The 63,504-nt window shown below is 40.1% G+C and overlaps 3 protein-coding genes across 3 annotated transcripts; 1 reads left to right on the top strand and 2 right to left on the bottom strand.

Annotated features, from left to right (window-relative positions):
• The first annotated feature begins 2,780 nt into the window (after positions 1-2,780).
• Positions 2,781-32,418, top strand: caln1 (calneuron 1). The gene is made up of 6 exons (XM_030777810.1): positions 2,781-2,914; positions 7,858-7,982; positions 11,289-11,432; positions 13,476-13,588; positions 29,970-30,126; positions 32,291-32,418. The coding sequence occupies exons 1-6, from the start codon at positions 2,781-2,783 to the stop codon at positions 32,416-32,418; spliced, it is 801 nt and encodes a 266-aa protein (XP_030633670.1).
• A 6,324-nt stretch (positions 32,419-38,742) lies between these two features.
• On the bottom strand, positions 38,743-44,431 carry galnt17 (polypeptide N-acetylgalactosaminyltransferase 17). The gene is made up of 11 exons (XM_030777299.1): positions 44,158-44,431; positions 43,665-43,848; positions 42,696-42,862; positions 41,742-41,916; positions 41,231-41,428; positions 40,818-40,935; positions 40,452-40,637; positions 40,178-40,315; positions 39,762-39,857; positions 39,012-39,173; positions 38,743-38,889 (listed from the first exon to the last, which is right to left on the bottom strand). The coding sequence occupies exons 1-11, from the start codon at positions 44,399-44,401 to the stop codon at positions 38,743-38,745; spliced, it is 1,815 nt and encodes a 604-aa protein (XP_030633159.1). The 5' UTR covers positions 44,402-44,431.
• A 7,482-nt stretch (positions 44,432-51,913) lies between these two features.
• Positions 51,914-59,657, bottom strand: flot2b (flotillin 2b). Its single transcript, XM_030777035.1, has 11 exons — positions 59,499-59,657; positions 58,577-58,658; positions 58,084-58,174; positions 57,710-57,833; positions 57,445-57,563; positions 56,963-57,076; positions 56,746-56,865; positions 56,260-56,474; positions 55,864-56,047; positions 54,982-55,131; positions 51,914-54,674 (listed from the first exon to the last, which is right to left on the bottom strand). Exons 1-11 carry the CDS (start codon positions 59,545-59,547, stop codon positions 54,642-54,644), a joined length of 1,281 nt encoding a protein of 426 aa, XP_030632895.1. The 5' UTR covers positions 59,548-59,657; the 3' UTR covers positions 51,914-54,641.
• Positions 59,658-63,504: the final 3,847 nt, after the last annotated feature.

Raw genomic sequence — 63,504 nt, 5'->3', positions numbered from 1 at the left:
CGGGCATTCTCTCCTTATTGATCACTACGCAGAAATCCTTGAGGTGTGAGAGCGAAAAATCATCAAATCATCATAAGGCTGGATACTCCTGCCTTATTTGATTAAAATGTCAGCTATGATAGCATTTTAAACGCTTCTTGATTCAGTCAACAGATGGCAAGCCATGCAGTATCGTGCCACGGGTAATAACATTGTACAATGTGCTACCGTTGTATTGTGAAGCTCCATATCTCGAACTTCATTTCTAACTTTCTTTGCCGTAATGTGTGATAAAGAATGATCGCGAAAATTTATTCTCACATGTATAAAATTGTTTTGATATTTTTGTTGTGGAGTGCCCCTTTAATTCTTAGGCATCGCTGTGAAAATAAAAACAACCGGATGGCCAGTATCTCATTGCTTTCCATAGCTTTGTAGAGTAATTTATACAGTAAAATGTATTTTGTCATTCTTCTGGACCTCTCTTTCGCTCTCTCTCTCTCTCTCTCTATATATATATATATATATGTGTGTGTGTGTGTGTGTGTGTGTACATATTTTTTTTTGCACATGTATGTTCTTTTGACATGCTATATTTCGTCGCAACAGCATCATATGGAGTGTATCTATCATAGTTTGGCATGTGATCCAATACATACAATATTTGTCAATACATTCCATATATTTCAGTGTTTTGCTCAAGACAATTAAATCCCCTTGCAAATTAATACTTGGCATCAGATTACTCGGTAAACTCGTTGTGACACCTTCACGACTATCCGTTCTCTGCCACACAAATCTATCCAGCACCACCTGCCAATGAAGTGGAGCAGAGACGTAACAGTTCGTAGGCTGCACCAGTTGACTAATGACTTCAACGCTTAGGCAGTTTGTCTCTCGGAGCGCTGCATGGGTTAAAACCCTCCACGAAAGAAATATTTCTTAGACAACCACAACAGCGCGGATTTTTGTTTCTTCTCTCTAACTATTAGTGCAAACAAAACGCGCGCTGGGAATAATTTATGGCTCAACACCTGATATGACAGAGATGCTCACTGAGTGTTTCAGGAGCAGTTTCCCATCTACAATTTCATAAATCCTACAGGGCGCGCGAGAGAGATATGTTGGGTGTATTTGCATGATAAATTTCATGTTCTCAAGGACGCGATTTAACTGGAGACAGAACTATGGACAGATCGTCGGCTCAGAACCTTGAGCTAATGAGGAATCAAGGGGGTCATTAGACTTGATGGGAGTTTGAGGAAAAGTACAACTGTTCGATTGCTGTGACTGGAATTAGGACGGGCTTTGAACACGCTATTTTGACAAAAACACATTGTATATTGTTGGGTGTTTCTGCTGGAACAATAGCCCGCATCGCGAAAATTTATGTTTGACTCCCTCAAGAAGCATCAAAATATATGAGCACATATTTTTTCCTTTGGATAAACTGGATTTCAAGGCGACATTTGCGGGGTTCATTGACGAGTCTGAGCTATCAGTGCCGAGGATTTAACATTATATCTGACGGTAAGGTTTTGAGGCAAATATTGTTTTTGTCTATTGTGATTCAAAACATCTATACTGATCTTTTGATTCTTTAGTTGTTGTGGAAACATCGCCATTTCATGGAGGTACTGTGGACGTAGTATCATTAATACACCTGTTGTTGAAATCACCCCATAAGAAGCTGATTGGCTAATCAGACTTTGTCTGAAAATCTTTGATAACTGTCCATTTAATTAAAAATTTGTGGTCAGCGATGGCCAAGATGTTTACAGGTGCTCAGGAAATGCCAATCGATACCAGTTTTCAGTGCTGAATCAAGTAAATATTTATCCACATCCAGCTGTTCATGTTTCTTTGACTGTTACACATGATCAGTTGTTAAATTCAATAAAAAATAGATTTTTATTATGGCTCAGTTATTTTGGTACAGTTACTAGTCTAATTTGAAGACACATATAAAGAGTTAATCCGATACACTGTTCTGTCAAATGAGTGTCTTGTATACAAGCCTGTTAACTGTGCAGTTACAGCTTTATGTGTTTCTCTAAAATTATGCTATATCATCTAAAATTTACTGATACTGTAATACTGCTTTACAAAGTGCTTAATGATGTGTTATCTCTAAATAAAATGTTTTCTCTCTGTTTTCTGACAAGCCATTTGCAAAATTACATTCCCTTAGGGAGTGCTTCTGGTGACAACTCTCTATTGATTTATCAAGAAGTGTAATTATGGGTATGTCACATCTGCGAAGTCAAGTGCTTTCCCTTGATTATATTGATGAGGCTGCTAACAGTTTACAGGAGGGAGAGGAGAACTGCTTTAAGAGGTACGAGGGGACTATTCTCCCCACAAATCATGCTGGTCAGCTTGTCTGTAGGAGCTGGAGTGAATGTGCGGAGCAGGTGCTAGTACTTCAGTTGGTGTTGGGGTGGAAGCTGTTGCCGGGGGCTGGGAGGCACGCCGCCGTGGCTTTGTTGTGACTGGTGTGAGGCTGCAGAGGCAGGGCTGCTCCTGTCACTGTACCAGTGTAACATAGCCTGCCGCTCCGTCTTTCTCTCTCTCTCTGTCTCTCTCTCTCTCTCTCTCTCTCTCATGAGAGCATGGCCAGAAGGGAGTGAATGAGTCAGTGAGTGACTTACTACCTTCCCCCTTAACTGCTGAAATTTTTAAACGGACGGATATCCGGGGCACTTCATGCTGCTTTGGGACAAGCCCAGATTTGGGAGGGTGTCAGGCTGAGCCACCTAGGGACAGCCTGCTGATTGTCTGCTGAGTTGCCGTGTCGTCAGATGGAGGTCACGGATCTGGACCCTCGGACAGAGGATTCAAGGGGAGAACCACCATGCGTCCCCAGCAGTGCCTTGGAGAGTCCGGGGACGGAGCCCGTTGCGCTGCAGTACCCGGTAGAGTACAATGAGTACGGGTAAGAAACAGCAGGGGACAGTGCTGCCAGAGTTTGTGTGGTATCCTTCTGCTCAGAGAACCATGTGCAGCAGCCTGATGGCATTTAACATGGAAAGGATGTATTTCCTCCCTCCTCCTGAAAAGGGCTATATTTTTTTTTCTCACTGTTACGAAATTGCCTTCACTTTTTTTTTGCCATTTGGTCATTTATCCTTTCAGTTCTGCCTTGTTTCAGTGCTATTTCTGACTCTTTGAGCTGTGATTTGTCCTGATGAGTGTGAAACTGACTGACATTGTCTTTAAGGTTCTTTGTTTCTTTTATAACTGAGTTTCTGATATGTATATGATGGCTAAATTTAAAGACTGGAAATGAGATATGATTTAGCATACAGTTTGTCAAAGATACAGACTTGGTATTGTTTGTTGTTTGAGAACCTACAGTTAGTCATATGATGCATGGTATTTAGTGTGTTATTCTCCAGTTTATTTTGATTGACTCAGTGTTGTAACTGATTATGGTGAGGTTAGGAGGGAAAAAATCATATCTTGTGTCATATTTGGATGGCTTGTAATATTTGAATGTTCTTGTTCTCTTGGTCTATAACTTGTTACCTTAGCTGTTGCTTTGTAAAGAGATTATGTAAAGAGTCTATACATTGCCTCTGCTTTTTGTGTGTTAAGAGAGTGTAGGTCCTGGTGCTGCTGTATGACAGAGTTGGAAAGTTTTGACCCTGGCCAAACACCATCAGAGAGCCCCAGATCAATCCTGCCTATCTCACTTTGTTTCACTCTTTTTTGTAGAGAGAGATTCAGTTGTCCTTCCGGAATGCCAAAGAAATCAATGTTCTTTTCCTGTTCCACACTTCTGTAAACTGCCTCGCAACATCATCTAAATGACCACATCATCGTGTAGACTGTTACATTTTTAAATATTTCATTTCCTACATATGTGATACCTTATTTTATTTAAGAGGCACTTTGGAGAAGAGAGTTTTGGTTTTCTTTTGCTGTAACTTTTTCATATTCAGAGAAGAATATTTAGGTAATGAAAACAACTACAAACTTTTTGTTTCCAAGTATCCCTCATCATATCTGTGATATGGGGTATGGCTTAGGCTCTTTCTCTTTTTTTTCACTTCCTGTACTTTTTTTTTAAAAAAGCAAATTTAATGGACTGTATTCCAATGTAATTTTAGTTTGGAACCATCTGTTCCAGTAACTTGCCCTGCTGAAAGCAAAGCGTAATACCGCGTTTCTGTGAAATGGCAGGTGAATTAGTCATGCCCTCACTGGACATACCCACACTCAGAACCGCTCGTTCTCTTACACTGTCCCAGCTGTTTGCCGTGTGCCTTCATTTTCAGACACATGCTGTAAAAAAGAATTTATTGAGAAACAGAAACACGTTATTAAGTTGTTTCTCATTCTGAACCATTATCACATTTTGGTGAGCCAGCTGTCTCTCTCAAGAGTTCTCTGCTAAGATCCCAGTGGATTTGAGCTACATTTTCACAGGATTGAATGAACAGTTTAAAGCTTTAATGCTTTTGTATGTGGTTTACCTTTAAAGATGGTACTTACCTATAGATATATTATGAACATAAATCATTTGACTTCATTTATAACGTCTCATGGAATATAAAGTGGTGCCTGTTGGTTTGTGATGTACTCCTTGGCCTGTGGACAGATGTAATCATTAACTGATCAGATACCTATTACTTACTAAGGATTTTGCGTCCCTTCTGCTGAGATATTTTTTAGCTGAGTTAAAATTGCTCATTTAAACAGTTCAGTGACTGTGTCACCTTAAGTGAAGTCATGTTGCTGCAAGGGCAAGATTTATGTGATCCACTTCACAGTATTTGAATAAACTGCATTTGGTATTCTATCGTGGTATTGAAAGGGCACATTAAACACTTTAGACTAGAAAATATTTCCAGGCTATATTACCCATTAAGGGTGTTGTAGGGTGGCTAGACCGAGACTTAACACCTTGGTAAAAGCCCGAAAATAAATCGTGATTTCAGTGAGTTTTAGACCAATCAGATAGCCTGTAGGGTATACTCCAAGGAGATGTGTAATTAAGCATACATTTCCTGAACATATGATGAGATGACACTGCAGGTAATGAATTAGTTTCCTGTTGGTTTCTCAAACTGTGGATCCTCTGGAATTTAACCGTAGAGATTTTATGAAGAGATTTACTGTGAAGCCATTGTGCTGTAAATGGTTTTATGTACCAGTAAGATTCTGATTAATGCATTAACTTTCATGAATTATTGTGTCAGAACAGAACAGCACATCAGAGTTGAAACTGAGTGTCGGAATTAGAGCCACATTATGCAAACTAAATAAATAAATAAATAAATAAATCCTCAAAAAAGTATTTCCTTTGAATACAGTTCAAGATGGTCAAATACACCATAACAACCCCAATATGATTTAACAGGCCTGGTTAAATACATTAGCACGCACAAAATCAGAGTGCACTGCTATTGTAGAGAAGCAAAACAAATTCCTCGTATTATACTTAAGATGCGCCGACACTTGCCAAATAAAACTAGCTACTTGGAGCCCACCTGGCTTATGGATGTCCAGCCTCGTTTCCTAAATGCAATTTCCCTACTTGCAGGAAATCGCCGACTGTTAGCTGTTTGTAATTCAGTTGGCTTTATACGGTCTATTCTCAATGGTCTCCTTTTTCTCTGGTCTGTACCTGGCTTTCGTCCAGACCCCGTTCCCTGTTTGCCTGGACTTGGATCCCAGAGCAAAAGCTGTGCGTTGGGATCTTTGGCCCCTCTGTGCTGTCCTTTCCAGTAGGGTGGCGAGACACACTGAACTGGCCCAGAGAACTTTCTGGCTGCTCTTGTGGAGATTGTCCTTTGCAATGTTGCTGGACACAGTGCTATAATCACACCTCTGTTCTGAATAAAGGACATCACAAAAATTAAGCCCATTTCTTTGTACCGTAGATGTACTTTCAAGGTGTACCCCAATAAATTGTGAGTGTTAAACTTAAGCAAGAGGGAGTCAACATTACAAAAGCCCAGTACCGCAGGTTGTTCATGAAGGGTATTCATTGCTACTATGATTTGCTGATTTAGTTTGAGTATTTTGAAGCCTCTGCAATGAAATTGTTGTCACTTTTTTGAGGTACGTAATTCCTGCTTTAAAATGAATGAAAATCCTTTTAAAACGGGTTTTAAAAAAAGTATTGAAAAATGTCAAACTTGAATACAGACTAAACAGCTCAAACCGACGAACAATTTTAGCAAAATGGCTTTGAAAATAGTGTTTTGAATTTTTTTTTTTTTTTTAGTATGACTCTGAAGTGAAAAACAATATACTGATGCATTACAATAAATCCAGACCATGACATAGGAATTGCAGGTTCCCATTCAAGCTCCTCATTTTTTTTTGAGGGGAGACTGGTAGCTTATATAAAGCAAGTCAAGGGGAGTGGTTGTTGCAGCTTCTCTTGGTTGTGAAACCAATAGGAAAAATGGGCAAAAACACTCTTAATATAATATGTTAGAGTGGCGTGATGTATAAATCAAGAACTTGTACCAGGCAGACCACTTGGGGAAATTAATCACACTTCTCTGCCTGGCACCGGGTCGCCATGGTGCTGCTGACTGAATTCCCCAGTAGAACACAACTGAAACTGTAAAGATTTTCAAAGAACACTCCACTAGTTCGCACCACTCTGTTTCACATTAGTCCTGTTTAGGAGCTAATGTTTGGTAAAGGAGGATAGTGACTGGCAGTTCTCCTACGTTACTGACATAAATCAACATTTCTCTTTGTGGGAAGAACAAAACCTCTGGAGGTTACAGTATATCAAAGGCTGAAAGACGGTTTTCACTCTTCTTCAGTTTACTTTGAGATCAGTTCTCTATCGGTCTGTTTCACATTCATTTACATTCATTTTTCACCTATGGTTACTATGGATTCAGATAAACGTGTTATATTCCACAGTTCTGCCATCTTATGTTTTATTTTTAATAAGGGGCAATGTGTGGTTGGTAGTTGTTGAGCTGGACAGTAGCCAGAGCCTCCGCAATGACCTTCAGTGGGATTTAATTGTGAGAGAGATGAGTCCAAGGATCTGTCTTGATCTGTGAAATACCCCCCCTGTGGATGCAGTAGGTTTTACTGTGCGAATAGTCTCTTGATGCAAAAACATTTTTCTTAATACCACGTACCCTGGGCTGGACAAGATGAAAACCAATTAGAGCAGAAAGGTTCAATCCCTGGATCCATCTCACTCGACGTATTTTTATTATCCTCATGGAATGAATCACTAATACAAATTAAAAAAAAACAAAACCATTTATTATGCAAACCTTGCCCTATTAGAGATTTACATTTTAGTGGAGAATTTCAGTTGTGTTTACAAAGACTGTTGCTGCAGCGACTTGAAACAAATCTGCATATTGTAATTATGTAAAGTGCCAGCTTTGCGTTTGTTTGTAGACTAATGACAATGGAGGAACGTATTGCAAGCAACCCCTTTTAAACCATTATAAAACAGTTCATATCAGAGCGCATAAACTATCAGTCTGAAGCTGCCTAGTATGATTGATACGTTGGCATTGTTGCTGTGATTTCGGCCGCATGTACTGTACGTGAAAATGGCCAGACACCGTTCAGAGAGCGCTCTGCTAGCGTTGCTCAGTAAGTTTGCAGTGGAGACCCAAACCTCACATTGCTCTGGTGCTACAGACATCTGCCTATGAGAGACTGAGAATATTCTTTATCCGCAGCCTGTGTTTACAATAATGGGTATTCACATAAGCTGATGGCTTGAGTGTGACATCTTGATGGAAAACTCTAGGGAGCGCGTGTGTGTGTGTGTGTGTTTCTCTCGGGAGTGCGAGTGTGTGTGTGTGTGTGTGTTTCAGTAAAATATGAGCTGTAACAGGTATTCTCTCTTTCTCTCCTTGTCCCTCTCATTCACAGGGAGAAGATGCCGTTCCACCATGTGACGGCAGGCCTGCTGTACAAGGGGAACTACCTGAGCCGCTCTCTGTCTGACAGGAGTGACAGTGACCAGCTCGCCAGCATCTCTGTGGAGGAGCTTGACGGTAAGTCACCTCAATGTTAGACCTGGAACAAAGCCCGGTTCTTTTGTTTTTGCCACATTGGCATGTTAAAAAGATCTGCTTTTAAACGTGTTTAAAAAAAAGTACTAAAATGGGTGAAGTCATAGAATGGATTTTGTGTGTTTGATGTGTATTTTGGTGCATAAAGTTAGATGAAGAGGTAATCTTGACGCATGAGAATTATATAGAGAAAAATTCTTCGCCTCTTTCTGCTTAAATCATAGATTTTGATTCAGTTCAGTTTCAGACAGTTATTCTCGAACTTTTTTATCTGAATGAAAAATGATCTGTATTAGTCTGGCACAAGCAATGAAGATATTTGAAACATTTCTGCACCTAGTTGAAGGCCGACGAGTCAGAGCACTTTGGTCCAAAGACATGCTCATCTCCTCAGTGGCGTTATCTAATTAGTATTAGCATTGTTATTTCTGACCCTTTTTGTTCTTTATAGATGAATACTTTGCACTCCAATGCTCTTCTTTGAAAATATGCTAATCAAATTGTCTATACCAGAGTGCACCCTATGCGCTGAATCCGCCCGCCGCTGTTTCGTTCTTTTGCATTGTCTATTTATAAAATCATTTTTCATAAACACTACTTCTCTCTGCTCTGCAGTACATATCCTCATAAATTATGAAGAATGGATTGATGGAGTTCTGTCACAGTCAGCAGAGAGAGTCTCATACGCGGAAATAAACATCCCGCTCCAAGGTCCAAATATTAATGTAGTATTGACGTTAATTAAGTTATGATATTAATTAGATTTCCTGGGGCAATGTTGGTTTAGAATTTCCGTTATGAGTTATTAACTTCACTGAGTGTTTCTCTGGTAGTTGTGCTCTTATGCAGTTTTGAAGATATATGATGTTGAGTTGGAGGACATCACGACTCTGTGTTCTGTGATTTCTGTTAATCCTAGAGGATGTTTCGTTACATGACTTCAGATGATTGTACCGGGATTTAGGGAAAGATTTATTTAGGAATACTCCACTTAAGTGAGGTGCTGAAGGCTATTGAAATGTTACTGTCAATAAAGTTAGGTCATACAGGTTGACGTGTTTAAGATCCCTGAGACGGCAGTCTTTGTTTTGGCCATCCATGCCGTCACACTGAACGAGTTTGATGTGACAGACTAGATGTATGTTACAGAAATCCAAGGGAACAACAGACATTAACACAAATTCCGTATCATTCACAATATTCGTGTTGTGTTTTGTTTTCTAAACTGTCAGTGTCAGCAGCATTTTAAACTTCATTTCACTGACATTCTGTTTTGCTTCCCTTTATCAGCTTGTCATTTTCCTCCCCATTCACTGCTAATGTTTCGCTGTTTCTGATACTGAGCGTGAATCATGATAAAGTGTGGGTATGAAAGCCTTTGTAGAGTTTAGAGCCGAAGCCTGTACAAATGCAGAGCTTCTACAAATGTTTTTTTGTGAGTTGTGTTCAAACAAACCTCAGGCAGGAGAAAAGACTAAGCAGCTTGACTCATGTTTGGTCCTTATGTATATATTTATGAGTTGCTTGCCTCCTATACAGGAGTAGGATCTCATGCCTTTGATGTGTGTGTGTCTGTCTGTGTGTGTGTGTGTGTGTGTGTGTGTGTGTGTACACACGCTTCCCTTGGAACAATGAAGTGCCCAAAATATTTCCTTATCATATGCAGTTAGTTGACAGTGTTTGAATTTGAGCTGAAGAGGCTCATTCAGTAAATGAGAACAGCTGGTACATGAAGGACATGCGTGAGTATATGTGCGCGTTTTATTGTCTGTGTGGACGTATCGTGTTTTTTCAGGGCCTCGTTAGAATATTTCATCTCCATCTTCTGATCACGTCGCTGGTTAAATGAGTCCCTGCTTGACTAGTTTTAAATGACAACTACTCAGTGCAAGATTGACACATGATTCACAGCCTGCTAAGAACAAAATGTTTGGCCTGTGCTGTGCTTCACAGTGCTTGATTCAGTTATATTTTATTACAAGTCCATACTAATGAGAGATTTCAAAAGAGAGAATATTTATATTTCAGTATTTGTACGCCTATCTCATTACCTAAAGTAAAATACATTGTCTTCTGAGGCTGCGTTTCAAAATGTATGAAAACTGGATGTTCGAGGACAGGAGGACAGTAATCTACAAGAAATGATCTACGAGATTGATTACTCTTTGTAAAAATGATTTGCTCCTATTATCATCTGTCACGCGTTGTCTATATTCAGACTTGAATACAGACAATGGACAAACAAAATGAAGGGATGGTGAATGAGAGGGACACCGTTTATCGTAGCTCTGTCGTTTCCCCTTCAGCTTAACCGAAAACCCCTGTGTTACCTAAGCAAAATTGTTCGGTGTTGAGCAGTGCACTGAAGCACACAGTACAAGTGTAATGTTCTTTGGAGACGTGACATTCCATCTCTGTTCAAAAATATCCATGGCTGACTCCCTCATCGCTGCCACATGCTATCTCAAGTCAGAAGAGGCGTTTATGAAATATGCATTGGAAAAAGCTGAGCAGACTCTCGGTATCTCAGGCCTTCGCAGATGTATCTTTCCCAAGCAATACCATCTTTGCAGCAACACACGTCAAATACAAAATGGGGCGCACAACCTGGAACTCTACTATGTTTTTGTTGATGTAGTAAAAAAAATACTGAAGATGAACTGATGTACCGTGATGTGACTCATACACTCTGTCCTTTTCTCCCTCTCTCTTTCTCTCTCTCTGTCTCTCTCTCTCTTTCTCTTACTCTCTCTCTCTCTCTCTCTCTCTCTCTCTCCATGTCTCTCTTTCTCTCTCTCTCTCTCCCTCCCCGTCTCTGTCAAGTACATGTGCGCACACACACACACACACTCTCTCTCTCTCTCTCTCTCTCTCTCTCTGTCCTTCTCTCTCTGTCTCTCTCCCTCTCTCTGTCTCTTGCTTTTTCTCTACACCCTGTCTGCTCTCTTTCACCCACTGTCTTGCTCTTTCGCTACACTCTAACTTTCTTATACCCTCTCTGTCTCCCCAAGGTCTTTAGGGATAGGTAAGTGCACTAAAAAGGAGGCTGAAGGTAACAGCCCAGTATCTCTGACAGCAGTATGTATCTGCTTCTAGTGCTGGGACAACAGGTGGAGAGAAAGTAGTGAATTGACTGAGTTACTGTTGCTCAGTGGACTAAAACCAATCCCATAAAACATAGCCCAGGGCTGGGACAGGTGTTAAGAGAAGTGGGATGGAGAGTGAGGGAGAGTAAACGGACTGAGAGCCCAGAGAGATGCTGAGTTGTGCACTTGTTTATCTTGGCAGAGATCCGTGAAGCGTTCAGGGTGCTGGATCGCGACGGCAATGGGTTCATCTCCAAGCAGGAGCTTGGCATGGCCATGCGTTCACTGGGGTACATGCCTAGCGAAGTGGAGCTGGCAATCATCATGCAAAGATTGGACATGGATGGTGAGTTGCTATCATCGCGTCATTGCCCCTTCAACACATCCACACAAATACACACATAGCCGAACTCGTAAAATCTCTCACACCTAATTAACTCACCAATGCTAGTCTCTTATCTATCCTTAATAAACAAAAGGAAAAATATGCCTTTACAGAATAAAGCCGTCAAATGTTATGTATATATATATGCGTTGGTGAGATTTACAACTCTGAGAATCCATGGAGTTGGGGGTGGAGGGTTGAAATATGCATGTGAATCAGTGAGAAATCAGTGCACAAACACCATCAGTGTGATTAAAAAAACAGGCCAACTGTAAAATAGAATATCAGATACGCATACACCATAAATATGAACTGCCTCTCATCTTGACAGTGTGTCCCATTAAAATCACAACCGTCTGAATGAAACAGTATGGGCGGAAAGGCCATAATAACGCGTGTCTTCTTCTAATCAGTCAATGTCAATGTTTTGAATATAAATGAGAATGAAATCTCAAATGGGAAAGAGAAGAAACTGTCTTGCATTGTTCACTTTCTCTCTCTCTCTCTCTTGCTCTCTCCTGCTCTGTCTCTCTTAAACACAGAATCTAAGAGCAAGAGTTCACTATTAAGAGAAATGTGCTTAGCTCAGCACTCCTGTCTTCACACAAGCATGCACAGACTACAGTGCTAGAGCATGCAGAGATAAGAAAATAGAGAGGGTACCGTCTTGTCCTCTGCGCTGTATTTCCGTGTGAGCTATTTCTCTGTAAGGGCTAGGGCACCGATGCCTGCTGTGTGTATCAGGGGGCTGTGGCTGTCAGCCCTGACTTTCAGCAGCAGTGCGCTCCTTCATCATTAACAGAGGGGCCAGACTCATTCACATATGCTCTCTGTGAACTGTTCTTAATGAGAGTACGTGTGTAGACGAAGAACATTTGTGCATTTCTGACCTTAACGTTCACAAGATTTGGCATTTCAGTGGAGCTTAACTCACCACGCAAGCCAAGCCAGGAATATCTCGCATACCTGTTTTGAGAGTTGAGTCTCCTAAACATAGTTCACTGTCTGCTTATGTGTCTAGCCCTAAGTGAAAAGTCCTGTTTAATGCTTGCTCGAAGGACACGTTCAGTATTGTTTTCCGAGCCCGAGAAGGAGACAAGCATAACACTGCTCTTTTTGTTTTTCCTGGTAGACTATGGATTAACAAAACCATATTTTAATAACCCCTAACCTGGATTTACTGTGGATAATATAATCTGCCTAGTGTTGGTTTTGAATACCTAGTGAAAAGGTATCTGATATTTCACCCAGGCGGCCGGGTCTGTGTCTCTAGCTAAGCCAGCACAGCCCCAATCCATCCATCTCCAGAGCCCAGGGACGAGTCATTATGGTAATTGTCACCTTCAGTGAGCAGCCAGGATGGTAATGCATGAACAGATCAATGCAGCATCAGATGTGCAGGGGCTGCTGTGCTGGAGGAGTTCCTTAAAGAAGATGAATGGATTGAGATTGAGTTAGATTGCCTGGACAGCGCTCCTTTGCCATGGATACCCAAACCATTAAGTCAGACTGCCTTCTGACTGGGCCCTGAGAGGACAAAGGTGCTTCTATGCTAACATTTAAAAGGAAGCATTTAAAGCTTCGTACCTGTCCATGTATGCTTGTTATTGATCTCAGCTGATGACTGACTGATAATGAAAGTTGTGTCAAATGTAAACAAGTTGATAGCAACAGGGGGGCAGATATGAATAATACGTGGTCGTCTGCTATTCTTTTACTTCAATATCATGTTCCCTGTTAGTCAAGTTTTAAGTGTGATGAAAGTAGGTATAGAGCCAGTGTAAGGCTAGCAACTATTCCTTTGCTTCTCTAATCAATAAGACTCTCAGTCTGAGCTAGTGAAAGACCCCTAATAAACTGGACATTAAAGGATCAGTGAAGCTACCAATATCACTTAATAATGACGCTATCCTTCCCATCTCCTGAAAATGATTTGACAGGTTTGGCTTGAGAGCTGTGTTTTTGGCTGCTCCTGTATAAACAGACTGAGTTTTGTTTTTCCAGGGGACGGACAAGTGGACTTTGATGAATTCATGACGATACTCGGACCCAAGCTCCTGTCGTCTGAAACAAGGGAGGGTTTCCTTGGTAATACAATAGACAGCATATTCTGGCAGGTAAGGAATCCCAGCGCCTTTGCAGAGTTCACGACAGTGATGACGAATGAGCCTTCACAAGTAATAATATTTACACATTAACATTTACCATTGAAGTCTGATTTTTGTTAAACATGGGAAGACAGTTTTAAACCAAAAAAAAAAAAAAAAAATCAGTGTACCAGTGCCACTGAAAAATTACTGCATATGAAACGGTGAGTGAAACTGTGCAGACACTGTGCAAAGTTGGCACGAGTTTACTGGCTGCGTCCAGCCATATTTAAAGAGATATGTAAAGTTTTTAGGGATCGTGACGTGAAAGACCCAATGTGATTATGAAGTCAGTGAGATGGTATTGTGAGCTGGTGCATTGGTTAAAGATGTGAGATGATGGTGAATATAATGATTCTGAGAATAATGAGCTGGTGCATTGGTTAAAGATGTGAGATGATGGTGAATATAATGATTCTGAGAATAATGAGCTGGTGCATTGGTTAAAGATGTGAGATGATGTAATGGTTAATATAATGATTTTGAGAATAATGAGCTGGTGCATTGGTTAAAGATGTGAGATGATATGATGGTGAATATAATGATTCTGAGAATAATGAGCTGGTGCACTGGTTAAAGATGTGAGATGATGGTGAATATAATGATCCTGAGAATAATGAGCTGGTGCATTGGTTAAAGATGTGAGATGATGGTGAATATAATGATTCTGAGAATAATGAGCTGGTGCATTGGTTAAAGATGTGAGATGATGGTGAATATAATGATTCTGAGAATAATGAGCTGGTGCATTGGTTAAAGATGTGAGATGATGGTGAATATAATGATTCTGAGAATAATGAGCTGGTGCATTGGTTAAAGATGTGAGATGATGGTGAATATAATGATTCTGAGAATAATGAGCTGGTGCATTGGTTAAAGATGTGAGATGATGGTGAATATAATGATTCTGAGAATAATGAGCTGGTGCATTGGTTAAAGATGTGAGATGATATAATGGTGAATATAATGATTCTGAGAATAATGAGCTGGTGCATTGGTTAAAGATGTGAGATGATATAATGGTGAATATAATGATTCTGAGAATAATGAGCTGGTGCATTGGTAAATGGAGTGAGATCATGTGTGAGATGGTGTGCATGATGGTAAATCATGTGAGCTGCTGTAAGTGGGGTTATAATGAGCTCGTACATCAGAAAACAGTGTTAGATGGTGTGTGTGTGTGATGGTGAATAGTGGTGTTAGTGAGCAGGTATTTTGGTCAGATGGGGGAACAGGTGTGATATTGAACTGAAGTGGCTGAGGTAATGGGCGCAGTGAGCAGGGCCATAAGAGCTGTCACAGAAGACTTAAAGGAAGTCCATGGGAGATGCAGCTGATGCTAATGGAGTGGTCTTTGGTGTTTTGGGCTGATATGGTGTGGACCAGCATCACTTGGCTTGGGTCGTATCTGTCACAGTCTTGTGTTGGAGCAGTGTAAGATCAAGTTCAAGTTCAAGATTACTTAAAGCCCAATATCACTGTTTACAGTCTCAAAGGGCTTTACATGCCCACAGGTTTACAACAAACAAAACATTAAGACCCCTGACTTAATCCTCATAGCAGGCAAGAAATAACTCCCTAAAAAACCTAGGTGCAAGAAATCTTGAGAACAACACAGAGAGTAGACCCCTTCATGGCCAGACACATGTGCGATAAGTGCTGACCCGATGAGTAGTTACAAACAAATGCAAAAGAAAACACACCAGCAGACAAAATAAAGACAACAAAAGCAGCAGGGGGCCTCGACCAAGGCAGGCGCCATAGCCAAAGCAGCACAAGACGATGACCGGCCACAAAGCCTCTGCAACTGCCAGGACAAACAGGGTAATGATGACAAGGAGGATGACAGGGAGGGATGAAGAAGACGGGTTTTGGGGAGGGGGGTGGGGCACACCTGGGAGGAAGATCATTTCTTTTCCTCCTGCAGAACAGATGATCCCATAGGACCTGCTCTATGCAGTGATCTATCTGATAAAGTCTGAAATTTCACATCTACCTTTGGGGTTATAAATATTTAATATGTGAGCTTGTGCATGTGCTTTAAGTTCATTTTCCTGATGGTTTAGAGGTAATATGAAACAGCCACAGATTTATAGCAGTGATGAAGACAATTCTCACACACATGGAACCTTTAAATGACCTTAAACAACCTTCCAGTTCTTAAGCATGCCTTCAACACATCCACATATCTTTACAAAACTTGATAGCTTGGCATCTGTGGAAGCTTAACTGTGAAATGGTTGCTAAGGCTTGTCTTTCAGTAAATACTGAAATAATAAGGACCCATTTCAGTAGTGTTTAAAGGCAAAAAGTCTTTATTGATTAGGCTAGCTGAACTATCGAACCCAGGCACCTGGGTGTTTGGTACATTTCCACTGGCTGAGGAGAGTGGCGTTGACTCAGTCTCGATGTCTGTGTTGAAATGAATCAGTTGCATCAGTCTGATCAGAGTCACTCATGTTATTGTGATGTTTCCAAGGCCGCTGATTGCCGCATGCATAATCTGCCAGGCTGGTTCTGAAATCCTCCACAACTTGAATTTCAAGCTGTCCGCATTCTGACATTTCATATTACTGTGATGTGCTAATGTAATCCAGGCCTGCAATTCCTGCCTAACAGGGGCTTGATAGATAGGGTGAACTATAAAGTACTGAGATTTAATAAATTCACAGTATATGAATGATAAACACTCAGCAAATTGAGGAAGCAATACCTGAATATATATATATATATATATATATATTCTTTAATTCTTTGTCATTTTATGCTTTGTCATTTTATAAGTGCTCCGTCGCCCCCATTTCTAAACTGACTCTGGAGGTTTCAGTGGGCTGGGCGACCTCAGCAGACTCCGGCGGCGTTTGAGTCCTAATGATGTTTTATGAATCACTCCCCCATGCTCTTTACAGGACACTGTTGTTAAAGTATTTATTTCCTCTGTCATGCTGCGTCAGGCAACTTCCATCAGAGCGGCGGAGCACTTTACTGCCTTTCATTTGGTGAGGCAATGTCAGGCCAGTTCTTACTTATTGATACAACTCTCTTATCAGCTTTTAGTGATGAGCTCCTTGACAGTCAAGTTTCTTTTTGCTTTCTCTCTTTTTTTTTTTTTTTTTGGGCTGGAATCTTTAGAATGTGTTTCAGCTTACAGTTTTCATGTCAAAGTTGCTCTCGTAAATTCGGCTGATGCTCTGCTTTACATGTCTTTCATCTTGGCCAGCGGCATCGTTTCCATAGCAACCAGTGGGATAAGAGACGAAACAACACATGCAAAAAGAAGGAGTCACAGTGACCACCGATGTGAAAACCCTGCCTGCGTATGTGCTTACACTGTAGAATACAGCCAACAGCTCTTGAGAAAAATCTGTTTTTTTCGAGATTAGAAATCAGGAGAGATGAGTGTGATCATCATTACAGCCTTGAAAAAAATAGCACGTGTGTTTCCCAGCACTACTCACGATGCTGAGAACATCTCGCTGTTATGTTTTTTTTTTACGGTAAATCCTTCCTCACCCCCAGTTTCCAAGACAATCGGAGAAACCCGCATTTGAGGGACATGAAAGACGGGGAAGTTTCAGAGGTTCAACGCTGACTGTGACTCTGGAATGAGCCTTAATCAACCCGGACTCACGCACCGAACTCCTCTCAGATCTGAGAGGTGACGATGTCTTCGCTGCCTTGTCAAGGCCAGATCGTTTCACCGGCCTCCGTCCACAGGGGATTTGCCTGCGCTCTGCCGAAATGGTCAGATCAGGCGCAGATAAGAGAACTAATGTAAATAGCAGTGTTTTAATTACAGCTCCATGTCACTTTTATTAATCAGGCCCAGTGAGAGAGAGACCACATGGAGTCTAACTAATGAGATGGAGATTATACTCCAGGAGATGACAGAGAATCTTGATGGATCAGCACGAGGCCTGAATGAGAAATGATGAGAAAATTAGAGGAACCAAAGAGGCAAGATATATTCCCCCAGCTCCGAATTCAAAGGACGGTGACAACGAATGTTTAGAATCCCAGTATTTGTAAGCCATGCTGAGATGTTGCTTGTTTAATATCTAACAAGTCATACATCACCAACAATCTCTACAGTGCGGGCTGATCACACGCTGTGTTGTCAGCTTTGCCCTGCTCTCCATGCTGTAGCTTTGACTAGGTGGTATTCAATGCTGAAACTGGTATAATTCATAAATAATAAAAATGGGGTATTTATCATGCTAGAGCCTCATGATCTTATAGTCTCACCCACAGTGATGATTTTGACTTTTCTTTTAGTATATCTGATGAAAATGTAGGGAATGTTTGGAAGTAACTTTTCTTTAAAATTCCCTGCAGCTCTCTCCCTGGCTCTTGCACACATCCCCAATACAATGATGAGAAAGTGTAAATCAAGACTCATTTATGCATGAAGCTTTTCTGACATATTACGTATCATGAAATATTAAAACAAATGATATGTCAATGTAACCTAAGGCGGTTTGATAGAGCAGTCAGTTTAATTGGTATAGAGACAGAACAAAAAAAGGAGAATGGACCGCTTTGAGCGACTAGAAGCTGCAGCGCTGTATCAAGACTGTTGCTCTTTCGAACAAATGAGTCAGATACAGATTTGCTCCTTCAAATGAATTATTAAAGAGATTTTTCTTTCTTTGCCCTGCATGGTATTTAGATTTTTTTTTATTTTTTTTTTGCTTTTGAAAAAGCTTCAACAGTGAATTTCAGCAAGCGGTTTCTCGCACTTTAGTTTTGTTTTTACATGCCCGGGGCAATGCTTTTTACCAGCTGAGTTTCAGAGGTAGCCGTCGTCATGAAGTTGACACAAAAGCAATCTCCTCGCGGAGTTCCAAGCTCCTCCCGATGCTGAAATGCAAGCTCTTTATGACACTCAAATGTCCTCTAACTCTATTCCAAAACTGGCCTCTGTTCTCATTGTCAGATATTGAAAGTGACCTTTACTCTCCCATAATTTTTTTTATATGCCATTTCAACTAATGGTGCAGTCTGTGGTTTCTCTATAAATCATTTTGGCTAATGTAAATGGAGTACAGTATTTAATGCCATTTTTGGCCAGACTGCTTGAAACAGGAAGAACTGGTATAGAGAATTGACAAGAAAGTTAAATGATGAATGTGGGCTTGCCAAGTGGAGAGCATGACAGAAGACAGCAGTAGAAAGAGGCGGAAAATGAAACTTCCTTCACCACTAACGCTGTGCTTATCGTCCAACCAGCAGATGCAGCAGAGAATTTGAAGTAGATCTGTTTTGCTGTAACCGTGTACAGTGTAATATGTATGTATGAACGTTTTGCTGAGATGAGCTCCCCAAGCAGTTTCAGACCTCGTGTAGTTCTCAAGCGGTTACTACACAGCCTGTAAATATCTAAGCATCGTGTGACAATTTTTACTGTCACAGTAGCTACAATATGTCACTGAATGGCAATACGCAGTTATTATACGCACCAGGGTTCAGGTATAATCTGACACCTATGAAGCTTGCATAACTTAATTTACTAATGCTTTATGCCAAATAAAATTTTCAGTACCGACACCAAAGACTACAACCATGATTAATGATTCTGTGCCTGGTTTGCCAGTCATCCCGCTGTCGTCGTTAGTTACATATTTATTAGTTACTTTAATATTCAGCGTATATTGGACATTTCATTATTGTTTTGCTGTGACATTATGGCATTATTGCAAAGAAAATGAATGGTGCTTAGACTACAGCTCTGCTGTCTGATATATTGTCTGGTCTATCAGTCATACTCTGCCTTGGATTAGTGGAGTCCGGTTGCTGGTCTACTCGAGACGCAGTGAGAAAAATGGCTCCTGCAGCTGTGTGTATGTTTATGAGTGCATTCGTCTCTTTGGTCTCTTGTCTTTGGTGTATGAGTGTGCGCAAATGAGTATTTTTATGAAACTTTACCAGTTCTTTGTATAGCGTTTGGCGGTTATTATTCTTGCGCGTATCATTAGGGTAGCAATCTTTTTCTTTTCTTTTTGTTTTCTTTTCTTATTGTACTCCTTCTTGCTGTTTTGTGTATAACCGATCGTGTGAATTGTCGTGGGGGTTTTTTGGGCATGGACTCTTATTTTGTATATTTTGCACCTCTTGAGTAGTGGGAACCAAGTCATGTGACTGCTCTCACCTTTCTCTCTATCTGTTAAATGTGCACACCTGTGTCTATTTGGCATGGCCTGATGAAGACTTTGTAGTTGAAACGTGTAGGCATGTAGCCAGTGTCTAATAAAGGCTTTTTATACTTATTGCGGGAGTGCCCCCGGTTTTTTTCTTCTTTTTGTCTAAGGCTGTGTTTGTGTGTCGTTATGGACTTGTCTAAGGCTGTGTTTGTGTGTCGTTGTGGGCTTGTCTAAAGCTGTGTTTGTGTGTCGTTATGGACTTGTCTAAGGCTGTGTTTGTGTGTCGTTGTGGGCTTGTCTAAAGCTGTGTTTGTGTGTCGTTATGGACTTGTCTAAGGCTGTGTTTGTGTGTTGTTGTAGACTTGTCTAAAGCTGTGTTTATGTGTCGTTGTGGACTTGTCTAAGGCTGTGTTTGTGTGTTGTTGTGGACTTGTCTAAGGCTGTGTTTGTGTGTTGTTGTGGACTTGTCTAAGGCTGTGTTTGTGTGTCGTTGTGGACTTGTCTAAGGCTGTGTTTGTGTGTTGTTGTAGACTTGTCTAAGGCTGTGTTTGTGTGTCGTTGTGGACTTGTCTAAGGCTGTGTTTGTGGGGGCTGTGTCTAAGATCACTTTTTGAACTGAGCACTTCACAGATGTGAAGACCTGTTCGTCTTAAGTGATATTTCAAAGCCTTTTAAGCATAACTCAGAAAAAAAGAGAGCTATTTGGGAGTTAAATACCATTCCCTCTCAAGATTTTTTTTTTTTCAATGGTGTCTCAATCATTGATTTTCAAGGTAAATTGCAGGTGCATTTTATTTGCTTTACCCAAACTCATCCTCAAAACCTGTCAAAGAACCTCAATACTTCAGTGGCTATATTGACGGATAAAGCTTGCAGTGAAGATAACTCTATCTGAGCCTGTGCCTGCTGAAAAAATCCTTTCACTTTTGAGGGATTTCATCTTCGTTCATGCCTCTCATGCGTATCTCATCATAAAAGGTGGCAGTCGATGAACATTTTAATTTACCAATTTAATTGCTACCTGCTTTCACAAGGTTTTCGCAGATGAATTTACACTCTTGCCCTCTGTGGGTTTTTTTGCTTAGCTCAGCACTTTGCAGAAGGAGTTTGTGCCTTGATGCTCAAACCTACAGAGCAGAACACGCTCATGTTATTGAGCTTTATCTTATGAAAGCATGGTCTGAATTCCCCGTCATTGCGTTCAATACAAGAATGAGTTTTCTGAAGTCTGAAATTTGATTTTCATAAATAATTTCCATTAATCTTTCATGGGTGTTCCTTTTGTTCCGAGGGCTCTTTCTGTTCATAATTCTGCTTCTTTTTTTTTTTTTTATTGAGTAAATCAAAAAGAGATGAATTATGCACGAGCTGCAATGATTTTCTTCGGCGAATGAAAACTACCTTTGTTCTCTTGTGTACCCCCTGCAGTGCGATGGCCAATACTAAGCACGTAGATCCTGCTCACCTTAATTATTCCTCTGATGTGCTTTTGGATATCTGGGACATCGTTTAACTCTTCAAATTGATATATCACCGGGGAGTGACCAAAGCGTAATGATATAAACACAATGGCCATCTATCATTTCCTTATTATTGTTCAAAGCCTGTAAGCGCTGGACCATACAGCACATCTGCTTTATGTCAGTGTTTCAGTCTACCGCTCAGTCTCGCAGATTGAGTCGTTTGCTGTTCAATTAAGCGGCATGTTAATTGATGATGGAACGTTAAAAAAAAATAAATCAGTAAACGAATTGACGTTTGTCTGTCGGCTTGGCGTTGTTTTACCTCGATCCATACATGGATTTCACAAGTTTGATTTGAAGAATACATCAAAAATCGTCTAGTGTTGAGTGCGCATTGTAATCCAGTGTGAGAACCTCCATGGCGGCTCTCAAAGTACGGTCTAATAAGGCCCGCATAAACAAGTACAGTAGGGGGAGAGAACAATGATTCAACTCTTTTTAAGCTTTTTTAACGTCCTCTCATGATTGCTTTTGATCAGCTTTCCGGTTGTCCTCAGTGCCACGACGTTAGTCAAAGAACAGGAGGGTCGTACACGGTGTGCGCCGGGGTTCAGACACCGCTGTGTGTACAGAAAGGCTTTGAGAGGTAGCTGTGTGTGTGTGTAGCAGTGTGTGTGTGTGTAGCAGTGACTCACATGGTCCTGCAGAGACTGCTGGCTCACTGTGGGCTCAAGCTGACAGTTAATGACATACACGCTACTCTCCGTCTCCGCGCTGCCTAGAACAGAGAGGGTAATTGTGCTATGGGGGCGTCTGCCTGCGAAAGAAGAGGCAAGAAAAATCTTGGTAATAATCTTTATGTCAAACATACCCTGAATACAAATGTGAAATGTCGTTGTCGAAGCTCGATTATCAACCAGCTACTGCCGTTTCCACTATAGCTATTTTTTCCCCCCTCCCTGAAACACTCTAATCTACTTCAAACCCGATTCGTCTAATCATATCATTCATAGATTTGTTTCAGAAGAAGGGAGCTGCCGTATTGTTATTTTGCAGTCTTACTTCTATGGAAATGACTCCATTTATCGAAGCGGTTTCGTGATGTCACCGTTATCACATTGATCCGTGGAAGAAAAGGCTTTAGTCTGCATTGAATTCAGTGTCTCATTGTTATTTAAAAGAATGGCATCAAGACCTTCTAAGTCAAAAGTCTTGGTGGGTGTGATACATTATAAGTACACAATAACGGGAAACTATAATCTATGAAAAAAAAAGAGCTTTTAAAACTTGGAGAATGTTTTGAATGATTCAATCTCACATTGCCATGGCTTTGACAGTTTGTCTGTGTCTGGCTCTGTAAATTTGTAAGGTAGCCAGAGAGGAAGGAAAAGAGTACTTAGACTGTAAAACAGGGCCGTCCCTATCAGTTTCTGACTGATCTGAGGTTTTCTGAGAAACGGAGCACTCTCAGATCAGTAAAGGTAATCGCCGGGTCTTTTGATGGTTCTCACCAGCTCCATTTCTTTGGCCTAAAATGTCTGGCAATGAAAATGTCTGAAGTGAAGGAGCGTTTTGTTCAGACTGCCGCTCTGCAGCTCTAAAGAGAACGACTCTCTGAGGTGTTCTGTGCGCCCCCCACCCCCAGATCTCTCTCTCTCTCTCTCTCTCTCTCTCTCTCTCTCTCTCTCACTCCCTCTCTCACTCTCACTCGCCTGCTTTCTTTTCTTTCTGTCTTTCTCTGGCTCTCTGTTGCATAATTACTATGCAAGTCACCTTGACTTCTTTTTGGTCATGTATGTTCATCCCCTCTTCTTTGGGTGAAAGTGGAGAGAGAAACAGAGTACATGCATGTGTTCAGTCATCCTCCCAAACACTCTCACCTTTCCCCAACACCCCAGAGCAGTGTCCGTCACTTACACACCACACAGATTACAGCCCTCAACAGACACACACACACACACACACACACACACACACACACACACACACACATATTCCTGTAGGAATAAGCAAAAATAATCATCCATTTAATTCTGCTGAAATGCTATGTATTACCCATTTAAGATAATGAATGTCCCCATTGAAATATTTCAATATTCTTGGCAAAATGACGCTAAAAGCTTAGACATCAAGAAAAGACAAAGCCGTGAAACAGGTTCACATAAACTGCCAGCCAAAAAGAAATGACAGAGAGAAGTCTGTATAACAGCCAGTTGTCCAAATTCTCAGTAGTAGGTTCACCTAACCTATGTGCAGAACTTGATGAAACCATATAATATCATATATCTAATAACCATGGCAGTATATATTGGTTATAACAATGTCTTTTCTCTTGGCTGTGAAAACTTTGCTCTGTACAGGTCGTAGAGACTAATTTCCTGTTTTTGACTGCATGTGTAATTTAACTTCCCCCAATCAGACTAGCTGTAAAATCCCAGCTGTCCTGAAGGTGGCCGGCAGAGGAGTTTGTATAAATTTACATTCATTGGTGCCAATGAGCGCTCTCCCTGTGTCATGTGGCATGTAATGAGGAACCAGGGCATGTGCATATGAAAGCAGTCCTCCAAAGGGACTACAGAGATGGAAATGGTACAAAGCTGAAAAAAAAAAAAAGAATTAAGAGATGGGTGTTGACGAGAGTTTTATCTTCTTTTTTATCTCCACGTACCAGCGTTTGTCATTTTGACCCCTGCTCCGTTAAATGTGCGTTGGACATTTCATAATCGTTTTTTCCTATGAATTACAAATGAACGCGTACTTTGAAGTTTATGTTTTGTTCGTTTCAAAGAGGGTAAGGCAGCAAACGTGATAGGGGTAGTAACCGGGACCACAGATGGTTTGTCAGTATTCATAACCTCAACATAACACGCCTTTTGTACTTTCCAGATCTCTTTTCAAGAATGACATAAGCACAGACTACTTATCAACCTTTAAACAGTCTCTGTGAAAATGAATAATAATTTACGTCAAGACTTATTTTTCAAGACAGTCCTTCAATAATTATACATAGTGTTTTAAGTCGTATGTGACGGATATGGTTTTACCGCATCTCCTCGCGGAGAACCGCGACATGCGCAGGTTTTGTAACCGGCATTCCGGTCTCGCCCCGGTATATCAGCCTTCTGCCTTTCCGACAGCACTCAACAGCCCATAATATTTAGGGAATAAAACAATAAGATAAAAGGGCAGAGAGCTGTGCTGAGAGCCAGAGGAAAAGCCTGCGTCCACTCAGCCTGATTAACACATCTGCAGAGGGCCCTTTTAACGTGACATCTCCGCACCTCTTACCATGACATTTCTGTCATCTCCAACAACATTGACACAAACCATCTGTCCAGTCAATTTCCTCACCTCATCGCTCATCGGGATACTGTGTGCATGGCAACGAGCTAAGGCGTGAACACAGAGCTGGCTGGAACTTCCGGCCCACTAAAATATCCTGGCTGGTGGCTGGGGAGGGGGGGGGGGGGTATTCAACACTGTGCTGTGTCCGTATACGCTCTCCACCAGTTAAGTGCACACGGCGACACAGCACTGAACACATCGAACATTCGACTGCAGAGCCTTTGTTAACAGCTCAACGTGCACTGAAAGCCTCTGTTCACTCTGCATGCTAATCCCACACCACCCACCCACACACCCAAGTCTTTCACCAAGTAAATCTCTGTCGTCTTTGTCAGGTTTGGTAAGCTTTGATAATGGAGTCATAAATTACCACTGTCTGCTCACATCCCTTCGTAGGATAGGTCTTCCGTTAAAAGATTGAAATCAATAAGTGACGCTGAGCTGTTGTTTCAACAACAAGGGCGAACTGATCTTTTTTGTTTTACCCAAATGGTGGGAGTCAGGGCCAGCAAAGTCAGATCGTAACTCTTGTGCACTTAGACTGTTATTCATGGTTTTGTTCTGTTCAATTAAAGTGGTCCACGGCCATAAATTAGATGGCTGCCACACATTCGTTAATTTATATGGTTTGCATGCTGCTGTTCTGCCACATAACGTTTGATGAAAAATGGCAGTGTTTCTTATGGAGCGTATGTGCATTGTTCAGTCTGGATTGATTTAGCTAATGAAATGCAAATGTTTGCCAAGTCTCCTATCACAGATAATAACATAGCACAGTAATCATCACGGTGCGATGAACCAAACTTTGAAGTCTTTTTAAACACGAATATCCCCTTTTTCTTCGACAGTAATTTCTAATTATGTCCGGTATTTTCCAATGAATCCGCTATGTGATCGGATGTCAGGTTAAAGTGAAAATATTGTCTGCTGACTTGCGTGCTTACGCTGCAGTGTGCCGTTATTAGCTTTTGGAATGAGCAGTGTGACATACCCTTCTATCCCCTGGTTCTGGTTGGTTACTTGTGGTAATGATGAAGTGGTGAGGCATGGTGGCCTCTTTAATAGGTTTTGGAAATGAGAGAGCGTCTTGTCTCTGTGGATTCAGTGCTTCATGTAAAGCTGTTGGGAAAAATGATGGAACGGAGTTTTTTTTGTTTTTTTTTTCTCCGGGTGCCTTTTGCTCTTTTGTATTCCTGTCAGCGGTGCTCTGAAAAGACATTAGTCAGTCCATGACTGTCATGGCTTGGAACTTTCAGCACCGGGACTGAACTTAGAATGTACGAACACAGGGGTGCAGTCTGGGATACGAAATGATCTGTTGCCATAAACTCCATTTGCACAGTTTTGGGGGAGAAAAAAAAACAGGCTCTTGGAAACCAAACGCATCAATATTTCACCCCCTTTCTCTGAGAAAATGTAATATTTCACTCAAATGCCCAAGGCCAAGCAAAGCTGGAATGTGCGGTGAATTCAAACGACCGGCAGACGTGTGACAGTGTGCTGCTGACCAGCGGGTTTTGATGCTTCTTAGATGATCTCAGCAGAGAACAGAGCCGTGGAGAGAGCTGCGAGAAGATGAGACTCAGAATGTGACGAAGAACAGAACACTGTCTTCGCTCTCCCAGACACTGTCATCTGTGTCAGGACAGTGCGTTATCTTTTTTTTTTTTTTTTTTTTTAAAGTAAAAGTACAGTCAAAATTGTTATAGTTTAATTTTATTGTTTCGTAAAAACTTTTCTAACGCATGTGCGTCATTCTGTATTTCTTCCTGTCTTTTAACGCGTACATGTCTCGGATGTTTCAAATTAATGATTTGCGTATCATCTGGAGAATCAACAAATGTCTCTCAAATGTCTCTCTGTTAAATTTAGATTCGTAGAGAAGATTCAGGTTTTATTTCCAGAAAATATTATAGTGTCTCTGTCTTTCTCTTTCTCTCTCTCTCTCTCTCTCTCTCTCTCTCTCTCACTCTCTGTCTCTCAAAGTCAAATTTTCCTTTGAAAACAAAACACTGTTCAAAAAAACATTCAGGTTTAAACTGTTTTCACACTCGTGTTGTGCATATGGTGTTAAATGTATGACCGGTACACGCCCTGTGTTCAATGAACATATTAGACCGAACATGGTAACCAATTTATCAATACATCTGTAAATGCACTGTTTGACAGTAACTGATGCTGATAGCTAGTTTTAGACAAACCCTGACAGGTCCACAGGGTTTGTTAATCAACAACAGACACACACACACTCACACAGACACACACACACACACACACCATGTGTCCCTCACACATAGAGGGGGAATGAGGACATGGAGGGGCCTTTCAGCTGAACGACCCAAGTGATCAGTGCACCATCACGCGCAGAGAAATCTCATTAACAGCATTGTAATTGCTGTTAAGTAGACTGATGTGTCGCAAGAGCCTCATTTGTCAATAAGCCCCACATGGTTTTCCAGGGAGAGCTCACTGTGGCCCGGGTGCATTCAGCCTGTTGCCTTTAACCTCAGAGGACACAGCTGCCAATAGCAGCAATATCACACCCATCTCGCCTCAGTGTTATTAGAGGAGATACATCTAAATGTTAGCTCTGGGCTCAGTTCCCGTCACCGCGTGGCTCGACGTTTGTCGATGTGGCTCGTGGTTTTTTTTTTAAACGGTTTGATGCAGCTCATGCTTTTGATGTTATGTTTCAGCAAACACTTTGAAGTGTTCCGACTTGAAAAGCATTTCTTGGCAAATCATACATATGCAGAGAATTGTGTCTGGTGAAAAAAAGGATCAAGTGTTTGTGCATTGGAGTGAATGAATACAATTGTCCTATTATATGGTCTGTAGTGAGTCAAGGCGTTTCAGCTTAAAGACTTCTAAGCACACTAGAGTCCTTACATAAGAGCAAGCTGAGGAATTCCTTTAATACTCCCTATGTTTCACACAAGTTTCCCTGACAATATCTCTGAGGTATGAATGCTACTGTTTTTAAATATCAGATTATTTTATAGTCTGTCTGCATGTGGACTCTGAATAGTGAAATGCTGTGAATGATTTTTGCTCATCTGTGGCTGTATCTTCTGAGCATACAATAACAGAAGGAACAGAGGAACAGATCTTGGATCTGTGAGCCAGCCTTTCTATGAACGCACAGACAAACACACACACACACACACACAAACATGCGTACATACCACACACACAAGCACATTCATCATTCCTACAAAGATTACTCACTGCCTGCAGCACAGCTGCACAACCGTGAAGGTCACTGTGACGACCATTAGAGATAAATAAATACACTCTCGAGTGTTCCTTGCAAGGGAAGAGGGAGCGTAAGAACAAAAAGAAAATGGAATTTGTTATCTTACAGGAGGCCAAAATGAGTTAGTCGCTCTGCCTGCTCTTTTGCCCTCTGATGAAAGAAAGTTGAACTAATATCCCCAAGTGACGGTGCTTGTCTGGCAGAGGGGTTTGTCTGAAGGTCACATCAATGTCGGTCATGATTATTTTCACAGGAAATCTGACGCAGTCTAAGACCTCATCTCAATAGGAAAAAAAAAAAAAAAAAAAAATTGGGATCGTAGAGAAGGCAGATGTTTTCATCCCCCCATTAAAATGAATTTTGCCCTGTTCCTAATCTTCAGATCAGAGAACCAAGTGTTGATTAGTGTTTCACTAGTTCTGCTGTACACAGAAGACACAGCTGTGCAGTTAGAGTGCCATGGTGATTTCTGCATCGATTTCATTTAATTAAATGATTAGGACAATAGTTGTATTTAGAGCAATTAATCAGGAAGAACTTTTCTTCAAGTACTTCCACCCACCCACCCACACACACACACACACACACACACACACACACATTGTATAAAGCTGTAACCATGCTACTGCTGTAAATAAAGTTCTGTGAGTTGAAATATATGGTGTAATGGTCTCCCCAGCTCTCTGACTTGTTAAAGGAAAAATACAAAAGGGAAGCGTAACGGCGTGAGTAGTATGAGAGTAATATTTTAGAGCTTGTCAGATTTATTAGCGTGTCAGCTATTATAATATCCTGTTGTGTCTCCTCATGAGTCATGTACAGCAACAATGTCCCCTGTCACCCATTTTTCTTCACAATATGCTCAAAACTTTTTCTGCACTTCACAGATGCCATATTTCTTTTCTGAAAACCACTATATATATATATATATATAGTGGTTTTCAGAAAAAAAAAAAAAAAAAAAAAAAATATATATATATATATTCCAGAAAAAAATCATGTTGAAAGTGCAATAAGAAAAAAAAAGGGAGGGTTCACTCCATTTTAGTACTTGGTGTGCTGTAGATACACTGATTTGATGATTGAAAGCTTTGTGTTCATGTGGTCCATCATTCGCCTGCCCCCTGATAAGTTCAGTGATACATATCTTTATTCATTCTATTTATACATTATACTTACATCTGACTGCACATGCTGATGTGTAGATATGCTGGTGACATCTGTTTGACGACAGTTATGACTGACGATGATGTAATTAGTGAGTGTTTACACTACGTGTGAATGCACTTTTAATCTGAATTGCAAGCAAATTCAAACTGGGATATTATACATGCCCCAGTAGCAGTTATTTCACAAAGAATATAGATCATTCACAGAGATTTTTCTCATATGAGCTTTAATGGCTGCAGATATTACACAGGCATTACATAGGGTGTATGAGAGAAACCCAAAAAAGTGGGAAAGAAGTTGATTCTATTGCAAGGGGTTCAGTTTTGTTATAAATTAATAGATTAGATTTATGATGGTTCCTGAATTCAGTGAAATCTTGTTTGACTATTATGTAATAACATTCACTTGTTTTTTGTTTTGTAATATGTAAATTTTTTCTAATTGCATGCAGCAGCAGCATCAGGCAAACTGCTCTAAGCGCTTAGAGAATATGTGGCTGTAATTAAATATATAGTCATTATCATTAGCCAGCAGTGCTGAGTGGATCCGATTTGCAAGGTTTTGGGGGAGAGATGAGGAAAATAAAGCAATCAGATGCCACATCGATCTTCGGCGCTAATTAAAGAATCCTCTCTCAGGTTCTTCCGGAAGCTTCTGTCGTGTCTACTTACTGCGTTTTCAGTATCCAGAGCTTTTGCGGTATTGTCTTACTGGTAGAAATCACAAAGAGAACTCAACAATGAAACAGTGTTTTCAGATGCGTGCTTTATGCATACTCTAAACCCCAACAAAGTAAATAAAACAATGAAAAAAAAAAAAAAAGAAAGAAAAGAAACCCATATAAAGTATTTTTTTTATTTGAATAGCCTCACAGCAACTCGGTACTTCTGGCTTGATAGAATGTTTCAGTGCTTAAGGCTGGTGGGCTGGAGTGGAATGAATAATTCTCATTTTCAGTTGTGTCCTGTTTGTTTCAGTTCGACATGCAGCGAATAACATTGGAGGAGCTCAAGCACATCCTTTTTCATGCCTTCCGGGACCACCTGACAATGAAGGACATTGAAAACATCATAATTAACGAGGAGGAGAGCTTGAATGAGAACTCTGGGAACTGCCAGACAGAGTTTGAGGGAGGTGAGTGTCAAACAATATGTGAGTGTGTGTGTGTGTGTGTCTGTGTGTGTGTGTGTGTGTGTCTGTTTGTCTATCAGTAGACCTCCAGGGATCTGTATCAAACCAGCTGTCACCATCAGTTGCTATTAAGCAGTATTTAAAGATGTACTGATAAATTGATTACTCTGTTTGCTCTGGTGTATTCATTGAGCATGGACCTGTATCAGTTATATAATAAGCACTATACTGCAAAAATGCAAACATTCTGAACATGATTGCTTATGAAAATGTGCTTGTTTTTAAATGAAAGGTCAAATTTTCAAATAATTATATTTTTTAATGTATGGGTAAAAAAAAAATCATAAAATAAACTTTTGTTTTTACCTTGTTTCTTTAGCCCTATAGCACTCAACAAGTAAGAAAGCACACAATCCTTTCAAAATCTAGTTCAGGCAATCTCCTCAGATCTATTTGTGCAGAACATCATAAGTCTTTTTCATTCTCTTCTGCCTGTAAGAGATGACTGTGTCTCTAATACTTTTCTTCCTGACTCTCGGGCAGCTAGAGCACTCTCCTGTTAAATGACAGTATGACTCTCACCTCATCATGTCATGTTATCTCATTCTCGACACCGCTTCTTATAAAAAATTTAAAAGCATTCTGGAATCAAGGCGAAAGCAGTACCCAAAGTTTTGGAGTTATGGTGACACAGCTGAAGGTGAAATATTCCAGGATATTACGGTGCTTTTTAAAACAGGCAGAGGGAATAAAATATGCTCGGATGACATGGGGTGTGCAGCTCATTACAATATTTATGACTGGGCATCAACTGCACTCATGGAAGGCCAGTGGTGTCAAGCTCAAGGTCCCTCCAATCACAGGCTCTAGCATATGGTACATTACACTGTGACAAGCTGCCCTGCTGTAGTAGAAATTCCCTTAGGACTCAATGAGTTCTTGTGTTTTTGTCATGCATTATGTACTTACTATACTGGGGGGAAAAAAAGTGAACTTTTGTAGAGCAGCAAAAGACACTCTGCTAATATAGTGTTAAGCGTTCTGTTTCAGTTTGTTTAAAAGCACAAGCAAATTTCTCCTGAGGGATGTACCTGGATTAGAGGCATGTTTAAAGCGGGCAGTTGGTAAGACAGATCACTGATCTCACTGTAAGGGGATATCACAGTGTACGGTGACATCTGGTCATGCTAGACGGGTGAGCTACACCCTGCTTGTCCTGCCAGTAACTCTCCACCTTGCTAACAGATGTCTCTGAGTGTGAAGCTACTCTCTGCCATACCTTCTGTTGAGCCCTGCGTGTTAATATGAATCTTTTATCATGACACCTGGGCCAGTCTTAACTGCAGCCATATGTTAATATCTGACCTACATATATAATAGTCAGTTGATGAAGTTACTGAAATTGATTGTAATTCAGAAGAAAATTTTTCCAAATGTATATTTTCTGGATCGTTAACCATAAAATATATACACAGTTTATGACTTATATGTAAGCTATATAATAATTATAAACAAATTATTACAAAATATATTTTGTTTATTGACCACAAAGTACACACACATTCACACTTACCTGTACACATGAGAGCATATAAATCCACATACACAATGTGCCAACATTTGTTCATTATCGTGCCTCCACTTCACCATATCCAGGACATGGATTGGCTGGAGGGGCCAAGACTTGCTGACTGGTGCTCTGTACTGGAGGAAGACCAAAGCAGAAAATGATATCACAGGGTGAGGTTGGCGCACAATCTGTCTCTCTGTGTGCTCCACAACCGCCTAATAACTGGCCTTCTATTCTCAGCCTCAGTAACACACAGTCCTGTGGCCCTTCAAATTCCAGCCACAGCTGCTTGGGTGAACTTAATATGTCCATCTGTGCCGGCAAACTTCTGCTCCATTTCGCCACAAGGGTTGTCACTTAAATGGTTTAGCAGCACGGACTGAAACCGCGTGTCCTGTGTTACGAACGTGTGAATTGAGAACTGAAATATTGATTGCACCAGCAAACCAAATTTCCTGTCCATGTGCCGTGTGCCTACAGGGTCCATGTTCTTACCGTACTGTGGTCTCACTACACTTCAGTTCACATTCAGTCTTATCTTTTAACTAAATCTGTTTTTTCCCCTTTTTCTTTGTATCTTTGTCTTGCTGTGTGCAGTTCATTCCAAAAAGAAGAACCGGCAAACGTGTGTGCGCAAGAGCCTGATCTGCGCCTTCGCCATGGCCTTCATCATCAGTGTCATGCTTATTGCAGCCAATCAGATGCTGCGGAATGGCATGGAGTAGCCCACACCACTGTGAGCGGGGCACAACCTGCATGTGCATGTCAGCGGGTGCAGTTCTTTCCTTCTGCCTAAAAAAAAAAAAAATAATACATTTCAAAAAATACATAAAGAGACAATGACATCAAATTAACAAAGCCCAAAACCAAACACCTCACTTGCGAAAGGACTCTATTTTTCCTCTCGAGGTTGTTTTTTTTTTTTTTTTCTTTTTCTTTTTTTTTTTTAAGTGGCGTGAGTGGGCACGTCAGTGTCTAGCGAGTGAAGCCAGCAGGGGGAGTACACTGAACCCCCCCTCTCCACCTCTCTGGCAGGGACTTTCAAGGGCTGACTTCCGCTTTTTTTGTTACACCTCTGTTCCCTAATGCAATAAAGTACAGGAGTTCCGAAGCATCTCTCCAGCAGTGTCTTTTTTTTCCCATGGCTCAGCAGGATTTCAGCAGGGAGCTCCAGACGAGCTCCTCTTAGACGCAGGACTGCTGTCAGCTGAGGAGGAGGCGCGGTAATTGGCAACTCATTGCAGGTTGGCAGAGGGGAGCATAACAGCATTCATCCCAATACCTGGTTTTGTCTGCTTTCACTGTAGTTACTCTTAAGCTTTTTATAGACAGCGAGACACCGATTTTCAAGTGTTGTCTTTTTTTTTTTTTTTTTTTTTTTAAATAAACAAGCATTACCCACAGATTACAGTCATTATCAATGTGTGTTGTCATGATTAAAATAATGAAGACATGTTTTGAAATTTTTATTGTCTTCATTTAATAATGCCTTGCTATGAGTGATGAGGATGTGTTGAAAGAAGATAGAGAATCCGTTTGGTCAGTGTGCGAGAGCTTTTTGGCGTATCACTATTTCTGACTGCATCTCTCTGTCCCTATGGTGAAATACAGTCAACTCTTCTGTTCATGCAAAAATGTAACTGGCCATTGTGTTGAGAGTGATAATAATGGTCCGAGTACTCCCTGTTCTCACTTCTGTGGTCACATCACAGGCTTTTAGTGTAGAGAGGGGAAAAAATACATGAGACAGCCTCTATATATACATTTGAGCTGTAAGCAGCCTTTGTAAGTGTTAGTGCCATCTGCTTCTGTGGTTCCAGATCAGAATTTTTACTGGTATTGGTCCAGTTGTGTTGCAATATCATGCCCCACCCCCAAATAGCACCTTGTTTGTGATTCATCGCCACCCCCTCGACGGGTACCCTTTTGTGTTAGAATTCCGCATTGGCTATGATAAATTTTCCACACGTCGTTAAACAGCCAAACATTAGGCCCACATGTTACTCTACATTACGGAGTCCATTTTCTGGCGTTTATCAACGTGTTCTACATTCTCAACACTCTGCTTGATTAATCCTCTGTAATACGTCTGTGATGGGCACATAGTATGGCAAATATTTATTGTTCTCATATTCTGTGTTTTTATCACAGAACGCCTTCCTGCATATTCTGTAATCTGCGCAGCAATACAAAGATGAACGTAAACAGCGTAGTCTGCCTTGCTAACGAGGAACCGTAAGCGGTATGAAAGTAGAGATGTACGAGTGTACGGGTTTTTCATTCAGATAGGTTTCAGACATGGAAACTGTTCATTTATGTGTTCATTCAGACATTAGTCTCCTCTGTTTAGGGTATATGTGTTTCTTAATTCCTGTAGAATAAATCACGGTAATTAAAATCGCCTTAGGTTTTCTAAGGTTTGCTTCTATCTAATGCATGTGACATTGTGAAGTTCTGTAAATATTTATCCCATATTTATCCCATATAGTATCTGAATGTGTCAGGGGTTAATGTCTCTGCATGACTGTACATAAGAGCATCCTGTTCAGATAGTGCCACAGGTGCGGAGCGGGGGCGGCAGCTGATCCAAGTACGTTGGTAGTTCTCGATTTCCTCAGCAACCTCTAACATAAGCCATATTAAACAGCACAAGCGTGCTAAAGAACACAACCTAGGTGCATTCTGTACGAGCGCCACTGCGAGGGAAAACAGTATTTTTGAAGGAAGAATTCACATCACCTTTTTTTTTTTTCCCCTGCACTGCATTGCGAGGGATTTAAATGTCAAGCTGCTGGACTTTGAAACTCAGACTTGTACAACGGCGACACGTAGTGGTTAATTTTGGAACGTAACATTACCTACTTAGCGTTTGCCCTTATGTTGTCTTCGTTATAACAATGTTGTAACATCAGCTCATAATTCGATGCAGCCTTTGATTGGCTGTCAGGAGAGTCCACAGATTGTGACTACAATTTTACATTCCTTTGATTGCCATAAATGTGAGATAGATGTAAAGTAATATTATTATGTCATTCATTGTGAAATATTTTTAAAACGTTACAAATGTAGTGCCAAAATGTCAAGATAAGGTACAATGTGAAATGTAAAGTGCAGTGTGTTCTGCTTCCAGGGATTTGAATGATGAATTTAAAGAACGCCGCATTTGTTTACACTTATACGTGTAACTTGAGTATAAAACAGTATAAGCCTGTAGAAACAGTCTCATGTATAAAAACTGTAGGAAGATAGCACCTCTGACTCCACATTGATATGATGACGCTGAGTGTGAACCTCAGATGTGGGTAATGTTGATATAGACACACATTCAATGCATGATTCTATCATTACTACTGAGTGTGGAGGATATGAGTGAATGAAAACTAAGCTGTCTTTGTTCAGCTTGAAATGCATGGAGGTTCTATGGCATACAAGTGTACTGTATAGACATATGTACATATAAAAAGTAATTACAAAAGAATTCACATATAAATATATATAAACTTTGCATGATTATCTATATTATCTAGCCATATAGACTATAGAACATTGAAGATTGAAATGCTCTTATAAAATGCCCCGATATTATGATTGTAAATAATGAAACCTGTACAAAAATGAATGGATAGCATTTATGCAATAAAAAGACTTTTTTTGTAAAACCTTTTCACTGCACTCTTGATTTTATTTATTTACTCATTCATTCATTCATTCATTCATTATCAACACATGTCTTACCTTTCATCTGCCAAATCTTGAAATGTGATGCGGCGTAATGTCAATGGGGAAAAAAAATCTTCATGAAATGCTTGTGCAGATTGACCCTTGGAGACTACACTGTGTCTCACCAGTTCACAGGGCCAGCTCATAAAAATTCTTTGAAGGTGACATGTCAAACATCTTTCATGGGAATGGGAATATGCAGGGTAGTGGCAAGCCAATCCATCAGAAAACACTAGTATTGCTTTCAATCTGTGATTTTCTCCTAAATGACACAAGATTACATTGTGTAGCCAGCTGAGGGAGCCATTGCACAGTCAATCAGATTGACCTACATAAACATGACGACGCTTGTTGTCAGTCAATTATATTTTATAATGAATAACTTTGTCATTAAATATAGATTTTTCTATTAAATAATACAACTTTTTTATGATATATTCTACATATTTTTATGTTATAGAGCTTTCTTTCTATCTATCTATCTATCTATCTATCTATCTATCTATCTATCTATCTATCTATCTATCTACCTATTTATCTATCTGTCTATCTGCCTATCTCTACTAGATTCGTGTTGTCTGCACACTTTGAAGTGCTAATTCCCTTTGAAAATAGATACACGACAACTAGATACACGACAACTGTGGCATGATGATTAGTACTAAAATTGTAAATTGAAGTCTAATTAAATTATTCTTTATGGTTCAGTTTACCCTATCAGCAAGCATGTTTAAATAATTAAAGATAAGTCTTAGACAGAAGTCTAGACATAACGCCAGTTAAGGTCTTCTTAATTACAATATTAATTTGAATAAATAAACTGCCCTTCCCTCAACATAGCATGCAGCCGAATATACAAAGCCAAAAAATTTGCATTACTTATTGATCACCAGTTTTTTAGAAGTGTTAATGTTTCCAGTGCTGAACGTACCCAGGAGTTTGCCGTCACGTTGAGCCCTGGAGCGACTCAGTGGGAGGGCTTTGCCTCAGCGCAGAGAGCTGCTGAAAGAGCCTCTGGGCAGGCACATTTGCAGACCTTTAAAGTAGCAGAGTAGTCTATTGTTTAAAAAAAAAAAGATTACTTATATAACGGAGGGGTTTGAAATAACCTGGATACCGTGTGGAGTCTTGTAGGTCTAATCACTGGCTTCCAAAATGATTGTCCCTTTGATAGAATTAAGAAAAGTATATAGATGTGTGATATTCAAACCGGTGTGATATATTTTGCTGAAATATTGATTCAATCGATTCAGCCAAATCTGCATTCAAACATGAGACATTCTTTTTTTTACAAATTACAATGACTGGAATCACTGTATAAATATGGCAATCACTTTTGGGAGGGATTTTGGGCCATTGACCTATTATGAATCCTTTCAGACTACTCTCTTCAAATCAAATCAAAGGTTAACCTTTTGATATCAGAAAACCAAGTTTTTTTGACTGAGGTCGCAAAGGTCAAGTTTGAGCCTCTCTTCAGGGTTCAAGGTACCTTTGACCTTGACAAGGGTCCAAGGACAGACGGAAGCTGAATAGCCCTGTAACAACAAATATCCACCACTGTAGTTTATAAGAGGTATTAGGTTCTTTGCTGTAAATTCATCCTTCTTCTGACACTAAACTCACTGGTAGAGTGTGTGGCTCTACTGTAAACTCACCTAACCGCATGTTTTATTACAGCCACAGTGCAAATGCTGTTTGGCAGATTGTCTGTCTCTGTGAAGATGCTTTCACAAGCTCCTTTTCCAAACAGTCTCTTGGCAAGGAGGTTGCATCCACTGAAAACTTTAAGATGACAGTGATTGTTGCTTGCCTGATTTATAGAGATTAAACAACCATTTGTCTCTTTATTCTTTGGCAATCAACAATAAATGGACTTTACACATATTTCTTCATTGTTATAGCTCATAGAAACAGAAACAATGTCGTTCTGAATGATTTACCTAATTAAGTAAATAAATGATAGACTGTTTAAGTGTGGTTGATTTAGATTTAATCTCTCTCTCTCTCTCTCTCTCTCTTTTCATTTTTAGTATATCTGGGCTTTTTCTTTACAGTACATGTTTGAGACAGAAAGAGAGAGAGAGAGAGAGAGAGAGAGAGAGAGAGAAATATTTGTTAAAATAACGTCTTAAAGGGAGTTGTATTAAAGGAGTTGTGGAGTTGAATTAAACAAAATCATTTCCCATACTTTTAACATACAATATAGCTCATTATCTGTGTAATTAATTCTCATTAAGGGGACAGTAATTTTACAGCTGGCGATTACTCATCAAATATCTTAAGCACATAAACAGTTACAATAATCTTGTTACATGTACATACCAATTGATGACTACAAATTAGACAAATCTTGACTTGTGGCTGCAGAACCATTTTGTTATGGATTAAAAGAAGAGATACATTAAAAATGAAGTTGGACCAAACTGCAGATAGTTTACCATGAGTCAGACATCATTACAACAAGACAGTGCGGCATTTCATCATTTTATTTAAATCTGTTAGGGCCCTGCCTTTAAAATGGAAGACAATATTCCAATGTATTAATCATCTGAATAATTTAAATGTCACCTTCAATAAACCGCAGTGCAACAATACCAACCAGGATTCTGTAATAATGTCCATTGTATCTAATGAGTTTTCTATCACTCTCTTTTTCATCCATTTAATGAGAACGCTTAAACAGTGTTTCAGTAAGCAGCCTGAACAGTAATGATATGTCCCACCAACAGAATGGTCAAGATAAACCATATGACTACCACATAACCAGTTCAAAAGAGGAGCTAGTTCAGTACGTGTAATGTTATATTTCCCATATGCATATGTATAGTTCATGCTACTGCAACTGCTATAGAATGTTTTACAAAAGATGCCATAAACAAATTATTTTCCATATTTGCAGACAAATAAAAAAAAATCAATGAAATTGATCCATATTCAAACAAATATTTTAAACAAAATTGGGATTTTTTTTTTTCTCCAAGCATTACAACTACTTTTCAAATCCTAGAAAAGAAATGGTTGATCTGCCACTTGTGTGCTTTATGATTAATGTTAAATGAAAAATGGCAGCCGATAACTGGTAGTGCAGTTCATTAGAAGCCATGTTGTTTGGGTTACCATTGTTCAGTGTTACTGCATCCACACTGAGGAGAAATGTGAGCTGAGCAGTTTTTGAGAGTTGGTCATATCTCTGTTGACATTCCTTCCCACAAAACACTGTTTCTCCTGCTTCCTCAGAAGCACAGCATGTGAACTAACAGAATGATCTACGTTTTTTTCAAGTAATTCAAGTCCAGAGTTTATTACAGACACAGAGGAACCTGACCTCACTGTCCTTTCTGCTGCCTCATTGTGTTCCTGATATTCCATTTCTGTCCGGTGCAGGACCTTAAAACCAGCTCGTAGCCAAAATAGACATTTGCCTTAACGACTTCCAGACAGCGTCCAGTGGCTCGGTTTATGATTGCTTTATTCTACAGTTGGGGGGGGGGGGGGGTGGAGAAAAAAGCATATTTTCATTCATTCGTTATACTGGCTGAAGACAACAGACATGTTTTCTGTGTTATTGTGGTTACTGAGTGATGATGACATATACCTGAGCAAAGTGCCATGTTTTCTGCTTCAGGTTTGAGACCTTTTCACAGTTGAGGAGCTGTGGATAGTGGCTGACACGATCATCCACCATACAGCGTGTGTCCTCCCCCGTGCTACCCAGAGGTCCCAAGAACAGATAACCTTCCTTAGTGTATCGCCCCAGCTACAAAACACACACACACACACACCAAAGCATAAGTTACACATGCATCCACTAGTACGAGCTGCTGAGGTGCTGAGGATTACTGTATGTACCTAGAAGCACTTAAATATTGTTGTCACAAGATATCACTAAGCTCTACTTGTTTTGATTAAAGCTGCATGTATTATTCAACTGTTTGCTCTTTTGTACTGCGACACAAGTTGCAGGTTGCGACAGCCCCACAATTGTTTGGCAAATGAGCAAAGGGAATGATTTAGTCCACTAGCTACCAGCTCCATTTACTAATTATAAAAATGCTATATGCTTTGAATATAACAAACCATGGAATCTCTAAATATTGCTATTGCAGTCATAACACACTTTTTACACCCGCTAGGGATTTCATTTTCTAGATCACTCATTGACTCCATTTTTCTTTAAATCAAATCAAATATTCTAAGGAAAGCATTCACCCGAGATATGTCCATGCTTTCTTGATCTTTCAGTCATTACCAGATTGTCTTACTTTGTGCTTTGTAAGCATACAGTGACCTAGTGTCTCCCCATGAAAGTAACTCATCTCTTGTGTATTAAGTGTTGTAATGCTACCTGTGGTGCCCAGCCGTGGCAGGGGTGCAGGGTTGCTGTGTGGTTCTCCTTTATGCCCTGGTCCACACACAAATGAGTCACATTGGTATTGCGAATCTGCAACACAAAATTCATTAAATAAGAGCCCTGTTTCAGAAACAGCACATTTGACCTATTTCCTGTTAGCCTCTCTCTAGTTTGAAGGACACTCTCACATTTTCATCTCTTTTTTTTACTTTAATAGCCTGAGTTTCAAGTGTTCCGCAAAAAAAAAAAAAAAAAAAAAGATAAAATGTTTTTATAAAACCATCTGCTTGAATATTTGTGTAACAGAAAGGCATGACTTTGTTCTTTCTCCATAAATGTCTCTCTTTTGTAGCTCCTCCTAATTAAAACCACTTCTTTTTTTTTTTTCCCCGGTTTGATGTTGGACTCACCTCTCCATAAAAGAGAGTACTGTTGTACCTTCTCATCTCTGGATAGATGTTGTCTAGGTACCATTCAAAGTTTTTACACTGCAGGCTCTTCCTCAGAGCGACCCTCTCCGAGATGTCACCATAGTCAATGCCATGGTTCTGATTAAACCAATGAGAAGCCACAAAACATTTACATATTCATGAGATGCAATCAGAGATTGAATCGATACTGTGAAGAGGAATATTGAATCTCATGCGGCAGAGCAGGTTATCAATACTTATCCATAGCGCTCACCTCCATTGGGATATTCCAAGCCAGGTAGACGTTTGATTTGTATTCATCCATCCAGACTTCAGCCACACGAAGCGCATTGCGTCTGGTGTGGAAAGCGATGTTGCTGTGATAAGGTTTCTTTGCTCTGGCCATGTGAGCAACCCTGGAACATGGCAGGACCTCCATACTGCCTCCACAAAGCCAAACCTAATGTATGAACACGCAGACACACACACACACACACACACAGGCACACGCACACACAGCCATCACCTACATGATTCATATCACTTTCGCATGTTCTTTTCATGTAAGATTTGGCTCTCGGAGCTGCCATCTCTGGCCAATGCTCTACTTAAAACATGAGGAAGTGGGTGGCACACTAACCCTGATTCCTAGTTCTATATTCTCTCCACCGTACACATCCATTCCTGAGTCCAGCAAACCCAACTCTCCAAAGTAATCACGGTTTGCAACAAAAGAGCAACCAATCATCGCAGGAGTCCTGAGAGACAGGCAGAAAACATTTTTTACTCTATTTTTTCATCATATTTTTCCCCCCCGTTACATTTAATAATTCAAGTGCATTTTAGTCCTACATAATAAAAGCTTGTCGGTATTAAATACATATTTTAAGGCACAGAATCTTACCATCTTCACCCATTACAAAGAGCAATTGTACGCATTTCCATTTCTGTTCCAGTTCATATGATATCAATTCGTACACTAGTGCCTTCTATTTATATACATACGTATACTGCCGTGGTGTAATAAAAAAAGACAGTTCTCTGGAGGCAGACCTTATGGGTGCTGATGTATCCCCTTCGTCCCACCACTGTTTGGGTGGACTGATGTACATGCACCATAGCTCCCAATTGTAGCCATGTCCCGAGTTCTCATAACGCTCCAGCTCAAAGGTATCATCCTTAATGTTGTCAATGGAGGGCAAGATGATTCTCTTGGGGTTCTCCTTAATTCTGGACAGAACTGGTTCAGCCCTGGCAGAGGAATAAAGAATATGGTCACAAGAGCCACTGCTGGGTTCCCCCCCCCCCCCCCCCCCCCCCCCGCACCGGCTGCTGCTACCAGCTTTTCCCATGGGTGATTATGGCACATCCCTCAACTGGCTGGGCAAAAATGTGTTGCCTAGTTTGTGCCTCCTGATGAACCAATTACAGAGACTTGTAAAGATTCCGTATGATCATTTTTTCTGTGTGTGCGTGGGCCAATAGTCATGGCTACAAAACTATCAGAAATGCATTCTACAACTTCACAAATAAACGTCCGTAAGACAGATGCCAGGACTTTTACCAAACAGGGGTGAATTCCACATGGGCATCAAAGAACCCCGTCACCTCCCCGGTCGCCACTTTCCAGCCCTCGATGCGAGCGCGAATGAGACCTTCTCTCTTCTGATTGCGTACAATTTTGACGAGGCCAGGGTAGCGCTTGTTGACGTATTCCTCAAGTGGCCCCTTCAGTTGTTCTGTCATACACGCCAAACACACACATATGAACACGCGTGCACACACACACACACACACACACACACACACACACACACACACACACACAAACAGACAGACAGGACCTTTTTTTTTTTTAACAAGGGCTCTCTGGCAGTGTTTCAACTATACCAAAGGGAATAGCTTTCCTCCTCTGCAGCTTTCTATGCCTTTGATAAGTGCTAAAGGGATCAGGACTTCCTCCCAACGTGGCAACACTTCGAAAAGGCTTTCTTCGAAGTAGCCTCTCCCTCCCTGTTTAAACTGAACACCTATATAGAAACAGGACAGGCTTTCTAGGTATGGATATCTGGTGTTATGAGGACAGAAAGGGATGTAGTATTTGTTCGTCTGACTTTCCATCTCCACAAATTCAATCTCTTTCCCTCATGATGATGGATAGTTGGCTTCCTGCCGCAGCAATTGCTGAGAGTGTGAGGGAAGCTTAGTTGTCTGAAAGGCTACAGTAAGATGTGACATAAATTAGACATAGAAACTCCATTCACAATGTGACATACCATTCACAATGTGGCATACCATGCATATAAAATATCATCGTTGGATATCAGCATTCATATTCATATCAAAAACAGAAACATCCCATCCAATAATAATAGTAATAATACATTGACAATGAAATATCATGTGTTCCTGTGTTGTTTGCCTTATAACAATGCCAGTGATCTCTCATTCATTTCCAGAATAAATTTTGTTTAAAATTACTCCATATCACTTGCAAAGTCTGTGAATTTCCTCTCACCATCATCACTGTTGTCATCTACGAGAATGATCTCCTTAAGTAGGTGGGACGGCGTGTGATTGACAGCCGAATGGACGGAACGCAGGATCACAGACAGTGCCTCATTCACAAAGATGAAGATAAGAGAGATCTGAGGCAGGTCTCTGAGGTAGACCGCCTTCTTGCACCTATCGCAACAAAACACAAAAACATCATTGTAACTCTCTCATTAAAAATGACACAAAACATCTTTTTTACCTTTTGCCTTATAAGGAGATAAGAGATCAAAGACATACTTTTGTACCAAAAAATCAAGCTTTTGTAGCACCAGACAAGATTGGGGGGGGGGGGGGGGGGGGGGGGGGGGGGGCTGACACAAAGCCTCTTGGTAAATGTTATTTTACCAAAATAACATTATAATATACAACATATAACAAATTATAAAATATAATAAATTATATTAAATTTGTGGAGCTGAAATGCTAGTGACAAGGTACCAGCCCCTCAAAAAACACCATAAAGATATCAGAACTTTATATAAAATGTCTCTTTATATTTTCCAAAAAAAAAAACCTCCTTTATCTTAGAAGGATATTTTTCTTCTGTGACCAATTTTTGTGCTCTCACAGCAATTGCTGAACAGGACTGACTATAAAGGGAAAAAAAAAAAACCTTTACCTTCTCTACTGCTCATGCACTCAGTCTGCAGCCCCTGTAACTAGGCCAGTATTATTGGAGTACAACATGAGCAAAACTCGAGTGGTTGAACATGTATCACAGAGAGCCCCACAACCTCGCCCTCCAGTTATGATTAATGGATGAATTAAAGCTAAGAGAAAGATACAGCACCCACAGATTATGTTAGGTACCGATGCAATGAGGCGAACCGACCATTGTTGCCACATTTTACACCAGAGTTACAGAGTTTCAGACACTCTTGATTTATATTGTCATTTGTACACACATTTGCTTGAGTGAACACACACTCACTTGTTAGGGCGATAGTCAGGAATAGACCTGTCCAGAGAGATTTTGTCACTGAGAAAAGCATTGTAGCCATATTTTTCCCTAAGGTATTTCGCTTCTTTTTCCTCTGCAGGACTCAACGTTGCGGGTAATCCTCCTTGTCCTCGACCCCCAAAGCCCTCAATAAGCCCAAGGGACTTAGACAAACCTGTTGAACACAAAAGAGTGAAACCTTGAACATGTGTCTGGACTTAAAGAAATTAAAAATCATGATCGTCATCATCATCATCATCACTGTCATTGTCACCGATCCTTATCACCAAAAAAAGAACAAAACACCACACATTTTACTGTGACAGCTCTTGAAGATAAATGATACAACATGTCTGATATACAATCAAACAAAACAGATAAAGCACCTCTCTCCATCTGAACAGCAGCTGTTAGTAGTGACTCATTTAGTGAATGACACAAATAACTACAATGGAAAGTCAGTATTCTCAGAGGTGTGTCATACCATTTAGTTGTCTGTAGACCACATCTTCTAATGACCCCAGTCTTCTAAGCAGGGTCTCATGTGAGATGCTGGTCTCCTGAGCTGAGATGTTGAAGTGTGTTTGTCTCCTCCAATCAGAAGATGGGTCTTGACCTGCGGATTTCGTCATCCGTATGTTGCACTTGCCCCAAAAGGTAATGAACCCCGCAACGGCAAACACGTTCAGCAGTAATAATATTTTCCATCTTCTCACCACGAAAGCCATCAAAGATTTTGGTGTCCTGAATCCAATGAACCGGATCTTGGAGAAATGTTGGAAGAGAGAGTAAATTATTTTTCAATTTGCAAGACGCCCAGAATGAAGATCTTTAATTCAAGTGTGACCTAGATCTCAGTCTGTGACAAAAGAAATACTCAGTGAATCAGTTTTCATTTCTCATTTGTTTCCTAATGTTACTGGTCCCTCGAAGAGAATGTCTCTATCAACATTTTGAAGTCGTATCTGGAGATGTCCGTAGCTGTCACCTCATACACCCTGAAACTTCATCACTGTTATAATCATGATCAAGGGAGGTCTTTCACATCTAACAGCATTCATAAAATTTCTCTGGTAACTTTAAATTGACAAATGAAAACCTAATATGTTTACCTAAAATGCTACATTTTGTTCTTCGTCACTAATTTCTTTGTTAGTAATTTCCAAGTGCGCTTATCAGATTATCATCATGTCTTTGTTGGATGCTGAAAATGCCCCCTCCCCCATCGATTTCTTGTTAAAGTTTCGAACTCTTAATACGCACAGGTAAGCTTGGTGATACCGCGATAATGGTCGTAAAAATGAAACTGGGTGGCTTGGGTGTTTAGAAAAGGTGACATGAACACTGAAAAACAAAAGATACCTGTAACTGAGAGGATATGAATGGATATGGATATGAACCAACAGTTTACCCATATACCGTAAATGACTGTTTCGCTATAAGCTTCATTCAGGCGACGTCAATCATCGCATTCGCCTTTCGTTATACTGACCAACTGAGTATGACTGAACCCGAGAAAGCAAAATTTGGTAATGGGGCTGAATGGGGATCCAGAGCCGCAGGTTGCCGACTATTATAATAGCATCTGGCTCCGTGATGCTGTCACTGCAGCCGACCGGTAGTTAAAATCTTGACGGGTTTATCAACTGACTGAAATAGCTAGGAACCACTTACCATTTCGTATTGATGAGATGCATTCTGTGCGTGTAAATATCTCAGTCTGTCCGTGCAGTTTCATCCGTTTCAAACCAGTTTTCATAAATTGCCTTTTAAATCATTTGCTGAAAATGAAGAGTTGCTGAGCGAGAAGTGACTTTCATGTCGACAGATGTCAGCCCGCATTCATCCATTGATTACCAACATATTCAAACGTTCAATGTCTGGAGTCTGCTCTCGTAACACAGGCACAGAATTCCTTAATGACGCGACTCGGCACTGGCATAGCCTAACTGTACTGCTGTCCTCTGCTGCAGTTTTTCGGAATCGTTGCAAAACAGGGTGAAGTCACAACATTAGTGCTTGAGCATATTCTCAAACAGGTCGTAAACTAAGAAATCATTAATGGAATAGTAATGCGTTCTATGTTGCATTCAATGAACTGACGTTCAGATAGCAGATCTGAAAAACGCGAGGATGCGCAGAATAGCATAACTTCAAACGCGCTGTGAGAACGTCATTTTCTCCTTTTTCAGAATATGTCACGGAATCCCCGTTTTCGTCTTTCTCGCAATTTTTGATGTTGTCTTCTTTAAAACTGCCTTGTTATCTCCCTTTCTGTCCTCATAAATGCTTGACAGTACTCAGGCGGAAGAGCAATGTAAAACGCGGAATGGATAACCTAGAGGAGCTGCGCCTCAAGTTTCCAGAATACCTACTTGAACGAGCGTCCACAGGACAGTCTAGTTCATATGACAATACACGGAGAAAGAGTTTTATTTCTACGGCAGTGACAATATCTTTCCAAAACACAGAAATGGAAATTATCCCGGGTCTAACATGTTGCTCCACATAAAAAAAACAGACTATCTAACTCATTTTCCCCAGTCGTGCGCCAGAAGCTGTTGTGTTGAAAATTTAAGAAAAGAAAATGCTATTTTGAAATATACAACAATCTTAGAGAATTTCGATTGTGCTGTTGCAATAAAGAGAACCTGTAACAAGAAACTTAGTTTTGCGAAGGTGATGGTGATGAAGATTAACTGGAAGAACAGGAAGGGGCGAATCCAATGGCACCATGAACCGTATTGGGAATGAACCTTAAGGAATGAACACAGTGGAGGTTAGCTAGTCAAGGACGTTACACCCGGCACTCTCTCGCCTCGGAGGATGTGTTACCGGTTCTCGCTTTTGGCCCACTCGCTAAGGCGTCAGACTGCCCTTCAGAGGCGATTTCAGTCTGGCTTGAGGACAGGCTGCTACTAACGGTTATGTGATTTAAACATTTCTCAACAAATGCCTCTTGATTTTGATAAACTGATGAACTATACGGATGCAAGAACGCTATAGCTCATTGTCCTTGGCATTAGTGGCAACATAAGAAAAATGGGTTTAAAGGGGAATTTCACCCTTGATGACACAAGGGTTCATTTTATCAGTTGCCCCCTTGTAATTAAATCATCATTTTATGATATATTTGGCACGTAAAAACATCAAGGCAAATGTTATAATTAGCCTATGACATATAATGACTTTTTAACCTCTACTTTTCATTGCCCAGATCTTGTGAGGTAATATTGTTGTCACTGAAGTCAGATTTAAGTAAATTATCACAGTGTTCATCAGTTACAGTATATAAATTTTACACCAACATTTTGGAATGGGGGTGGGGTATGTTGGTTCTGAACCTAATGCGAATTTATCATAAATATCACAAGAGATGCAGCTATGTACTGCGAAACCCATGTCAGGTCTGCAGTTATGTGGAAAGTTTTAACATTTTGCATAAAAAATTATGGACTACTGCCTCAAGCATTTTGAAGTCAGAGCTTTGAACTAAAATGAAAGGTATGAGAAAAGTACTGCTGAACTCAGCAAGCATTTTGTATGTTACAGAGAAATTGCTGCTGAGCTTGACTGGCCTATAGTTCTGATATTATGCACATCTAAAATAGGCTAAACAGGCTACTCTGTGATGAGGGCTTAAAGGTATGACTATAGTAAAGGTCTATTTTTTTTCTCAGTCTTTATGGAGGAAAAAATATCACATAACCAACCTTGCTAAATGTTGTAGGAGCCAAAAGCAAAACTAGATCATCAATATATGCAAAACTTCAGCGTATAGGTAACCGCACAGATAAACAAAAAATACAAGCGAGCTGCCTTCCCCTCTGTTGCACCTTTAAAATCAGTGAATTTGAAAAATAGGTCACCCAGATAGCCTAAGGAATCTTACTGCTTACTTGCATCGAAATGTGATGTTGGTCTCTACCCTCTCACTTTGTTTCGATCACTGGACATCAAAACAGCATAAGGACGTGTAATGATGTGGAAAACAGATCAAAGTAGTTTACAAAATTTGAAATGATCTGTGCCATTTTTTTTTCACATCCAGGATTTAAAACCACACAATATGATGCCATTTGAAAACAGCATTCTGAAACAGCACTCTGGGGTTCCTCACCGACTTCCGCTCTGGAAAATTTAGCCATGGAAATGGGCGTGCACGTTTGAACCGCGGTCTACAGACAAGAAGTTAATCAGCACTGGCTGAAGAAATGTGACAGCATCTCTTTCAATCTGACTTCATCTCATTTAAAAAAAAAAAAAAAAATCAATCGCTACTCCAGCAAACCTCCCAGTGTTTCATGGGAAAATTTCAAGGTAACATTTAGGGGACAGTGTGATTAAAGTTTGCTAAAGGAAACTTGTTGGCTGAAAAAATGACTGCTGTGGGCATGGGGTGGAGGTCTCACAAGAAAGGATGGATAACTGGATTGGGGATTTCCACTGCATTTACTGCACAGGGAACATACTTGTCAATTGTAGGATTACGTAGAGAAGCGATGTTCAGTTATATTAATTAACAATACAAACTTTAAAAGAGTGGCATCACATTCATGTTTTAGCTAATCTCAAAAGGTGATGTTCCATTTGGCTGTAGTTGGACAATAGCAGCCAAATGGAACATCTGTGGAAATTATGACATTTCATGTGGAGCCAAGAAATTATTGCGTATCTCCTCACCACAGACAAAAAAAGAACATCACGATCCACAGCTCCAAATCATATAAAATGTGCTACTCCACTTCTCAAATCCAGACCATGCTGTATGGCCCACTTTATCACTGCTAGCAACTATAGAGTCTTGAATGGCATCAAGATTTGAGTCTAAAAGTTCCTCCACTCTTCTGAATTCTAATCATTCAGAGGCCATGGCATTTGTTTTCTTCCTGAAAACTTCTCTTCCCAAAAAATCACTACACCCCAAACAGGATGTTCTTGAATGGACAGGAAACTTATCAACTTTCTGTACTTTATACAAAGAAGTGGGAAGCGAGTGGAACAGTAACATTTTAACCAATTAACTTAATCCTTTTTTTTTTTTAGCTTATGATCTTTATCAGGACTGCATTGATTTTGATATGATATTATGGTGCAACTTGCAAGATATTCAGGGTGGTTCTGTGATTTGATTGAGGTCTGGATTTGATTATGACTCTTCTGCTGGGAAGGTAGTGTCGGTTCTAGGTCACGTCAAAGCCTTATTAAAACTAATCTATACTGAATCCTGCGAACAGCAATAGATGGTTATGCAGATGTTTCACAGAGAAAATATATAGTGTTTTGTACAATGAAAACAAAATAAAAATGAGAAACTTGACCCAGTGTCAAGAGCTGATGTTTAATATCTTGGTGCATATAAAACATTTCTAGTGTCTCTTTTGTCTCTCGTTGGTCCTTACATAATGATATGATACACAATAATATATTTTTGGCCTGCTCACAAATTAATAAGAAAAAAAGAAAGGATTAAATAGTCTGGTTCTTTTGAGGGTAAAACTTGTTTTCAGTTAAAAAGTTCCATATCTATATCATAAGACCATTCATCATTTTGGACTTGGATTATGTCAGGTATTAGATACAGACATACAATTTTCTCCATTTAAATTGGTCTAGCTAGCCTTCCTATTCCAGATCATTGCATGCACAATTTAATATCGGACAAAGAAAGATAACATTATTTTATTTTATTTTTTTTTATTCTGCCAAGTCTGTCTTGTAGTTTTCAGATGAATTTACCCAGCTCTCTCCATTCTGTATTGCTCATGTGTTTCTTATCAGACTGCCTGTCCTCATCCTGCCAACCACAGTCATTCTCATCATGTTCTCCCAATGCCTCGGTGCAGCACTGCATTCTAATTGGACAGCCTAGCCGAATACTATCAGATATGTACTTATCTGAGGTTAAAGACAGATCAATAATGGCATCAAAGCCATTTTGCTCTTTATCTCAGTGAACATAATGCATTTAAAAAGCTGAAATGCTTGCAGAGATTCCCTTTGTAGTAGAGTTGTATTCAGCTGGAGAGGAAAACTGATGTAGGATTTTTGGGCTCTGAGTAACATATCTGTTACTTAGAGCGTCTAATTCACTGGTACGCTTCAAGGCTTTCCTTCTGTGATGAGCAACATGGGTGCATAAATGTGTCCGTTCTTATCTTTAAATTGTAATTGAACAGCTGTCCCAAAGAGACTACAACACCCAACGAATTGACACACACACAGTAAATATGCACAAAATTGATGACTCACACGCACTGCCAGGAAATAAAGCAATTACACCTTCATTTTCTAGGCTACTTTGCAACATCTCTGGACTTCAGGAAATAACTTTACTATCCAGATAAGACAGGCGAATAATTGTGGACTCGCACTTAATAATTGCTGCCATTCTACAACTGGTAGTTAGTGGGCTACTAGCATGTAGAGTAGGATCTCGGAAGTAGAGTGAGAGCACGGTAATTATGGAGAAGCTTTATTCTCCAGAATTTTCTGACATCTGTCTCTGTGAGTGAAGGCACTGTCAGCTCTGCACATATATAACGGAGACTACGATGAGGTCCTTACACTGCTGAACAAAGGCAGATGAGGTTCTCCCCTCCCCTCTTCTCCTAGGCACTCTGGGGTTATTTTAATACCTTGCCCGGAGGATATATGTTCAAAGGGAGTGGAGAAACTCAGGATTTATATGGTTGAGGCTTTTGCTAGTGGGATGCAGATTCACCCACTTGCTGGCAGATTAAATGGTGAGAGGATTAGATTGTGGGGGGGGGCTGACATCTGAGCATTAAGGCTTAATTAGGCAGAATATTCAACCCGCATTGTATATTTTAACTGTGTCATATTTTAGAGTTGTGATGTCAGAAACACAGCAGAAAGTTCTAGAAATTGCTTTAGTCACCGTAGCGCTCTCTGCTTAAGGCCGCAGCTGTATCAGCAGCAACAGCGGCAGAGATTGCGAATGATGGAGGTGACAAGTGTGGGATCCATTTCAAGATTTAAGTGGGGTGGAAAATTTAAATCACCATGTCTTTGAATAGCTCCATTGGACAAACACATGTTTTCCTCGAAAATTCTGGCAAAGGCACCCGCTCTAGAGCTCCTGATGAGCTGCTTGCTCAGGTATCTGGGAACTACATTGGAACCTATGGCTGCAGACGCCTGAGGAACTTGGAGACATTCCCCGGGACTCCAGAGACTTAATTTTGTAGCACAAGATGCTTCAGCTGCCTACTGCCCTGAAGCTCAATCCTGTTCCAAGTCTCTGAGTTACGTAACAGCTAATGGGGCCAATCTCTCCCATTCGACGTACGCACTAATTTAAACCGTTATAGAATGTTGATTTGAATATTTCCATTCCTTATTAGAAGTGGTAGTTACTGATATCAGTCCTGTTTTAGCACCTCAGCACAATCCATGAAGCAAAAGACAGGTGCCGTGAAGTCATGTGAATAGTTCCTGTAAGTGCGGAGGTTTTCACAACTGGGGCTCTGTCGTTTTATTTTTGAAACATACATGTAAAAGTATTGTCAAACTGCTCTCATATTCACAACCAAGGCAAGACCTACTGATCCATGATAATGAATGTTAATTAACACGGTAATGATTTAATGACAAATGTAAACATAGATGTGATAAATGATTTTTCTCAAGGGAAAAAACTACATGTATGTTTGCCTTGCAAGGTTTCATCTTCTGTAGCAAGAAATATTAAAACATACGTTTGTTGAACACCATATAAAAATATGGTGGCCTACTGAATATAAAATGTAAGTCTCAAAGGTGAGTACTCACAACTCTCTCTCTCTCTCTCTCTCTCTCTCTCTCTCTCTCTCTCTCACGCACAGGAGCTGAGGTGACATCCTGGTTTGTTTTTTTTTGGTAACAGAAATTTGGGACTTTAGGCTGCTCTTAAATGATTTGTATTATTTATAAATAAGAAGAGCAAAACAGGTACTTTTTTTTTTACTCTTCACTGTCTGCTTTCTATATAGAGTATATGAAATGCATATCTTTAGACTAAATGCTTTAGCAAACTACAAAAAAAATGTCAAACCGCTAAAGGCAATTTTTCCCCACATATTCAGACAGATGCTGCGCATGAACAACTGACTCTAATTCTAAATAATTAACTCCAGCGCATTAATGAATACACTATAGCTGCACGAATACGCAGCACTGCAAAACATAACTCTCATTTTGCATGTGGCATTGTTCATATTAGAATGATTCCACAGAAATATGGTGGCATGACATTTATTACATTAAAAGATACATGCACAGTCAACATGCAATTGTTTTTTTTGTGTACATAGTATAGATACATAAACCTAAAAATAAATGTTAACTTGACTGACAGTGGAATATTTGGTGATCACATGTCTATATATATGTATGACACATTCTGAAATATTATGGCGAAAAGCAAAAGCAAATTTTAGCATTTCCTTTGCCTGTGCGCATCTGCAGTTTTCCTGATATGCTCATCGAGATCAAAATAAGTCCTTAGCTACTAACACAATCTTCATATTGTTAGGGGTACAGTGCTGCTAACTAAATGAAGCCATTTTTCATTTCTCAAAGTGTGCAACATCAAGGGATTTAACAAAGCATTATTTTAATTACATCATTGTACATAACAAAAGAGAAAGGGGCATAATTTAAATTTCACACATTTTAGGCGGGGTTTTGGCACGACCCACGGCACCTGCGGTACACAGTTAAAGCTCTTTTTAGGGGCAAACGCAAAAATTTCGTCGCTAAACTGAAATCTTTATTAGATTTTGATAGCTGATTAGCCATCGCTAGCATGACTGTCATAATGCCGCTCGGCTATGTCGTTATGAGACAAACTTCATAAATACAGGAAATATTCCTGAAACGCCAATTAAGTGGTTGAAAAAGAAAATTGTGAGAATGTCTATTTTTCTTACTTCGATCTCCTAATATGAAACGCGTCATTACTTTCAAACATAGAAAGCGGAGACACGTGTCATGCATTAATAATTATTATATAAAGTACCTGAACCCTGTTAACAGGTGCTGTTTTTCCACCGTCAGTCATGTGGAAACCACTTTTGGTAGTTTTTGATCAGGAGGAATAGGATAAATAAGCTCGTGTTGGATAGATCAGCTAAACTGTTGGCTACCTTCCTGCCAATAGTAAGATACACTGAGAGATTCGACTGATGACCAGAGATTCCCTATGTTCCCAAACATCTTGTATTTGCTTCACCAGCTGATTTGTCCTACATAATTTGACGTGAAAGTTGAAATAAGATTTTCGTAAAGTGATAGGGACAGCCCCAGTTAAGTAGAAAACTATGCCCCTGAAGAGAGAGCCTCCTTTTTAAAGTGAACAGGTGAGGACAGTAAGAAAGCCTATTAAACAGGGGTTAAGGAAAAGCCGTTGTCCGAGACATATCACAAACATAAAGCCAAATTAAAAAAAATGTTTTTTTAATTCTGTTAAGTAAGTCTAAACCACCAACTATTTGGCTTCTCTGTGTAGACTTTTCATTAGTAATGTGACTACAAGACCACAATGGGTGTAAAATAGCCTCTGCTTCTTACAACACAACAGACCATAACACAATACAGACAGCAGCATATCTAGACTTCTACTGCATCTTTGTCCGCTTACCAAGGGCCAATAGAACAAAGAGGTAATGCAACTTTCACAGTGACAGATGACACAAAACGCAATAAGTGTCCTTTCGGTTCAGTTGAATAGAAAGTGTTTACAGGAATGATACATATATGAGTAACTATGCAAAGATTTTACATATCATGGCTTACAAGTGTTACTATGATTAAAAAAGGTACAAATAAATCCTCACATCCCAGTCAAGTAAAAACAAATCTAGGTTCTGATTGGGTACGGCAGAGAACAATAACATCTCATGACCTCACTCTTTCACATTGATTAGAAAAAGAGAAAATAAACACACACACACACAAATAAAACTCTTAAAATATGAAAGAAAAAAGTTAGTGTCTAACATCTACATACATAAAAGCAATGTTTATGTGGTCAGGAATGGTAAATTGAATAAAGAGAGTTTACTAACAGTTAACAATTACCTGATACCTGAAACTCTAATTCCTTGGGATTCTGTAAAGGTTTACATTTCAAGTGGTTCTCTGATTGAACTAACAGAGCAAGTAACAACTTTCCATGGCTTTTCCCTAAACATAAGACAGAAGGAGTGAGAGAAAGCAAATCATTTGCTTAGTGTTCTGGCTGTGCATATAGGGCGTGTTTCTCTTTTCATCTGAGAAAGATGAATGGTAGTTGAGAGCATTCAGAGGTAGGAAAGAGTCGGGCTTACCTCAAATGCAGCTGGTAACTATCTGTAAGGCCATAGTATTACCTGGAATCTCAGGTTACACAAGAGACCAGATGAAAGATTTCATGACCTTGAATATTCTCAAACACAGCAAAGGTAGTGAGACTGCTTTCACATGAAACACTCTTACTGTAATGGGTGTAAAGACCACAGCTAATAGTAAAATCGTGATGACCAAAATGTGAGATTTGTTATTTTGATTATAAGTAATGATTTCATTGGAACATGTTAAAATAAAAAAAAAAAAGCACTACATGGCCTACGGTACTAGTGGATTTACACGCAAACAGAAACATATCATCTATACATAAAATGAAGTGCATGATTTAATAATTACATTATGCACCATAAATATTTGTTTGATTAAAAAGGTTATTTTTTTTTCAGGAAATAACATTTCTGAAAAAAATAAAAACAAACAAACAAACAACATAAAAATGTCGGAGGAATAGCGACACATGCAGATATTCTGGTCCTACAAAAATTAAGGCACCAGAGGTTTCAAATATCCATTTGTTTATAAAAAAAAAAGAAAAGAAAAGAAAAGATTCTCAAGTGTTCTGAAGGCAGTCTAAGTGAGTGCATAAATCATATCGGAGGAGAGAGAAGCCAGTTGATTTCATGCGCCAGTCATCTTCTGCAACAATGGCATCTGAACAGAAAAGAAAAGAATACAGTTTCAATTCTCAGCTCTCCACTTTTAATTCTGAGTCTTTTTGTTTAAAAAAAACACACACACAAAAAAAAACACAAATCGAAATCCAGGCAGTACCACAAAAAAAACCCACTACAAATTTCACTTATGAAAAAGCCCCACGCTCATTCTACGCCTATCACGGATCATTGTGCTGTTTATCAGTATGCACTAAGCTGTTTGCAGACTAAGCGCTTAATTAGGTCTTAAGTGCTAATTATTCTAATGACAGGAAAGGGCAGGCAGAGTTTGTTCCAAAACGAACCTTCGACAGGTCCACTCCTGTCAGCGCATTCACAGACACGGGGAGCTCGGCGAGAAGGCGGTTCACCTCCCCTGTCACACGGTTGCCTTCCCCACTCAGAATGACAATTTCGTTGGTTTTGGCCAAAGGAGCAGACACCTTGGCGGCAATCTGTGAGGAGGAAAAAAAAAAAGAGAGTTACACGACGGAGAGACGTCATTCTCTGCCCTAAAAAACTCTATCTGCTTTTCTTGGGGACACAGTTACAGTTTATTATTTTCTGGTTTTTACTGATGTCTCTTGAAAAATAGCTGGTTAAAAAAAAAAAAGACACTTCGGTTTAAAACCAACTTTCACACTAATTTCATGTTCTTCCATGCATCATAAATGATTTGGAATTTACATGACAGCACTGTTACTTTTTGATAAAATGTGCCCTCTTGTGGTGAAATTTGGAACACAGGACATAATAAAAGGTGAGCAAAGAGTTGAAAAACACTTTAAAAGAAAAAAAAAAACACCATGTTTGGAGTGAGCTTGAAGGAAAACCGGGAAAACATGTAAATCTGCATATGCCAACTACAAAGGGCATGCACTTGAAATGGATTTGATTTTTGCATTTTTTTAAATATTTTGCATTCAGATATTTGTATCATTATTTGTATTGTTACTCAGTATGAATCAGATTGTTGTCATATGAGAAGTTACATAGATATATCTCATCTGATTTTCACCTGATCTGCACGTCTAGGAATAAACACAGACAAATTCACCATGTCTCCATGCAGCCGTGAAGTGCAGCAGTTTTTTTTTCCCCCCAAATTGGTACAAAGCCACACACCTAAATGCACCTAGAACACACTCTCTTTGTTTTCCGTAGCATTTCCCAGAAAGGAGGATTACCTTGGGCAGTGCCTCCAGGACCAGAGCAGTTTTAGCTGCGTCTCCGTACTGCTGGTAGGCCTCTGCTTTCAACCTCATCTTCTCTGCCTCCGCTTTACCCACCGCTTCAATAGAAGCAGCTTCAGCCTCACCGATGCGCTTAATCTTCTCTGCGTCTGCCTGAGCTGTCAGGACCTTCTTCGTCCTACACAACGGTTCAAACATTTACCATGGCTTTCGAATAAACACAGCACACAAATACCATACATCAGAAAAAAAAAAAAAACTTTCATAAATATGCTATGAATACAGATGGCCTTATTAATATGGAAAATTAAGAGTCTGATGGTAATGTTTTGTACATGAAGTATTCTCATTTCTGGCTCACACACTAAAGCAAACGGGAAAGTCTCTTACTTGTGGCCCTCAGCTAGCTGCTGCATCTTGTAGGCCTCGGCCTCTGCGGGTCGTTTGACGGTAGCGATCAGCTCTTTTTCAGTCCTGTCAATCTCTTTCTCCTCTATGGTGATCTGCTTCTTCCTCTGTACCACTTCAATCTCAATCTCCTCCAATCGAATCTTCTGTTGCTCTTTAGCTGCCTGCAGCTCATAGGCCAGCTGAGCTTCAGCTTTCTGTACAGAGGAGAACAGACAGGTAGGATTGTGGGTTAATAAGCACTTAAAGTCACAGCAGGAGAGGTTGGCCAAAATATGATTAGGTTACCATGTACTTCGTGTGTGTGTGTGTGTGTGTGCACGCGCACATACATATGGTGTACAAGTAACTACAAAGATAAAGGAAACACCTACATGGTGCCTAAACAAGGCTTTCATCTTCAGTTTATACATTAATCTTGTATGATATAAGACATAATACAAAATAGAGATGTAGATTCAGTCACACCTTAGTGTTGACTTCTTGATTGAAAGCGGCTTTCTGTAACTCCAGCTCTCTTTTGGAATCTGCCATTTTGGTGTCAGCCAAGAACTTGACGTCCATCATTTCTTTCTTGCACTCAGCTTCCTGGACAGGCAGGGACACGTTTCGTTAACCGAAATCCCAACCCCCGCCCCCCCTTGAGATTGGCATCAGTATTCATACCAGACAGAGGAGCCCTTACCCTTATTCCAGCATCCCTCTCTGCTTCAGCCACACCAATGTCTGCATCCCTCTGGACTGCTGCCGTCTGGGTCTTTCCCAAAGAGCTCAGGTAATCCAATTTATCATAAACATCCTGCAACAACAGACAACAGCTGAGCCACTCCTTCAAAACACACAGACAACCAACTGCATGTTTACATGCATTATTTAGCAGCGAATTAAAAAAGAAAAAAAAAAAGAAAGTTAAGCAAGTCTGACTGTCGTTCATCCATTGGCTGTTTTTTCCCTGAACTGTAGCTGAAGTTTTAGAAGTATAATTATGATCTGTAATCAGTATCCAATGTCGAGATAAACACGAGGACAGGGTTAAATTTGTATGAAATCACACCGCTCTCTCTTATGGCAATCCCTTATAAAATCTTCCAGATGGACAAATGAAATGAAATGATGCTGATTATATGATGGAGCTGCTGACCAAATTTCTCTGTGTCTTATACTCACTTTGATGGTGAAACTGAGGATCTCAATGCCCATTCGGCCCACATCTGGAGCTGCAACCTCCCTTACTAACTGGGCAAACTGGTCTCTGTCCTGGTAGATCTGCTCAACAGTCAGAGTTCCTATGAGCAATAGAGAGGTCATTATTAGAGAACGTCATTCCAAAAACCAGGACTGAATACATCATCATCATCATTATCTAAGGCCCAGTCAGATATATGGTTGATGTTTAAGACATTAATCAAAAATGTTTCTGCTGTCTACTCACCAAGGATCGAACGCAAATGTCCTTCAAGGGTTTGCAGGACAACGGCCTTAATTTCCATGACGGATTTTCCCAAAAACTGCTCACAAGCAATTGCCAGCAAGTCACAATCAGTCATGACTTTCACCTAATGATGACAGAGGAGGGTTCGAAATTTTTAAAAACATACTGCAACATTAACAAAGGAAAATGACATCACATTTGACTTGATCTATTTCAGTGCAGAGATATCTACAGCTGATATTTTATACGCTGACATTTAATGTACGTTTAGAAAACAGTGTATTCTGTCTCATAGGAAAACATACAAATTCATTTGTTAACAGTCTTGGAAATAAACCTGGTGGAGGTATCAGGTAGAAAAAAAAAAGGTTTACCTGGGCCACTCCAGTGACAGTGATAGCCACCCCCTCAGCTGTCTCCACATCCTCACACTTGGGCTGTAGAGTCATAATTTCTAATGTAATCCTTTTGGAAAGATTTTGACAAAAGTTGGTGTAAGGATTACCAAAGACAACGGAACAGCTTTGTTAATGGTCACAAAAACAGGAGGAGCAGGTTTTCTTCAACATGGCTCTGATTACACTGAGGGGTATAGTTGCTGTACAAGAAGAATAAAAACATACTATGTAGACCAACCATGTTAAAATGTTGTGAAAATAAACACCTAAAACATATGCAGATCATGTGAGGCCACAAAAGTTTATGCATAAGCACATCCTTGTGGTTAGCCAACACAAGACACTGGACTTTACCAAGAATTTATTTTAAAAAAAAAAAAGTGGGCTGGACCGATTGTGGACATATAATTGGTCACAAGGCAAAAGTTAGGAGGAAGTTCAGTGTTGGGCAACAATACAGAGGCCTTACTTTTGTGTGTCTGAAATTAGCCACCAAGCCCAGGCCCAGCCACCCACAACATAGGTCTTTTCGTCCGAGCCGCAACAGCCACCTGAGAAGGCAACGTTAAAAGCAATCAGTACACAAATATTCGCAGTACTTCTTAGGCTCACCACAGACAACTTCTCCGCAACTGTTATAATGAACTGCTCAAATGAAATGAATGAAAAATCAACAAAATTCAATCAACTATTTACAAGGCACATAAGATACACATATCTAAACTATACTACAAAACCTATTTTTACTCTTCCTCCCTGTTCACTATTTTTTCCGGGGCAGAGCCTTCGATCATAAATATGCGGTTGTGCTACACATTAAAAACCCATTTCTCCTGTCCTAAGAAATAAGAGGCAATTAAAAATCACTTAGATACGTAACTCGTTCATTTCCCAGACCGGGAAGTGACTGCCTGTTTCCATTACTATGCCCAAGTCATGTGGTCTGATATTTCTCAATCAACTAACTTATCAGCATGTGATAAGACAATATTGAGGCCTACATTCTTCATCACTATATTAAACATCCATCGATGTCTATACATAAACAACGCTGTGAAAACGCTGCAAAAATCTCTAGATTAGTCAAATGTGTAAAGTTAAAAGAAACGAGGATGTTTTTGCCTTAGCTACTCACATAGTCAAATGATTAGCTCAGCTAGCAAGATCATAGCTAGCAAAACAATTATTTCCAGCAAACGCAAGTTTCAGTTACACAACACACCAGCTTCCTTTCCTCGCTCACCACGAAGCACATATTCACGTTCAGACTTCAGAACACTGCAATCTTATGAAACGGTTTATTAAGACATTCCAGATTGCTAGCTACACAGCTTGCTCTTAGTTAGCTAAGACTGATAGCGTGAGTAAAATGAGATATTTAGCAAACGCACCTGAAACAACAAGGGCTTCATTTGGTCCAACAGTGAGACAGCTACCCATAATGGTATGCACAATGTAATTTCTCAGTAAATGCAATTCGTTGAGTCGGAGACGAATGTCTTACTCTGTTGTGACTATTCGACAACCTACTGGTCGCTAAGAGGCCTTTACGTTCATTAAACCTCTCGGCCCCCGCCCATTCTATGTGAAAGGGGGAATGTTTGTCAATATAACAGGTCCTGCCCACCGTAGGCCAGCAGGGTGTGATCGAGTCAAAGCACACGCTGTCCATATGCCATCATACAGTTAGTCTGGCTTTAAATAATAATAATAACTATTATTATTATTATTACTCAGAGGGGAAATCTCATAATGTGTCGAAATTCTTGGCAATTAATTGACCTAAGTTCAAGATAGTGATCAAAAGACATGAGTTGACATTTGTAAAGGCAATAAAGTTATTCAATCGCCCCGCTCTTTTTACGTGAAATACGCTTAGGGTTAAACCGGTTTTGGGTATTTAAAGCTGATCTGACTGTAGATGTACCATGAAGCCATGTGTATTTTGTTGAACAGTAAATTCAGAAATGGTGCGTAGGATCAGTTAAATTCGTGGTTATAAAGGGTATTTTGCTTATTTATTTCCATTGTCGCGCTCGGAACTCATTTCCTTTCCTAGAACACCAACATGCTTAACAGGCACAGGGCCTAAGTTCTGAATCATCACCATGTTACCAAACAGTGGAGAGCCGCTGGAAAGACCACTGTTTTGAGGCAAAATATTAGGATCAACAATGTCTTCGTTGGTATTAACTTTTAGAAATGTCTCTGAGACCATGCATCCAGACATCAATACTTTTCGATTCTGAAATCGAGGGATTTTTGCTGCATAAATCACAACACAGGGCCATTGGCATACCTCAGAGACACACTAGTCACTACGCATCTTCCTGACAGGCAGTAAGTTGCATGTAGACAAGGTTTAAAGTGATGAGGTTATGATTACCTCTCCATGCATACTGAGTGATCCTGGTGTCAGTCATAGTAAGAAGGTCATGGAAAACTAGGAAGAGGAGGAAGTGAAACCAATAACTGTTCTGCTTTATTCAGATGAAAGGGTTATAATCAGGACGTCTGCCACTCAAGCTGTCCGTGCAAATCAGATATCATTCCGCAGTTAGTGTAATCACGCTGTATCACATCAGCTGTCAGTCTGTGGATACCTAAGCTCAGTGCAGTAGGCGATTTGTAGGGGGATGAGGGAGGGATGCCATCCCCCTTGTTAGCAAAATGACCAAAATGCATCCCCCTTGTTAACCTGTCATCCTCCTATATACTCTTTATAGAGTAGTGTCAATGACTATTGGGCCATCCCTCCGTTAAAAAAAACCAAATCGACTACTGCGTATACTCATATAGTGCTTAGAGCAAATTTATGATGATGCTGCGTAATGAGCAACTGAGGTATAAAGATTCCAGTCCGATAGGTGGCCGTACAGCGCCAATGCATTGGATTGAGGTTGAACTACTTAATCGTCGAAGAAGAAGAAGACGCGTGCGCATGAACAAACCGCAGTGCAAAGCCTCAGTGGCTGACTGATAACGTATAACCAAAGCTACAAAATACAGGTGCTAAAATATTTCGTCAAAATGATCATTTGAGATAACCTTCCTTTGTGTCGGAGGAGAGTAAGTATTGTGTTTTCCACATTTCGGTGTGCTTATTTGCAAGTACTTGGTTAATGTTTTACAAGTTGAAAGCCGACTGCATCATAGCCACTTCAACTGCTAGCCGTCTGACTCTGCTTTTACGTTCATTGTACGCGATCTCTGTATTCGTTCAGCAATTTAGGAAACGAAACGAGACAGAAGGCCCGAACGTTAAGTGTCCAGTGTATAGAAGAGGTCCAAGGCTCGTTGGGTTTATAGAACTTATTGTCAGTGACATTGTGGCATGTAAACTCGGCATACGTCACTCGATTGAATTTCAACTTATTTCTGTCCTATCGAAATGCGCAATGCAGAGGATAATAATTGTGGCATTTGTTGTGTTGTGCTTTACACGTTGATTCAAAGCTACTAGCATTACAGCTAAACGGATATGAAGATCTATAAGCATGACGTCATGGTAACAAAACAAAGTCGATTAAAACGTAATCAGAATACTTGCAGGTGTTAAACAAATAGCTCATTTGAGTACGGTCATTATCTGAATGTAAGGGTTGAGAATTTCAAGATCTGCTAAAACTTGTTCACTCCATAGACCTGTACTCTCGCTATACTTACTAAATTTTAAACCTATAGGAGACACCATGGACTGCCACGTGACTCCATGTGACTCAACGCGGAAGAAAACCGAGAGTCGGCGTTCTTTCCGAGCTAGAAATTCTTTGCACTTCGCACAAAGAAGTGCAAGGTTAGCTGCTTGTTATAGCGTGATAGCTAGCCTGGAATTTGAAACGGGTCGTCGGAGAAAATTAGCCATCGTAGGCTAATATTATGAGACATTCTTGTATTCGTTCTGTTCCGGTTTGACCTATGAAATTCAGGGACTACTTCATCTCACACCAGTGGTCTCGATTGTTAAGATAAGGTCTCTACAGCATTTAATTTTCTTTGGTTGAAACTTTAGCCGACACGTTTATTTACAAGCGGGTTTGGAAGCCTTGTTGCATCAAACATCTAAGGTAATCATGTGTTGCTTGGAATTAGGGCAACAGGGTTGCAGATGATGTGTTCGAATGAGCAAGTCAGATCACAGACGTATACAGAGTTTGTATGCCGAAGTTAGCAATGATGGAACGATATAATGATACGTAATGTTATATTGCTGTGAATCTTAAGACTTTCTTCTTGATTGGCCTTTAACATTTGATCTTTGCAAGTGTATGGAATAAATCGCGATTTTTATTTTTTATTAGTTAAAGATTTCAATATTACTATTTCATTTCAGTCACCAGGCTCTCTCTGCAGTATTGAATAGCTACCTCCTAATTGTGTACGTTACTTACTAACTTGGGCTATCCGTAATAGTATTCAGCTATATAGCTCCGTCAAAGCCAAAAGCTTCTGGGTCGCATTTCTTTTTTTCTGATAATCAGTTAGCACATGTCAGAGAGTGTCGTAAATGGGGGTTCGCATTTCATGCTGTTGAGTAAACATAGATTCGCTCGCATCCAGCGGTTAGGCACATGGATATTGTTTGGTGGTCTATAAGGACTATGATGCAGCTATTTTTTTTAACGTCTAACTTCAAAAATTAAAACAATGTGCATGCTAGCGACATTGCCGGTGCCCCAACAAAAGCTAGATAGAACAGGTCTGGCCTAGTTTTTCACTTGCCGACACCTGCGCAACTCAGATCGGAGGAGTCAGCTGGAGAGCATGTGGCCTGTAGTCGTGCAGCCTCATATCCTGCCGTGCCCTGGGCACCTGCCAGGCTGACTGGCGAATGCGTTTGTATCGCACTCCTGACACTCAAACTGCAGGGTGTGCTCTGTGGGCCCTGACACCAGCTGTTTCTGAGAGCTGTTTAAAAAGGTCATGGATGAATGCATATTATTTAAATAAAGTGCTTGTACAGAGAGAGCAATTACAGAAGCCTTTCATTCCTGCTTTTCACTAATATCCAGGTAAGACTGAGCAAAGGTTGTGAAATGAGAGGATGAGCTTTACTGGTCAGAGTATTTTGCTGTTAATCAGTTGACTGTTTCGACCTGCTTTTGCTTTGCCTCTCATTTTTTCCTCACTGTAATGCATGTCTAGTCACCTTGTGTGCCTGTCTTCTCAGCCACATGTAATTACCATCTTTGATAGCTTTTGATATTATTATTGCAGTTACTTTTGGGCTGGAAACAGTATATATTGAAGCTCAGTTGTATTACTGAGTACTGGGAAAGTCTCGTGGTATTTTTACATTGCTTTTGGCCATATCAGTGTGCATTATTTACAGCTCTCGTTTGCACCATCTATTACGATTGAATATTCAAGTTGGGGGGGGAAATGCTATAATTAATG

This window comes from Chanos chanos, chromosome 6 (assembly GCF_902362185.1).
Source record: "Chanos chanos chromosome 6, fChaCha1.1, whole genome shotgun sequence".
Classification (NCBI taxonomy): domain Eukaryota; kingdom Metazoa; phylum Chordata; class Actinopteri; order Gonorynchiformes; family Chanidae; genus Chanos; species Chanos chanos.
This window is presented reverse-complemented; position numbering and strand designations above follow the sequence as displayed.

Bases quoted from the DNA above. Each gene is read 5' to 3' on its own strand.
- caln1 (XM_030777810.1), top strand. From the start codon at position 2,781: ATGGAGGTCACGGATCTGGACCCTCGGACAGAGGATTCAAGGGGAGAA. The intron at 13,589-29,969 runs GTAAGGAATCCC...TGTTTGTTTCAG, and splicing joins TAGACAGCATATTCTGGCAG to TTCGACATGCAGCGAATAAC. The intron at 30,127-32,290 runs GTGAGTGTCAAA...TGCTGTGTGCAG, and splicing joins CCAGACAGAGTTTGAGGGAG to TTCATTCCAAAAAGAAGAAC.
- galnt17 (XM_030777299.1), bottom strand. From the start codon at position 44,401: ATGGCTTTCGTGGTGAGAAGATGGAAAATATTATTACTGCTGAACGTG. The intron at 41,917-42,695 runs GTGAGAGGAAAT...CGTGTATGACAG, and splicing joins AGATGACAACAGTGATGATG to AACAACTGAAGGGGCCACTT. The intron at 40,316-40,451 runs GTGAGCGCTATG...TGGTTTAATCAG, and splicing joins CTTGGAATATCCCAATGGAG to AACCATGGCATTGACTATGG.
- flot2b (XM_030777035.1), bottom strand. From the start codon at position 59,547: ATGGGTAGCTGTCTCACTGTTGGACCAAATGAAGCCCTTGTTGTTTCA. The intron at 57,564-57,709 runs GTGAGTAGACAG...TATTGCTCATAG, and splicing joins ACATTTGCGTTCGATCCTTG to GAACTCTGACTGTTGAGCAG. The intron at 56,475-56,745 runs GTGTGACTGAAT...TCCTCTGTACAG, and splicing joins ATCAAGAAGTCAACACTAAG to AAAGCTGAAGCTCAGCTGGC.